This window comes from Pinus tabuliformis, chromosome 4_2 (genome assembly GCF_031772625.1).
Source record: "Pinus tabuliformis cultivar Carrire ecotype Pingquan chromosome 4_2, CPIR1, whole genome shotgun sequence".
NCBI lineage: Eukaryota > Viridiplantae > Streptophyta > Pinopsida > Pinales > Pinaceae > Pinus > Pinus tabuliformis.
This window is the reverse complement of record NC_142304.1, coordinates 276,573,370-276,645,458: the sequence shown is the minus strand read 5'-3', so window position 1 is coordinate 276,645,458 and position 72,089 is coordinate 276,573,370.

Sequence of the window (72,089 nt, the reverse complement as noted above, 5' to 3'; positions counted from 1 at the left end):
AATACTTTTTTGATATCATCATAAGTGAGTTGGTATATGTCTCCATTGGCTAGTAGGTTGAGTACTTCCACTAGTTCTTCCTTGACTACTCGCAGTAGGAAAAGATTCAAGGAATTAAGGTTTGAAGGTGCAATTGTGTGCCCTTCAGTAACTCAACTAGAATCTTTCCTCAAAATATTCCAGACTCATTTTCTCCTTGGATATTTCTAAATATATTGTCTTTGTGATCCCTTGCTCTGCAGTAATATTATTACTTTTTGTCGGAAGGCTTGCTACATTTTTTCCCATGTGGTGATGTTTTATTTTTCTAGGCTCATGAACCATCGAATGTTTGCATCCTTAAGAGTGGAAGAGAACAATTTTGTTCCTTTGCTCATTAATTGTGTAGTCATAAGTCCTGCATATTACAAGAAATTCAAACATTAAAGTGTTAGGATCCTCTATAATCAAACCATAAAAGTGTGGCAGGACAAATGGATTAATGTTTTTCATTTTATCTTTTCCATTTATTTCTCTAATGGGAAATGTAAACACTTCTAGTTGTCTATCTTCAAGCATAGTATTGGTCAGATGTGAAGGTATTTCTCCTTCTTCAAGCTCTTCAAATATCCTTGCTTGCTCGCCAAAAAGGGTTTAAAATGTCCTACGGCAAGAGGCTCATAGTCAGCTGAAAGAGGTTGGATGCTAGTGGAAATAGGGAGCTTTGGTAAGAATTTTCCTGTTTTGTCCCTAACTCTTTGAGGAATAAAAGAAAGAAATGTGTGTATTTTTTGTTTCTATTTTTTTTTAAAATAATATGATAATGTTTTTTTTTTTGGTGGGAGATGAAATGAAAGAAAGAGCATATCAAATAAGCATACTTTTACACCTCCCCGACAATGACGCCAAAAAGTGATGGTCCTTAGTATTACAACAACAATGCTGCAACTCCCAAGTGTCTCACCTTTAATTGTTAACCCAAGGTTCGTACAAAATTAAGAGGGTTTTACATTATATGTGCAGCAGGAACTATCTCTTCCTTTTTATTACTTTTATGTAGGTAGAAGAACTTAATGAAATCTAGATGTACAACGACTAATCTAACTATTCTATGCTAAACGGAAACTGAAATTGGAGGAAATAATTAGCAAAAATAAATATAGCACACAAACCTACGCTATTTTCAATAAAGGAATTAAAACTACACTATATACAACGAAATCAAAGCACACATATTCTATCTTGCAAGGAAAGCAAACACATTGATAAAATAAAAGCTTGCAAACATTAAAACTTAATTTTACAGAAAAGAAGCAGATTCTACAACAAATCAAATAAAGGAATCCACAAGGTATCTCTACCTCTAAGTTTCATTCTCATGGTTCTAGGAGTGTTGTAATACATAAAGGAAGGAAAATCATGAGTTTGGTGAAAATTTGAGCGAGTTTAGAAGGCAGGCTGCAAACTGTTACAAGAGTCCCTATTTTGCTACAGGAGGCAGTCCAACGAGCAGGTGAACACGCTAAATGTGAGGTTGGAAGGAAAAGAAGTTAAGGAGAAGCTTGAAAATGATAGTATACTTTTCCAAGGCATAACAACAATTTTTGGTAGTGTTAATCTAGAAAAGTGCAAGGCTTTAGGGTTTCTTATAGCTGCAAAATAAGGTGCAGTGCAGAAACAACAAATAATGAATGATGGATAGAAAATAAATAACGACAAAGAAATGAAATAAATGTAAAACAAACATGCCATTTAACTAATGTCACCACTACAACTGTTATCACCAAATTCTAAGATAAAATTATTGCTCATAAAACTATATAATTAACCATGCATGAAAGTAACCTTAAAAAAATGCATGAACAAAAATTGTACAAGAGGGATATTGATGACCTAGGGTGGGCCCTAACCCAAAGAATCTTAGAACCTTTCAAATAAATCCAAACTAAGAGTTGAAATCAAATATCACTTCCATTAATTTAAAAGTTGCTTGTACATGACAAAGTTATAAAACTTTCTTGAAATCTAAACTTCTCCTATTCTTCACATACTCTACTATATTTTTCTTCTACTCCTACTGGGCTACTCAACTCTCTTATTTATACAATATGGGTAGGGGGTAGCCTCCTTGAGGGAAGGATTGATTTCCCTCCAAAATCCCTAAAAAATTGGATCTTGTTTCTTAGGCCACCATGCAACAGCAAGAAAGAGCATTTATTGTCCTCAACTAGTCGAGTTGGGATTCTTTTGTAGTAGCAAGTAGGCCCCATGAATATCTCTGGCTCAATATCCTAGAAATGTGTGTAAAATCCCTTCAATATCATGCACAATAGTCATGTTAGGCACATAAAGTATGAAAAATCTCTTTGACTCTCCTAAGAACTCATTAAGCTAGGAAAGTGTCATTAAGTGCAAAAAGGAAGTTTTAATATAGCCTTTTATGTGCCCAGGAGTGGTTAGATGGACCTTATGTTTTACTTGATTGGGAGGCCCATCATAGGTGAAGGATTTTGGATATCTTTAGGCATAACAAGGACCTTTGCACTTTTAGAAAAATATTGGATATATTATTTCCCTATAAACATCTCTTCCAACCTTGGAGAAAAATTGAGAAAATCTCTTATGCCACTGTACTTTTTCTTTGGAGAGACTCGAGAACTAATTTCCCTTCATTTTTGGACTATTCAAAAATTTATGGATGGAATTTGTGGTATTTACCCCTTGGTCACATGGTGGATAGGAACTAGGATCAAGGGCCAAGTCGAACGATATCAACGAGCCTTCAGTTATCAAGTATCGATGTTGGATTCATAATTAGACTGAAAGGTTGGGGTGAGTCAGTGTAATGAATGTTTTTTCTTATTTAAACATTCAAACATCATAAAACATCAATTTTATAAATTGAAAAAGTAACACAAGATATACATAGAAACCCTTACAGGAGAAAAAATCAAAACTTCTTTATATGAAACATCTTGAAGGAACTAACCTACATGAGACACCAATCCCCTCTGCTTCTTTGCATGCACCAACATACCATTGCATAAATTGGTAGGCACCAACCTATAGGATACAACAATCCCATTTTTTACTTTGTAGGTACCAACCTACAAGAGACACCAACCCCCTATGTTGCTTTGTAGGCACCAACCTACAAGAGACACCAATCTCCTCTATTGCTTTGTGGGAACCAACCTACTTCATTGAGTCCGCTTGCTTATTCATAATGTCTGTATTTTATTATCCTTTCACAAAGTCTACTCTTTTCTTCTTCCTTCACCAATTCTGTTAGTTTCTTCCACCTTCACTAAGTCTACATGTTGCTTCTTCCTTCACTAGGTATACTTCTCCCGAAACTTGTTGATTTTGGCTTCTTCCCAAGAATGAACTTGCACAATATTCCATGTATCCAATTTTGAAAATATGGTTCTAAAATTTCTACCATAGGAATCTAGAGATTTCTTCTCTATCTTGTCCATATTTCAGAATACGAGACATCTCAAAAATAAAGTTATAGCAAAAATTCCAAGCTGACCTATTTGAATCATTAGGAGCATTCAATGAAACTAATTCTTGAGATCATAACTTCAAAATTATAGTGAAACTAGGCTCGAAATTTATACCACCAATACCTTCATATATCTTCTATGTCTCCTTAAAATTTCATAATCTAAAATATCACAAAAATAATGTTATAGTGATAATATCAAGTTGACATGTTTGAAGCATGTTTCATGAGCATTCATGAACACTAACTTCCTCAGATCATATCTTCGCAATTATATCAAAAAAAGTCTGAAATTTCTATCACTGGTATCTTGAGATCTCTTCTTTGTCTCCTCCAGATTTTAGAATCCAAAACATCTCCAAAATAAAATTATAAAAATACCAAGATGGCATATTTGAAGCATATTTCAAGAGCATTTAAGAATCCTAAATTGCTTAGAGCATGTCTCTGAAATTATATCGAAACAAGGTAAAAAATTTTAACCACATATATGTGAATATTGTATGTCTATATCCTCCAAGTTTCGTAGTCTAAAAGATTCCAAAATAAAATCTATTGATAAAAATTCCAAGCTGGCCTATTTGAAGTAGATTTCAAGAGCATTCAAGAAGCCTAACTTCCTGAGACAATATTTCCAAGAATATAGAAAACCAAGATCTGAAATTTGAACCACAAGTATATTACGATATTATACCTATATCCTCCAATATTCACAGTTTGAAACATCCCAAAAAAATATATAGTGAAAATTCCAAGCTGACCTATTTGAAGCAAATTTTAGGGGAATTTAGGAAGCCTAACTTCCTTAGAGCATATTTCCAAAATTATAGTTAAACGAGATCTAAAATTTGAATCATGGATATATGATGATATTATGTATGTATCCTCCAATTCTCATGGTATGAAACTTCCTAGAAGAAAATTTATAGTAAAAATTCCAAGCTAACCTGTTTGAAGCTATTTCAGAGCATTCGAGAAGTCTAACTTCCTTAGAGCATATATCTAAATTTGTATTGAAACAAGGTCTAAATTTTTTACATGTACATGAATACATTATATTTATATCCTCCAAGTTTCATGTTCTTAAACATCCCAAAAGGAATTTTACAACAAAAATTCCAAGATGACCTATCTAAAGCGAATTTTAGGAGCATTCAAGAATCCTAACTTCCTTAGGGCATATCCCTGAAATTGTTGCAAACCGAGGTTTGAAGATTTTATAATAGGTACATGAATATATTTGATCTCTATCCTCCAATTTTCATGGTTTGAATCATCCCATAAGAGAATTTATGGAAAAAATTCCAAGATGGCTTGTTCACACCATAAATCACATTTTTGCGTCCACCTTTATTCTCCAAGAATCACTCCAAAATATTCTCCATCTCCTCTTGAAAATATTAGATATATTCTTTGTTATATACACATCAAATGAAATATCTTTTATTTATAGTGTTCCTACGTTCACTTATGGGTCCAACTTGTAAAACTGGTTGGATTGGCCTACTTGTGCTTTGGATGGGTCATTGTGACAAAATCCCTTATATGTACTTATTCCTATGGAGTTATAGGGAGTGCCATATATGGTTGGAAAGGTATCGGGATAATATTTCCAAACATGTATCTTTTTCTCCAGCTTGATCTAGTAAATTTGAGTAAAAATGCCTTCAAAGATATGGTATCCAAATTGGGCATCAAAATCCCAAACACAATATTTCCAACAATTTTCATTTCCCAATATTTATCTTGGACATACGTAGTATCCCCCTATATTTGACATCAATTACAACAATATTTCCAATAATATTACCCTTTCTCATTGATGGAAACCCTTAGTCAATATTCAATTCTGCAATAATACTAAAGGACTCCTATTGTCTGCATTTATTCTTGTTCTACAACTTCTCCCCCTTTGACATCAACGGAAAAAGGATGCTCCCCATGAACTTGTGCTTCTCCTGTCTGTAACAATTTTTTTGTATGCAACTTTCATTAGTGACTGCAACTCTTACATTATCTACAGATTATCCTAGTAACTACAACTACTCCTTTATCTGCAACTTCTCTCAGTAACTATGATTACTCTCTATGTTTGTTATCTCTCGTTATGTTTGCATATTCTCCCCCTTTGAAATCAATGGAAAAGGGTTGTTTTTACTTTTGGTTGCAATGTCTCCCCTAGAGATCTTAACAACAAAACAAATATTTCCTCTAGTTGTTGACTTCTCCTTTCTCTGCAAGTAGGCTCCCCATTTCAAGGTTATGTCTATATGCCTTTGAATGAAAAGTTTCCTCTTTTATATATCTACTCTTCAGATTTCTCCCCCTATACTTGAAATTCCTCTTATTTTTATCTTATTTTTTGGACTACTCCCATTGGACTAATTATTCCTTTTGTTTTCAACTTAACTCCTTTGATTGCAATAAAAATCCTCTTGATAGTAACTTCTCCATTTCTACAACTTTTCCTTTTGTCATCAAAGGGATGTTCTCCTTGAACATATGATTCTTATGATCTACAATTTTATTTGTATGCAACTATTCTTCTTGTTTAGAACTACTATGGGAAAGATGTTGCTCCCCCTGAACTTATGTAGTGAGGTTAATTGAAATACATAATTTACTTCACTTTCTTCATGCATCATATATTTTCCACATCTTGTAGACTTTCCATATCATTAGTACTCTCTTACAACTTACATTTTAGAGCTTCCATCTTCTTGATGAGACTTGCCACCTCTTTCTTCATTTGAATCTATACTCTCTTTTACTGATAGGTTTTCAGGGATATTACTCCCATCGAGTAGATTTTTTTTCTTTTAATCTCATTGAGGACATATACATTGCTTGGAGACATAATTGAATTTTCTACCAATCTCGTGAACCCACTTTTCTTATTTCACATCCTTTAGAATGGAATCCGAGATCATACCCTAGATCAATCATTTGACTTGCACTTAATAGATTTCACTTTAGACCTTCAACAAGCACAACATTCAGAGTTTTTGTCCTTCCATCATTAATATTGACTATGGATTTTCCAATTATCCTTCTTGAATCATTATTTTCAAGAGTGAAATTACCTCCTTTGACTTCCTGTCATATGACTTAAACATCCATTATTTGTATTCCATTGGCTTTGCTTTTTTTCAACATATAGATAGAGCACATTCATCCCGCTTCTATTGCTTACTTCTCCATACCTTTGTTCTTTGATTTCTATTTCTAATAATATCTTCTTATTTGCTTTGATTTGGATACCTCAATGTATTACTTCTACGATCATGAGCTTTGTGCCAAAAATTATTGCACTTGAAGCATTCAACATGATCTAATAAGGGGAGAAATGAATTGTAATTTTTTATATAATTCTCATTTAAACTTCTGGGACTACTACTCACACAATCATTCTTTGAGATCTTATACGATCCCTTGCTTTTAATCCTCTATAGTCATTTCTTACATAGGCTTTGCAGTCCATTGTCTTATGACCAAAATTACTACATGAAAAGAAATATCCATAAAATATATTTTGATATCGGGATGTGAAAGGCCTTCATGGTGGAGCAACTCTTTTGAATCCATTCCTAGGTTTTGGATTGTCTTCACTTATTTTCCTAGTGTTGATTTCTTTCTTTTCAAAATCAGATCTTTGTTGGTCCTCACCTTCTTTCTTGTTGTTATTTTCATAGAAATATATTTTGAACAAATTAACATAGCTTTCAAGTTCTTCTTTGCATTTCTTTTTTGATTTCATTGAGTTGAATTCTCCCTTGCCGATAACGAAGACTTGTTTAATAAAAGGAGTTCTCTAGACACTGATAATATCATATAATATTTCAATGTTTTTGGAAAACTTGAAATTTTGGCTCAGATAATCATTGGATTTTTCATAATCCTTCTCAAGGAAACAATCTCAACTTCTAGTTTCAGGTTGGCTTAGAAAAATTTATTCTCTCTTCTTTCCCTCTTCTAGATGTAACTTCATGAGAGAGATAGTTTATTCATCAAGAGCATGATTCTTCTCTTTCTCATGTTTATACCACAGCTCCTACTTTTTAATTTTTCTTGAGTCTTTATATTTCATCTATGTATAGATAAGTTATCCCTTAAGATCACTAATATTTTCTTCCCTTGAATCAGGATTCTCTTTATCAGAGTATTATTGAGCCTCCATGGTCATGCGTAGGAATTCATTTTTTTCATTATTAAATGCATATCCATTAATTTCTTCTAATGAGAAACATCCTTCTCTTTTAAACTCATAATATTTTCTCTTATCCTTATTTTCTTCTTCATCATTATTGTTTTCCAAAATTACATGTGGACATCTGGAAGCAAGATGACCTCTTCTTAAAATATTAGAATGGAATAGTAGCTTATCTATGGATTGCACTTATTTTGCGTCTTCTTCACCTTCAACTTGAATTCTCCCTCTAAATATGAATCTTCAATTTTATGATCATTAACTTGCACATTCATGGCTAGATCTTCTTCATAATCACTATCTTCCAATTTTGCATATGGACATTTAGAATTAATGACTTATTATACCACACTTAAAACATTTGTATAACTTGCCTTTGATTTTTCCAAATCCTCTTAGCATATTTCTTACAAATTTAGCTTTTTCTTCTTCATTAGATTGATAGTTGGAGCAATCATAGGCTTTGAGATTTATTGTCTTCTTTGAATCTTTGAGAACATTTTCCCTCTAGGCTGATTCATTTGTTCTTATTTCATATGTAGTATCCATCTTCATATTCTTCTTAATTCTCACTTCTTCAACGTCACCTCCTTCATAGATGTTTTGAAACTAATTCCATATTTATTTTGTTGTTTTACAAAGAATCACCTTATCAAACTTTGACTTTTTTAGGCCACTCAAGATGGCACTAATGACTTCTACATTATGCTTATCATCCTTCATTCCATCTCTAGATTTCCAAGCATCAGCGCCATAAGACATCAGATATACCTTCATCCTTTTCTTCTAGAAAGCGTAGTTTGATCCATCAAACATAAGAGCTTTAATTAGATCTTCATGAATAATCATGGCCCGTTTGATATATTTTTTCATAAAGAAAATTTTTAAGTATTTAAACATTCAAACATCATAAAACATCAATTTCATAAATGAACAAGTAACACAAGATATATGTGGAAATCCTTATGGGAGAAAACCATAAAACATATTTACAGGAGACACTAATCCTCTCTGATACTTTGCAAGCACTATCCTATAAGAGACACCAATCCCCTATGTTTTTTTGTAGGAACCAACCTTCAAGAGACATTAATCCCCTCTGTTTCTTTATAGGAACCAACCTTTATGAAACACCAATCCCCTCTACTTCTTTATAGGAACTAGGATACAAAAGACACCAATCCCCTTTATAGGCACTAACCCATGGGAGACACCAAACCTCTGTGCTACTTTTTAGGCTCAAACCTACTTTACTTAGTTTTATTTCTTCTTGATAATGTTTTTTAGATGCTTTTTCTTTTACTAAGTCTTCTTGTTGCTTCTGCCTTCATCAGGTTGTTTAGTTACTTTTTCCTTCACTAGATCTACTTATCCCAACAAAATTTTATTTTGGCTTCTTCATGTGAATGAGATTGCACAAAATTCCATGTATCCAGTTTTACAAATATATTTTTCAAGTTTCCTCCATAGGTATCTAGATATACTTTCTCCATCTCCTCCAAATTTTAAAATATGAAACATCTCAAAAATAAAGTTACAACGAAAATTCCAAGCTCACATGTTTGAAGTATGTTTTATAAGCATTCAAGGACACTAACTTCATCAAATCATATCTTTGAAATTGTAGAAAAATATGGTACAAAATTTCTACTGCATGTACCTTCAGATATCTTCTCCATATCCTCTTGATTTCACAGTCTAAAATATCACAGAAAGAATGTTATAGCGAAAATAACAAGATGACTTGTTTGAAGCATGTTTCAGAGCATTTAGGAACACTAACTTCCCTAGATCGTATCTCTAGAATTATAGTGAAACAAGATAAAAAATTCCTACCATTGTGTTGAAGCCCCAAAAATTGGGTCGACAACAAGGGGGATACCCGTCCGGTCCGGAACTTGGTTGGCAGCTCCTTATCCGTTTGGTATAGCGGGTCCGACTGGGGATAATGGGACCAGTTTCCCAATCTATGGGTGTGTGTGTGTAGAATTGGATGTTGCTGATCTAACAGTAACTATCTAAGTTATTCTAATTCAAACTTTAATCTAAATCTATGTTATTGTAATCTAATAAAAACAACACATCTAATCTATGCTAACCCGGGATGTAATTATTCTATTATGCAATCTAAAAAGATTTCAAATAACAACTGTTAATAAAGATCGTTCAGCGATTATAAGAAAGGAAATCAATTAAGATGAACTATTTCGCATAAAAAGTTAGGCAAAACAGTTGTGAACAGCATATCGCATAACAAGCTATTCATACATTAAACATAAATAAATAGCTACCACCGTACAAAAGTGCCAAATGGTAACTCAAGAATTCATGCAATAACATATAAACAACTAAAACTGTATATCACTTTAACATATAAGCATAAATGGTCAAGAGATAAAAGTACCATTTATGACTGGTCCTACTCATAAGCTTCAAGCAACAATGATTTATTTCTCCTTGCTCTAACATCTACTAAGAGTATAGAAGTGCAACATCAGTAGCAGATATCAAATGCAAACATCAACAAATCTTGATCCATTCATTCACCAAAACCTCCTCTGAGGGTGCAAAAGTGCATGTTCTGAGGACAAGTTTTTGATAAATTTCTAGACCCTTCTCTAAATGCATGAGAAGGGTTTAAATACTACTAACTAAATAACTTAATTACACAGATTCAGGATACGGTTTAAATGACCGCCCTTTTTCTAAGCAAAATTTATTTCTAAAAATTAAATCTAATATCTAACTATTTCTGCATTTGCTCCTTAATATTGCGAGCATTCAATATTTGCCTGGGTAGAGTCGGCTGACTGTCTTCCGCTTTTGGTTGAGCTAAGCAAACAGAAATGGCAAGCGCTGGCACCATTTTTTCCAGCAAAATAGCAGATATACTTGAGAATCATCTCTGGCTATGTGGATTTACTGTGTATGCTCAGTAATAACCCAAATTCCACTTGATTAACCCTCGAATTTCCTCTTCCTTTACTTTCTTGTGCTTCTGGGCTTATGAATGACTGAGCAGTTAGGGACTTTGCGTTTTGAGCAATTTTCTCGCATCGAAAATTGCCTCCGTTCTTTGATCCGGGCCTTTCTGGTGCGTTTTTTGCCTTTAGCGCCTTTCCTTCACCAGGTATAAGCTTTAAAATTTTGCAAACATATTGCTTTCGTGAGCTTCTAACCTTGAGCGTTAAATCGCATGTTGATATCAGCATTGTCCAACTATTCATTGAACCATGGCTCTGATTGCTAGATCTGTAATGGATAGCTCAGCAGTGCTCTGGAATTTGCGGCTCTGTTGCATGCGGTATCCGTTCATGAGGGAATTTCTTCTCTGCTTCCGAGCATTGGAGCTTTACCTTTTTCCTTAATCGCTCCCTGCACATTGCTTCATATTGTTTCTGTTTTTCATTCCTGCAGTTCACACATAAGGAGAGAGTAATGATAATAAAAATTGACAAGAAAGCTCTGAGCTCTACGGATGTACAAAAACATGCCACCTGACGTGAACTAACTCTTCGAAAAACACAAAACTGTCTTTCATTAACACTTGGCGTACATTCATTAATTTTCATTAACGCACGTATTCAATTTTTCTTTAATGTTGAGCTGGGGAAAATCTGCGATGGATGATCTCTGCGATTCGCATCGCAGCATCGCATCATTGCGTTATCGCGTTATCACATTATCACATTTTCATCAAGATGTGTTATCGCAGGGTTGACCGATCACGTTTATCGCAGAATCGCAGATTGCTGTTTCGCGCGATCGCAAGATCGCCGATCGCAGTATCGCGTTATCGCAAGATCGCAGATTGTTACAATTCGTTAAATAGTTATGTGTTGTTTTATGCGATGTTGCGATATGCGATATCGCATATCAGCCATCGGCGATTTCTTAAGGTTTTTGTTTATGAGAATTTCTTAATGCATGCGATGCGATGGATTTCGTGTCGCACTCTCGCAGTTTATCATTCTACTCACAAGGAAATGTCCTATCTTCTTCGCGCGATGCGATATTTTCTTAAGGAGTATAATACATGAGTTTTAATTGAATTTTTTGAATTTTTTACTAAGGGTCCCCACTTACCTAATGTTATTGCTAATACTAAATAAGGAGGGGGGTTGTTGATGGCCACAACAATTGGCGATTCACTTGGAAGAACCAGTTATCTCTGTTTTCCTATTGAATTCTTCAAACTTCCAAAACAGAAAATTTTTCAGAAAATTAAACTTTGTTATGGACAGATAGAGTACTTTATGCTTTAAATTGTCAATGATATTTTGTTTCAACCTCTTTTCATTCTAATTATTTGCTTCCTCAGGCTAGTCCTTGTATTTACATCAGCCATTATTTGGTTTTGTAAAGATAAAATAAAGTCTCCTCTGTAAACCAGTTTTAAATATGCTCATTTGTCATAGGTAGAGCGCTGCTGCCAGCAGGCGTTTATATCCTCGACAGGGTTACCTGTTACCCAGTAATGATCCTGTATCCTACTTAAGGTGACCTACAAATTCAAAGAAAAATCCATATTCACACTTATTGCTGTGCTTTTCTTTTTATTCTTAAAGAACAATGTCTTGGTTTGGTAGCCAAATTATGACACAGTCACTCACTTGATTCATAACTTTGCTGAGAAAGCTAGCTCGTGATGAGACCCCTTGTCTTTTGATTGCAACAATCTTGAGTCATTGCCCTGTTGTGGTAGACAGTATTGGCAAAGTCAGCAAGTTATAATATATGTGATCATGATAATCCGGCTCGTGATGAGACCTCTTATTCTTCAAGATATAGTGTATCCCTGGATTATCCCTCTGAAAGCTGCGATTTTCCTTAGCAGGGAGGAAGTCATTGTTTCCTTAAGATAGCTCTGGACAACAATAATAGAGTTTTTGGAAACAACTGTTCTACAGAGAATCTTCATTTTGTTATTGATACCTTTCATTGTGCTGATATAAAACAATTTCTTCACTAAAGGTTGCTTTCATCAAATTCCTTGAAATTGAAACTCGCATCATATCTAGGCTAAAGTTTTAACTGTATCTGTCAATAATAAAGACCAATTTTCCAAAAGATTTGCTATTTATACAAGCGAAAAGCTCAAAATCTGAAAGAGAATTGGTGTCTTTTTCGTAAATACCTAATGTAACCACTCACAACTGGTTTTATTATGAAAAGAAAACTATTCTACAAAAATAGAAGAATAATCTTCTATGGAAATTTTTTTTGAGAATTTTTCCATTAACAGGCAAAGGATCCCTCCTACCTGCTAAATCCTGTAACACAAATGTTGATGGACCTATGACTTCAACAATCTGAAAAGGACCAAGCCACATCCTTCAAAATTTTGTGTGTTTGCCCTTTTCCTCATGAGCCTTATCCCAGTTTAAAACTAAATCTCCCATCTGAAAATCTTTTCTGGTTATTATATTTGAATCAAAAGAGGATTTTACTAGCGCTTGATGATGAGCATGCGTTTTCTTAGCTTGTTCTCGTTGTTCTTCTAATTTAATTATTTCCATTTGTCTCAGCTATAAGGAGGAAGTGGGTACTTCATCAATGTATTGTACTAAAGACAAAGAGGGAATGGCTAAGTGAGTTGGAAGAACCACTTCTTTCCCATAAACTAAATTAAAGGGAGAAGTGCCGATTGAAGCTTTTTGCGTTATCCTATCTGCCCATAAAGCATATACCAAAGCTTTGTGCCAATTCTTTTGATTCTGGTCAACTGTTCTTTTAATAATCCTAATTAGGTTTTTATTTGTTGACTCAAGCTAATCCATTACCTTGGGGATAGTAATTGGCCGAATATTTAAGTTTGAATCCCCTTTTAAGTGCAAATTCAGTCATTGCATTTCCAGAAAAGTATGATGCATTATCAAACATTAAAGCAGATGGCAATCCAAACCTAGTGATTATAAACTGATCTATGAACTCAATAGTATTTTGAGAATTAGCTGTCTTGAGCGGAACTGCTTCTACCCATTTTGTGAAATAATCTGTTGCCGTGAGGATGTATCTATGCTTCTTAGAAGAGTGAGGAACGATCTCACCTATTATTTCCAAGCCCCACTGATTGAAAGGTTGCTCGATGTTTACCGGCTGTAGTGGCAGGGACGGCTTCTTTTGTCTTCCAGCAGTAGTTTGGCAGACTTGACATCTCCTCACGTAACTGTGTGAGTCTTTGAACAGCGTGGGCCAGTAATATCCTGCGCGTAATATTTTATGTGCAGTAGCATCTCCAGCGTAGTGTCCGCCTGCTGGCCCATCGTGGAGTTCCTGCAAAACTTTTTCAGCTTCAGTTTTCTCAAGACACCTAAGAAGAACAGAATCATAATTTTTTCTGAAAAGAATATCATTTATGAGCTGATATTGTTTAGCTTTCAATCTTAGAGCTCTTTTCTTAGTATGATCAAGGTGTGAAGGAGCATACCCATTCTTAAGATAATAAATGATATCAGCATATAATGATTCTACATCGTTTAGGCTTACCTCACCCATTTGTACCTCTTCAGATGGAATTTCAGAAATTTGCGATGCTCCGGCCAGCATTTTGCAGAAGCCTTGACCTCTTACAATATTTGCTGGTTTGATCTCAAGGTCGTATTCCTGTAAGGCAGTAACCCAATTGGCCCTTTTCTCACCCACATCCTTCTATACTAGAAGTTTCCTTACTGCTGGAAACGATACTATGATCTTAGTATGGGTTTTAAGTAAGAAAAGTCTGAAGTATTTGACCGCTTTGAAAACAGCATAAGCCTGTTTCTCCACGTCTGAATAATTGAGTTCAGCACCTTGTAAATTTGAGCTAAAAAACGCAATTGGAGCTTCCACTTTTTCTTGATTCGCTTGAGTTGGTATCACGGCATATGATTTATCTGAGGAAAATGTGTATAAAATAAAAGATTCTAAAAAATTAGGGGTTGCTAAAGATGGAGCATTAATAATGGCTTGCTTGATCAGGTTGAATGCTTCATGTCCATCTTGACCCCATTTAAAATTTGAATTCTTTTTAATCATGGTTTGCAAAGGAGATACAATTCGCGAAAAATCTGGAACGAATCTCTTTACAAAATTGATTTGACCAAGGAAAGATTGCATGGCTTTTTTGTTATGAGGTAGGGATATTTCAGAAATTTCTTTAATTCTGTCGGGATCAATGTGAATACCGGCCTTTGACACTATGAATCCTAGAAGTTTCCCTTCACTTAATGTGAAAAAAGATTTCTTTGGGTTAAGTGAAATTACATACCTTAATCATCGTTGAAATATTTGTTTCAGGTCTTTGAGATGGTCGCTTCGCTTCTTGGAGTACACTGTTATATCATCCAAATAAATTACTACAGATTTATTGACTAAACCTTTGAATGCGATGTCCATGGCTCTCTGAAATGTAGCACAGTATTAATCAAACCAAATGGCATCTTCCGATATGCATATGTGCCCCATTTAGTTCTGAATGTGGTTTTCAACTGATCATCAGGATGTACCAACACTTGATTGTACCCTAAAAATCCATCCAAGAAAGACATTAATTCTAAGCCTGCCATTGCCTGCAGTATTTGCTCCATAGGTGGAAGAGGAAAATTGTTTTTTTGATAGGCTTTGTTAAGGTTCCGAAAGTCAATGCAAATCCTAATGTCTTTGTTTTTCTTCCTAACGGGTACCATATTGGAGACCCATTTGGAATGTCTGACGGGAAAGATTATCCTGGCTTTCAGTAACTTGTTGAGCTCGGTTTTTATCTGATTTTCTAAATTGGGGTGGATCTTTCTCAGCTTTTGTTGGACAGGTTTTTCGTTATCAATCATAGGAATAGTATGTTGGATGATAGAAGTGTTGTATGTTTTCAGCTCATCATAATTCCAGGCAAAAACATTTTTATATTGTCTCAAAAGACGAATATACGCTAGTTTCTCTTCAGGGGCTAGGCCGAGGCCTAGATTAATGTTTTTTGGTTTAGTATCGGTCCCTAGGTTTACTAATTCGTAGTTCAAGGTTGAACTGTAGAGTTTTGAATTGGTAGACCACTTAAACCGATCTTTCAAATCGTATAAGTCTTCTAACTTAACCACCGACTTCGGTATAGCATTATTAGTGCTATCTTGTTGCAATTGTCGATCGTGCTGGTCTTCGTCAATTATTTGATTGGAGTAGGATCCTTCAGATATGAGGAAATTTACGGTATCAGGATCATCATTGAATACTCTCCAATTTGTGATGTTGTCAGGAATGGACGGTCTAAAGATTAATTCTATTGAGAATCTATCTGGAATAAAATCTTCGGAGGGAATAAGCTTAGAAGCTACGTTAGCCAGAAGGTCTGCACTAACATTTTGGAGTCTGGGGATCGAAGAAATATTGAACGCTATGAAATGCTCAGTCAGATCTTGTACTAAAGATTGATAGTGTTTTAAGTGACCTGATAAGCAATGTATAGTGTTACGTACCTACTTAACCACAATCTCAGAGTCTCCAAAGACTTGAAGATACTTGACCTCTAACCCGATTGCCTTGTACAGGCCTTGAACCAAAGCCTCGTATTCTGCTGTATTGTTTGTGCAATCAAATTCGAGTCTGCATGTGAGCATGATCTTTTCTCCTTCTGGACTAATCAAAACGCATCCTGCTCCTGCTCCTTCGTTAGATCTAGAGCCATCAAAAAATAATTTCCAAAACAAAGATGTATTTACAGGTTTATCTAAAAAATTAATACATTTCGAACTATCAGTTCGAGAAAAATTTTCAACTTGGGACAAAACAGAATTTTCTAAATAAGGTGACGCATGAGCATTGAAATTGCCGAGGAAAGAATCTACCGAGTAATTGCCAATGATACTGCTGTTATACGCTACCGGTTCATTTTCTCCCTCTAACTCCGTTACTATGTACTTCTGGTGTAGCTCTCGTTCAACTTTTATTTGATTCGGTTTACCGTTGTAGGGCAGCCACATGTGCGACCAATCAGTTGTGAAGTATCCATGGAGTTTCTCTAACCAATCCCTGCTAATAATTAAGCCATAGAATTTTGGGATGTCAGCAACTAGAATGTCAATAACCTGACATACCTTTGGATTGGATGACAATCTTATGGTTACTTGATTTAGTTCACCGATCACTTCGACTTGAGATCGATCGAGCTGAACTATGCGCACTGCGGATTTCTGTGGTTGAACATTTAATTTGGCACATATAGATTTGGGTAAAATATTCGATGAAGCACCGGAATCTACTAAACAATTGTGCACATTTTTATTGAAGATTTCATAAGTGAGGAGAAACGGGGGAGTGTGAGATCTTGATCTTCCTCCAACCAAGGTGATGTCATTTGGATCGATCTTACTGATCGCGTTCGTTGGAGGTCTTCCCATGTTGTGGGAAGCTTGAGTAAGTACAGCGGCATGCAAAGGTGCAACTGGCATGACATGTAATTCTTTCATCATTATCCTCTGTTGATGTTTCAATTTGCTCAATTCGTAAAGGGTGATATTAGCCCTAGTATTTTTCATGTCATCAATAATATTGTACTCCATTTCATCCGAAACTATCAGTGTTTTTGATGGAGTCGTTTCATCTATTTGGACTGGGCTAGTTTGAGTCGCTTTGGATGTCGTTTTCTTTGTCGCCACTTTATCTTTTGTTGCAGAGCTTGCGCTCTTCTGTTTAGGGGTAGTTTGGGGAGGATCAAGCTGATTTTTACTTCGTGTGCTAACTGGAAATACTTCTTGATCTTCCTCTTGTGGGAGGATGAAATCCCACATTCCTTGTAATTCCACAACTTCTTCGTCATCAATCTGCCCTTCAATGGCGATTTCCTTTTCCTCTTCCTCGGATTTAGCATTTGAAATGGCATTAGGTGGCTTTGCATCTATTGAAGGACCTCTTTTAAAAGCTCTGTAGGGATTTTTCGAAGAAGTTTCTGCTACTTGCTTTTTTATGTCGACCATCTCATTGGACATGGTCTTTAGAACTTTCTGCAATCCCTCCAAATCAAAAGGATCTTTTGCTTGTTTCTTCTTGGAGTCTTCCTTGAAGGTGACTTTTTTGGACTTACGTTCCTCTATCGCGGATCTCTTTTCTAGGGCTATTATTCGTTTTCTACTGCTATCGCCTCTTTCATGTTTTCAGCTAAGGTTATTTTATTTGCCCTGTCCACAAAGATGGCTATGTTCGATGGCAGAGCGGTAATATACCATTCACATTGTACTTCTTCGCTGGGCTGAGAAGCAGTAGGAATTTTGTTGAAAATTTTGTTGAACCGTAAATTGAAATCCTTAATAGGCTCTCTAGCTTCGGCTTTAAGATTGGATAGGTCATTGATTAACGTTGCCGTTGATCTGTCATCACCAAACTTGGTTAGGAATTGGTCCTGGAAGATTTCCCAACTTGTGATGGATCTGGAGGGTAATGAAAAGTACCATGACCCGGCTGTCCCTTGCAGTGTATAGGGAAAAAGCCGAACAACAACATCTTCATTAGTAACTCCATTGAGATTAATGGAAAGCATGAAGTTATTTATGTGCTCTTCTGCTAGCATGCCTACCTCGGGATTGAATTTGGGCAGCCATTTCTCAGGATGGGTCGGTATTTGACTCAAGGGTGCAGGCATTAAGACTGCCCCAGGGTTGTTCCATGGAGACTGGGCCATCGTTGAACTGCTAACAGAGGAAAGTGCAGAAGATGATCCCTGTGGCTGGGAGGATGAGGATACTATGATCGTAGATGATTGAAGAGGGGTTGTGGGGGTTCCAATGGATGGATGGACGATGATCTAGAGTGGAGGTGTGGATGGTTGACTTCACGGTGAAGTAGTTGAGATGGATGATGCGGACGAAAGAGTCTCACTGTCAGACTCTTGCGGTGATTTCCTTGCTCTTTTCCTGGTGGGAAGAGGTAATTCAGTCGGCTGAACGCCAAACTTTTCACTCTTTAGCCTGGTCAGGGGATGAGCAGGGTTGTACTGCGAAGTCACGCTGCCTTGAGATTTATCAGACCTCTGAGGGGAGATGGAAAATCGCTGAAGTTTGTGAATCAAGGATTTGACTTCAGGATTTTCAATGGTAGATTGGTCTGAAATATTAGGGTGTGTAGCAGCGGTTGATACTCGAGCGACTTCTGACTCTGGATTTAAATGTAATGGGGAAGTCGGGTGAGATGATGAGGGCGATTTACTCTCAGAATGGTATTTAGATTTTGATTTACTTGCCATTCATAGTTCAGGCCCTCCTTCTAGCGCCAAATATGTTGAAGCCCCGAAAATCGGGTCGACAACAAGGGGGATACCCGCCCGGTCCGGACCTTGGTTGGCAGCTCCTTATCCGTTTGGTATAGCATGTCCGATTGGGGATAATGGGACCAGTTTCCCAATCTATGGGTGTGTGTGTGTAGAATTGGATGTTGCTGATCTAACAGTAACTATCTAAGCTATTCTAATTCAAACTTTAATCTAATTCTATGCTATTGTAATCTAATAAAAACAACACATCTAATCTATGCTAACCTGGGATGTAATTCTTCTATTATGCGATCTAAAAAGATTTCAAATAACAACTGGTAATAAAGATCGTTCAACGATTATAAGAAAGGAAATCAATTAAGATGAACTATTTCGCATAAAAAGTTAGGCAAAACAGTTGTGAACAACATATCACATAATAAGCTATTCATACATGAAACATAAATAAATAGCTACCACCGTAAAAAAGTGCCAAATGGTAACTCAAGCATTCATGCAATAACATATAAACAACTAAAATTGTATATCACTTTAACATATAAGCAGAAATGGTCAAGAGATAAAAGTACCATTTATGACTGGTCCTACTCATAAGCTTCAAGCAACAATGATTTATTTCTCCTTGCTCTAACATCTACTAAGAGTACAGAAGTGCAACATCAGTAGCAGATATCAAATGCAAACATCAACAAATCTTGATCCATTCATTCACCAAAACCTCCTCTGAGGGTGCAAAAGTGCATGTTCCGAGGACAAGTTTTTGATAAATTTCTAGACCCTTCTCTAAATGCATGAGAAGGGTTTAAATACTACTAACTAAATAACTTAATTACACAGATTCAGGATACGGTTTAAATGACCGCCCTTTTTCTAAGCAAAATTATTTCTAAAAATTAAATCTAATATCTAACTATTTCTGCATTTGCTCCTTAATATTGCGAGCATTCAATATTTGCCTGGGTAGAGTCGGCTGACTGTCTTCCGCTTTTGGTTGAGCTAAGAAAACAGAAATGGCAAGCGCTGGCACCATTTTTTCCAGCAAAATAACAGATATACTTGAGAATCATCTCTGGCTATGTGGATTTACTGTGTATGCTCAGTAATAACCCAAATTCCACTTGGTTAACCCTCAAATTGCCTCTGCCTTTGCTTTCTTGCGCTTCCGGGCTTATGAATGACTGAGCAGTTAGGGACTTTGCTTTTTGAGCAATTTTCTCGCATCGAAAACTGCCTCCGTTCTTTGATCCGGGCCTTTCTGGTGCATTTTTTGCCTTTAGCGCCTTTCATTCACCGGGTATAAGCTTTAAAATTTTGCAAACATACTGCTTTCGTGAGCTTCTAACCTTGAGCATTAAATCGCCTGTTGATATCAGCATTTTCCAACTATTCATTGAACCATGGCTCTGACTGATAGATCTGTAATGGATAGCTCAGAAGTGCTCTGGAATTTGCGGCTCTGTTGCATGTGGTATCCGTTCATGAGGGCATTTCTTCTCTGCTTCTGAGCATTGGAGCTTTACCTTTTTCCTTAATCTCTCCCTGCACATTGCTTCATATTGTTTCTGTTTTTCATTTCTGCAGTTCACTCATAAGGAGAGAGTAATGATAATAAAAATTAACATGAAAGCTCTGAGCTCTACGGATGTACAAAAACATGCCACCTGACGTGAACTAACTCTTCGAAAAACACAAAATTGTCTTTCATTAACACTTGGCGTACATTCATTAATTTTCATTAACGCACGTATTCAATTTTTCTTGAATGTTGAGCCGGGGAAAATCTGCGATGGATGATCTCTGTGATTCGCATCGCAGCATCGCATCATCGCGTTATCGCGTTATCGCATTATCACATTTTCATCAAGATGTGTTATCGTAGGGTTGACCAATCACGTTTATCGCAGAATCGCAGGTTGCTGTTTTGCGCGATCGTAAGATCGCCGATCGCAGTATTGCGTTATCGCAAGATCGCAGATTGTTACAATTCGTTAAATAGTTATGTGTTGTTTTATGAGATGTTGCGATATGCGATGTCGCATATCGGCCATCGGCGATTTCTTAAGGTTTTCGTTTATGAGCGTTTCTTAATGCATGCGATGCGATGGATTTCGCGTCGCACTCTCGCAGTTTATCATTCTACTCACAAGGAAATGTCCTATCTTCTTCGCGCGATGCGATATTTTCTTGAGTATAATACATGAGTTTTAATTGAATTTTTTACTAAGGGTTCCCAGTTACCTAGTGTTATTGCTAATACTAAATAAGGAGGGGGGTTGTTGGTGGCCACAACACATTGGTACCTTGATATGTCTTCTTTGTTTCCTCCATATTTCACAGTCCAGAACATCTTAGACATAAATTTATAAAAATACGAAGATGACTTCTTTGAACCAGATTTCAAGAGCATTTAGGAAGTCTACTTCCTGATAGCATATCTATGAAATTATAGTGAACCAACGTATGAAATTTTAACCATAGTTACATGAATATTGTCTATTTATATCCTATGAGTTTCATGTTCTAAAACATCCTAGAATAAAAGCAATAATCAAAATGCCAAGCTGACTTGTTTGACGCAAATTGTAGGAGAATTCATGGAGCCTAACTTCATCATAACATATTTTTGAAATTATAGTAAAACAAGGTACGAAATTCGAAGCAGAGGTACATTATTTGTATTCTCAAAGCTTCACAGTATAAAACATCCCATAAGAAAATCTATTGTGAAAATGTCAATATGCCCTGTTTGAAGAAGATTTTAGGAGCACTCAAGAAGCCTAACTTCTTCAATGCATATTTTCAACATTATAGCGAATCCAGGTATGAAGTTTTAGCCGCAAGTATATGATGATAGTCTATTTTTATTCTCCAAGTTTCATGATCTGAAACATCCTAGAAGAAAATTTATAGTGAAAATTCCAAGATATAATGTTTGAAGCATATTTCATAAGCATTTAGGAATCTGCACTTCCTCAAATATGAATTTATAGTGAATCAAGGTCTGAAATTTTTATCATGTGTACATGGATATATTCTATCTCTATCCTCCAATTTTCATGTTCTAAATCATCCCAAAAAAAATTACAATGAAAATGTTAAGATGACTTGTTTGAAGCAGATTTCAAGAGCATTCAAGAAGCCTAACTTCCTTAGAGCATATCTAAAAAATTATAGAAAACCAAGGCTTAAAGTTTTAATCATGGGTACATAAATATTTTTTAAATCTATTCTTTAGGTTTCATGGTATGAAACATCCCAAAATAAAAATTTAAGCAAAAATTCTAAGATGTTTCATTCACACCATAAATCACATTTTTGTTTCCACTTTTAATCTCCAAGAATCACCCACAATATATTCCTTGGATCCTCTTGTGAATTTCAAAAATATTCTTGATTGAATACACATCAAATGAACTCATTGATCCTTTATTTATAGTGTTTCTACGTTCAATTTTGAGGCCAACTTCTTAAATTGGTTGGGTCATCCTACTTGTACTTTGGATGGGTCATCCTGACAAAATCCTTCATATCTCCTCCCTCCTATGGAGTTAGAGGGAGTTCCATATACCATTGGAAATGTCTTGAAATAATATTCAAACCATATATCCTGCCCTCCAATTTTATCAAGGAATTTGAGTAAAAAAATCCTTTAAATAAGGGTATCCGAATTATGCATCAAAAGCACAAAAAAAATATTTCCAATAATATTTATTTTCCAAGCTCTATCTTGGATATATGTAGTCTCCCATTATCTTTGACATCAATGAAAACAATATTTCCAACAATTATCCTTACTTCTATTGGATTTCTAGAGAGCAGGATGGCAACCATCACCAGTGCATCCTCAATACTAATCCTAATACCATTTGTCATTTGATAGAGACAGAGGATCTAGGGACTATAACTTTATAATAAAGGGTTAGAGTTTGTCGAAAGGTAGTATTTCGAGATATCAGCATCAAGGAATGCATCCATTTGCAACTCATATGAATCCTCAATACAATCAAGTCTCGATGATATTCGTAATTTAGCGGACATATCCCAGTCAACCCACTATAACACATCAACCCTTTGGTTATCATGGTGGTAGGTATCAATTTTCGAGCAACTAGTGATAGGATTATTAATAATTTTATTTTTAATCAAATTTTTATTTAATTAAATTTTAAATGATATTTTATTTTATTTTGTCTTATAAAATTTTATTACAATATATTATATAATTATTTTCTTCTTTCCTATAAAATTATATTCACTATGTCCATCTTTTAAATGTGCATAATATACTTTAAAAACTTATTAATAATTCTCCCTAAAAACCCATTAACCTATAAATCCTCTAGGTCCTAATTAACCCCCTAAACATACATTAACCCCCTAACACCTTAACCCCATTCCCCTAAGCCCTTAAGCCCCTAAACCCTAAGCCCTTAACCCTTAACCCCTAAACCCTTAAACAATAACCCCTTATCCCTAAGCCCATAAACTAATTAACCCCTAACTCGACCTAACCCCTTAATCAACCCTAACCATAATAATCAAATAATATTTCTCCACATCAAGATGACAACATAGGTCAAATATCTCCCAAAAGAATATAAACATTTACAATACAAAGACATATAATCTAAAATACAATATACATATAAACATTTACAAAAACAATCTACAATACAAAGACATATAATGAATAACTTACTAATGGATGATATTCATGCTTGCCTTCAGTGTGTCCATAGTCTCTACAATGTTTTTTAGTTGTTGTTATTAGAAGTCTCCTTATCTTCAAGCCCTTGCATCTTTTACAAGGGAAATAACATTTTTGATCCTTCGAAGCCCCCGATGTCAATCCCATGTCTCCTTGGCCTCCTTGAGGAATGTTATGTGACATTTTTCCTCACCAAACTTTCAATGATGATTTTCTTCAAAAATTAACCTCAAAATATACCTACAACCTTTTAAAAATGTTGCAAGTATAAAAACTACGTCGAAGTAATATGATATCTAGTGAAAAAAACAATTAATGGTGGAATTCAACGTTATTCAATGATAGCCTAGTAAGATGATAATTAATAAAAAAAGGTTTTTACTAAAAAGTTTAAATTTATAAATCTTTTTATTATATAAATTATATTTTTTGTGTAAATTTAATTTCCTTGTTATAAAATCACATTTTTTAATAAAAAAATTAACTTAGAAAATATTTTGTTACATATAAAACTATAATTTTGTCTCTAAAATCGAAGTGAAGTAATCTTGTGATAGTTAAAAACATTGTCTATTTTAACTATTTTTGGTATGAAAGTAGATTCACATTGATATCCATAATTCATTGATATCTTGAATGTGAATGGAATCTATAAAATATTTGGAAAACAAATATATTGAAAGTGGATAATTATTAAAATTCTTTTACCATTTTTTATAAGGTTGTTTGAATTTGTCTTAAAATAAGATAGTTTCAATATTTGGAAAATAATTAATATTATAATGTTTGAGTTTTTATTATAATTATTTAATTAATTTTAGTTATAATGTATGGTTTGTTTATAATTCAATGGGTTATCTTTAATATTGGTTAAGTGTTATGAATTGCAAGTAAGAGATTTAGGAATTAAGTCTCTAGGGTGTTTACTTAATATTTGATATTATAGACCTAACTAAATGTTTAAAGAAAAGAGTTAAAATCACATTGATTTTTTTACCATTATGAAAAAGAGAGAAAACAAGATGTAATGGCTCTTATACTCCTAGAAGATGGTTAGAATTTTTTTCTAAAGTCAACCAGGGTTAAAACTAACTAGCCAAATAAAAGTTTTATGCAATGTTATAAATAAATAAATAAAAGTCAAAAGTTCTAATTGAACCTACAATATATTAATTTCCTATAGTTGATTCATGTGGAAAATAAGGAAAAGGGTAAACAAGAAGTAGTTATCACCTAGTTCAACCTAGGAAATGCTCAATCATAACCTAGAAAGCAATTTGGGAAAACTATAAATGATTTGGGTAAAGCATGTAAGCTTTCCAACTAAAATTTGAGTACAAAAAGGATGTTACAACCAACATAAAATGAGTTTCCTATATTAAAATTACCCCAAAAATTTAAATTTACATTTCACTTTGATTTTCTTCAATTTAGTGATAATTTATGGTAGGGGATACAAATTTGTGTGGTCCTTTTTTTAAATACAACGACTATGGATTTTATATTTTATAAAATGTTGAAGTACCTAGTTAGCTCCAGTTACATCATCTAAAAACTTTCGAAAATAATAGTCTAAAAGTCTAGAAAGAAAACTTTAACAGTTTCCTATAGTTTAGAATTCCACAAGAGAACCAAATTTAGTACCCTAAAATTGTAAATTCTTCAAAAAACTCCTAGAATCATCATAGTCTTAATCATAATAGTCCTCCTTTCCCTTTGATAACATTGTTGGATTTTCTAGATAACTATGAGTGAGTCACCAACAATTGTTACCTTTTGTGCCTTTTCTTCTGCTAGTAATCTAAGTCCATGCCATAGAGCCTAGAACTTGACTTGGTTGTTGGTGGCTTCCCCTAGAACCCATGAACTTTAGCTCTTTTTGTTCGTTGGGGAAGTGGATAACCCTACCACTCCTGCCACCCTAAATTCCCTCCCACTCCTACCACCCTAAATTTATGAGTGATGTTATGTTCCTAACCACAATGTATTTCACTCATAAAAGAGACTCTTTCTCATTTTTTAAGGAAAAAAGTATGGGACACAAGCCTTGCACTTAGTGTTTCAAAATGTTTTAGGTGACAATGAACTTTTTAAGCCCAAGTGATATAAAGTGAAGAATTCTTTATCTAAAGTCTCTTTTTGTGATAAGTAAAGGGTATCAATTGTTGTAAATTGTGTGAAGACTTGAAGTAGTATCAAAGCTATAATAATTCTAGGAAAATGGTAGATTAATGAAATGTTTGATAAATCATTAATAGTTATTTTTGTCAAATTCATCTTACTTATTATCACTCATGCAAGGTATAACATTCCATATTGAATGTCGTTTGAAGTAGGCGCGATGTTTTTATTATATAACATTCACTTACCACTAAGTACAAAGGAGTGAGTTTTTGACAATTTGGTCAAATCAACCAAGTAGTCAAAAAGAAAGAATATTGAATTTTGTGTAGGGGAGATTGACTCTGTGCCTTAGTAAAAAAAAAGGTTTCCTATGAAAAATATCTTTAGTGGGTTCCCTACCACGCCTAAATAAAAAAGGGGATCCTATCTAATTTTCTTCCATAGGTTATTGATTTCAAAGTTTATAAGTGAAAACATATGATGAAAATGCAAAATAAAGTGAAACTAATAAGTTAGATCAACAAACACATTGTTGCCTTGATTTTGATAAGCTAACATAGGCAATATGAGACATGCCTATTTAGGAGCAATGATGCAAAAAGAAGTAAAATATGCATAAAAGGGTATAGAAAGAATAATTAGAGACAAACACAAGACCAAACAATAAATAATAAGAAAGATGCATCTTCCTCTTGTACATTCCTAGACCCATCTAACTACCAACTAATTTTAGTAGTAAATTTCATTGTGAGAATACCTTTCAAATAAGATTAAAATTTCACATCAGATTCCTGCTATGGGTGGTGTGGAAAGAGAGGAATCAGATAACTTTTAAAGGGGAAAAAAGAACAGCAATGGAGTTATGGGAAATGATAGTCCAGAACATTAGGGGGATGATTCTAGCAGAGAAATGGTACCAAGATGATTGAGAAACCATACCACAGGAACGTCGAATAATGGAAAGGTTAAATCTAATTGCTTGAATGTTGATGCCTAACTCCTGGAAACAGAAACCTACACCCCGAGAATCCTCTGTCCAATTTATGTTTACCCTCGAGGATTTCATAAAACTAAACTTTGATGGTGTAGCCAAAGGAAATATGGGAGCAACAGGCTCAGGAGGAGTGTTCAGAGACCACCAGGGCAACACCATCCAGATGTTTGCAATGGATTACGGAATAGCGAGCAACAATGAAGCGGAACTCTATGCGCTTAAACAAGGGTTAGAAATAGCTCGAAGAGAAAATTTCCAGAAGATAGCAGTGGAAGGAGACTCGACACTGGTTATAGACACAGTGAAAAAACTTCAACAAGGAACCCAATGGGAAAAGATAAGCCAAAGTTGGAGAATGGAAAGACTAGTACAGGAAATAGGAAACCTGATACAAGGGATAGACTACATCATCTCGACACATGTCCGAAGATCGGGGAATGTGGCAAACCCGGCAGCAACCTGGATATACTGGGAGAAGCAATAAATCAAACAAAAGGATTTAATAGTCTCATGGAAATTCTGAGAAAAGAAAGGGAAAAAGGACAAAATCCCTGATCGGGGTGCATAGGGAAATGGGAGCCAGAAGGTATAAGGAAAGGATAGATGGAAGGAAGGTGAGATAAGTGGTGAAGGGAAACGGAAGGCAGAAGACATCTAGGGAAGCTGAAAATTGTAAGGAGATGATGGAGGATAATAAATGGATGGGAAGTGGGCGCCTCGACCGAGGACCTCACACGAAGGAAGGGGAGGTGGATATGGAAAAGCGGCAAGTGGAGGGTACCTCGGTAATGAGAATAGGTAGGTGGGTGAGCAGTTTAGAAAAAAAGGTGGCAAGGCAGCTGGGTGAATGCATGCAACGAGTTGAGGGACAATGAGGAGATGAAGCATCTAGTGAACGCCAAGAGAAGGGGAATGATGACCAACAACTGGAATCTGTCTGCAACACCTGGTATGTAATTACAACTCCCCCTTATGTCGATAGGGTAACAATGTCGTGCAAATGGAGAAGAATTTGGAAAATAAGGAGAGAAGTATTGAATGTAATAGGAAAATGTTGGTTTTGTGCTAAGAAAAGAGTGTCTGGTCTTTCAGTCGAGAAAAGGAATGAAAAATCCCGAGTGTTCAAGTATAATTTCCTATTAATATTGTATGGGTTCGACTTGATAGCATTCTTGGAAGGGTGGGAGGGAAAAAACGAACCCCGTAAGGGGCCTGGCTGGTCCTGGGTTAGAAAAATACTTTCTGGTCTCGTAGATGCTGAAAGTTGTGGTAAATTTTGTGTTTTCATTTGTAATTTCCTATTGATAATGTCATGGTATAAAGGGATGGTACTCCTATATGGGTTTGGGGGGGGAAGGGTCCTGTGAGAGGCCTGGGGGGGAAACCGAACCTGGGGAAAAAACAAGAATGCCTGCTAGTAGGAACCGCTGCAGAATTGAGCAGAGGAAAGGCCTTGAGGCCTCTGCGAGCTCTCGGGGGAGTTGTTTCCCCTTGGACTTGGGAGGGGAGAAAGCTAGGAACCGGAATTGGCAAAAAATCCAAGGGAGGATAGCATGGAGTTGGGTGGGACACTCTCATCATGGGGATAGGAATATAGACTAGTGGGTTAGGAAAGGGCTAACTCCAGACCAAAAGGTAGTGCAAGGTCGGAGAAAGAGAAACTTAGGAAGACACTAGGTAGTGATGGAATTCTAGGGAAGCCGCAGCACCGAAAAGCGAAGAGGGGGTCTGTCCTGGTGGCGGAATGGCTGAAAAAGCTCAGCTCCCCTGAAGACAGTAAGAAAACCTCTAGCCTGCTAGACCATGAGTGAGGAGGGGGACACCTAGGGAGACCCTGGGGAATGGGAATTAGGGGGGGCATAGAGCCGAGGAGCGAGGCTTTAACGGAGTGGCTACAAACTGGGGGCGATGGGGCGAATGAGAAGAAAATTGGGAGTGATAAGGCCAAAACACAGACCAAAAAGCAATGGAAGAACACTATGGATAAAATTATTATTGATTTTAATGATTTATTACTGGTTCACATTACAGGTAGTATTAATTCCAGTGTTCACCAGTCCCCGAAGCTCTGGCAACCGAAACAGGTAAGGCTGCAGGAGTGCAGGGATTGTAGGAAATGAAGCAGAAAAAGATGGTAAAAGAAGGCAGGCAACAGGGACGAAAAGTGAGCAGAAGAGAAGGAAAAAAGACATAATAGAAAATGAAACCCTGGAGGCATCAGTGAGCAAACCACAGAGAAAAAGGGGAAGAAGAACCGGACAGGAGAGCATGCATAATTTAATCAATGCCTACTATGTAGGAACCCCGACAGAAGTAAAGGCAGTAATAGCAGAATGGAAGGGGAGTTAAATGCCAATGCATAAAATTAAGAAATCCCAATAGTAGATTGGGAGCCAATAATTCAGGATCCAGGCCATACTCGAGGTCGCCAAACACTGTTTAGGCAGACCCTCCAACAATACTGGGTAATGAAAAACCTTCTCGCCAAGGCAATGGTAACTTACAAGGACAAAGAAGAGCCAAAAGTGGACAAGCAAGAAGAAACAAGCTAAAAATATTTCTAGAAGGAAATCCATTCAGTTCAAATGCAGCAATATCATCAAAACCTCTGCTTAAAGAGAATGGAAAAGCAAATCCAGACACTGTTGAAAAGTGAAGCACTCGGATCAAGTGTGAAAGAATCGACTCCAGTAGAATCATCGGATGATTGAAGCAAAGATCCAGATAGTTAAATTTTGTTATTATGTCGAATAGCATTTACTTTTCAAGCATGAGTTATATAGTATATATAGCAGAAAATGCAGCCTGGATGATAAGAATTAAATTATTTAAATTTTGGACAGGTTTTGATGCGGATCGGTGGCCAACAGACCTGGTTTCTTGTGGGCAGGTTGAGGCCACCAGAAGTATTTTGATAGACATATTTTACTACCTGTTTATGGAAAATTAATAGAAAAAGAAAGTACTACCAAGCTTATACCAAAAAAAAAAAATCACATCCTTTTTAAAAATATTTTTTTTAATAAAAATGATTAAAAATTATAATATAAGATCCACTCTCCATTTTCCATAATCGAAGATTTGAGAGGATTTGGGGATAAAATACATTTTGTGTCCTTTCCCCTCACATTCTCTTGTCTTATGGAAGCCATTATGAACAATATTGTATTTCTTGCTTGAACTTAATTGGTAATCATGGATTCATTGGTATTATTGTTTGAGTCTTGTACTTTGAGTACATTTGTAAATGTGATGGAATGAAAAGGGTTTGATGATTTTTAGGTGATTGTTCCTAAAATTTTTCAACATAATCTTAAACATCTTTCTAAATTGCACAAGCTTCATGATCACATTGATTTGTTGTATTTGTTTCTTGCTCTCACCCAAGCTCATGGTTTCTCGATATAGAATACCAACTCCTAAGTACACCTGACCCTTGGATGGCCAATAACCTATTAACCCCTAAGGCCTTAGCCCTTGAGCCCTTATAAACCCCTAAACCATTAAGTACCCCTATCCTTGACCCTAATTACCCCATCTTAAACCCTAACCCCTAACACTCGAACCACTGACATGTTATCCCCTAACCCCTCAATTATCAACCCCTTGTAAATTAAATCGTGGTTCCCAAGTTGGGCCAGGGAAAGTTTCCATCCTCTTAAAACTTCTGGTATCCAAGTGAAATCAAGAAAGAATATGACATTATAATGATGAATGCAAAATAATATCAATATGTTTTTTATTATGGTTGTGACTATATATCTTAGAAAGTGTCTCTCTTCCTACATGTCAAGAAAAGTAACATCTTTCCTAGATTTTTTCAACATATTCTTAAATATCTTGATAAATTACACAAGAATCATCATTGATTTATTGTCTTTGTTTCTCACTCTCACCTAAGTTGTCTTTGTATTTGCCTTTGTTGTCTTTGTTTTCTTATATTATATTTGTAAACGTTCTTAATATCGTTTAAACATTTGTTCTATCTAATAATATTACTTTATTGATTGTAATTATATAGTATGCGCCCCCTAGGGCATTTATTGATGAGGAAGAGATGGTTATAGTACAAGTGACTATCCAAGAACATGGAGTGAATATTGAGGATTAAGCTAATGATCCCATGGAAGAAGATAATAACGTTGATAAGACAGTTGAAGAAGATGGGACAAATCGATTGATCCAGGGGAAATTTAATAATGTTGGAATGCATGACGATGGCAACTGGTATGATGGTGATTACGACATACTTGTCATTGAGAGGGAATGTAAACCTCTTTATGAAGAATCAAAAGCATATATTCTCTCTGTTGTATTGTTGTTGGTGAACTTAAAGGTGGTGAATGGTTTGCTAAACACATGTGAGACAACTCCTAATATATGTAATATATTTTGTGACATTTAGTACAACATGATAGAGTAATTATTTTTTCCTTTGTTTTAATGTTAGTACATTGATTATCATTTAATTTCTAACATTTGGATGCAATATGTATGATTAATATTGTTTACATTAACCAGTACTATTGACTTTTATGTTGTATATTGTTAGGTGTATTTCTGATACCAACTTCAAATTGTTTTACCTCGTATGTACCGAGATTTACATGCCATTATGAAAGATATTGGAATGGAATATCAAATTATTCATGCATTTCCTAATGATGATATTCTCTATTATAAAGAACATGTGTCGAAAGGCAAATGCCCAAAATGTGATGAGAGTAGATATCAAACCGATAAAGTAACAAAAAAGGTTCCTCACAAGTTTCTTCATTATATTCCCATAATTCCATGTCTATGAAAATTGTTCAAGTGCAAAAGCATAGCAGAATTTATGGATTACCATGCAATGAAAAGAAGTGAAGATGGTGTTCTTTGAATGCTTGCAGATGGATCTGCATTTAGGAATATAGAGGAAAGTTGGCCAAAGTTTAAAGAAGAACCTCATAATATTAGGCTTTCATTAGCAATTGACGATGTCAATCCATTTGGAGAGCTCAAATCTACTTACTTGGTGTGGCCCATTTTTGTTATCAACAATAACATTCCTCTGTGGATGTCAATAAAGAGGGAGCACATAATGTTGACAATGATTGTTCTAGGTATTAATTTGTTTAGAATAATTTTTTTTAACACAATAACATCTCATTTGTCTTGTTTGTTTCATAATTATGTCTTATATTTTTTTGTTTACTCATATATGTTCAATTATGTCTTATAATTATGTCTTATATTTTTTTATTTACTCATATATGTAGTAATTATGTATTGTATGTTCAATCAATTAGGTAAGTACCAGGTCAAAGATATGAATGTATATATCAAGCCTCTTATCGATGAGTTAGTGGACTTATGGAATGGTGTCACTATGTATGATATCTCTAGATCAGTAGATGCACAAAGGGAATTTGAATTCCATGCAATGCTTGTATGGACAATTCATGATGGCCCATGGCTAACACATTTATGTGGTATGTTATAATGTTATCTTGAAGCACTTTAATATTAATTAATTTTATGAAGTTCATTTCATGTATATTTTTTAAATAGTCCCTTCATTTACATACTTGAAATAATTGATACAAAAATTATTCCATCTCTTGCAGGTCTTCAAACCAAGGGTAAATTTTCTTGTCTATTTTGTTGTCTTAAGATCAAATCTCGTCGTTCAAGAAGCGTAGGAAATGAGGTGTGTGATTAGTATAGGCACTTCCTTTTTAAGAACCATAGATATTGAAGTACCGAAAAACATATTTTCAACCAGAAAGAAGATATTGGATTAAGACCACGAAGAATGACACCTCGTGCATGGAAGTTACAATATAATAGAGTCTCTCAAGGTATGCATTGAATCGTCTATGTATCAATATACACCATATGTTTGGATTATATTATATTTTTATTGCATTTTCTTCATTGTAATAATTGATAGGTGTTTTTGTTATAATATCTTTAACTATGATTCACCGTGTAGGTCGTCAAGGCATTAATAACAAAGCACTTCCGTGAGGAATGAAAAGTTATCTCAAGCAATTCAACAGACTCCCCTACTATGAGCACTTAGAAAATTTTCATTTGTTTGATACAATGCACATCGAGAAGAATGTAACAAAGACCTTACAATGAATCTTAGAACAAAAGAGAGATAAAAATAAAATTGTCAAGATTTGTAGTGGCATTGAGGCCAATCATGCAATGCAAAGTGCGATTCATTCAAATAGCAATGGAGATGACCAAAATATAAGTGCCCTTCCATGGTTATTGATAGAGAAACAAAGAAAGGATGTTAAAGAAGTTATTGAAAAAATTAAATTTCCAACTGGATTTTATTCAAACATAAAGAATATCCTAACAAAGAAAGTTGAATTAGGTGGGGTAAAATCTCATGATTGGCATACATTCATTAAGGTAATTATTTTGGTGTATATATTTGTAAATTGGTGAAACATCTTGTTAGTGTTTTTTTCTTATACTAATTTGGGAATAAGTAATGATCAGTCATTATTTTTGTTATATTCTGTTCTACCTTTATCTCTCCCAGACAAATTTGACAACAATGTCAAACAAGTTATATATGATCTTGGAAAATACATGAGGTAAGTGGATATTTATGTGCAAAGTGTAATTTGTTCAATAATTTGTTGTACAACTTATATTTGATTGCATGTGTTTTACTTGTCATGTACTATATACTTTTTGTTGAAACTTGTGATTTGCTTGCTTCATTTGTAGATGGTTGTCATCTAAAGAAATTGATAAAGAATATATAAAGTATTGGAGGAAACAAATTCCTCGTCAAATATGTGAAATGCAAACGTATATACCTCTGACATTTTTCAATGCACAAGAACACTACCTCATACACCAAGTCAAGAAGATTGAAAAGTGTGGACCTATACACACAAGATCAATAACATAGTTACCGATCAAACGAGAACTATTACCTCAAAACGGGTACTCTAGCCCAAAAACCCCCAAAAAAACATGAAAAAACAAGCTAAAAACGAAAAGTGTTGATGCTGGAATAACATTTTTTTGGTACATTTTCAACATTTTTTAAAAATGGCAGTAAAAAACAAATTTTTGTATGCAAAAAACACCTTGAAAATAAAATGTCGATGTTGGAATAATGTTTTTTTTTTGGGTTAATTTTCAACATTTTTTAATAATGATGTTAAAAATAAAATATCATGACTCTGAAAATCTTTAAATTTCCAACAATTTTCAAGCATGAACTTGAGAAAAAATACTTATAATTGTTTTCAACCATAGCATTAAAGATAAAATATTCATGACTTAGAAAAACATTAAAATATTGACAAATTTTCAACCATGGAATTAAAACCAAAGATTATGACTACAAAAAAAAAAAAAAAGTTTTCAAAATATTTCAAACATGACATTATGGAGAAAAAAAAATATGACTAAAAAACCTTCAAAAAACAAAAGAGAAAATAACAATAAATAAAAAAAAAAAAAGTAAAAAAAATAAAAAGAAAAATTAACTTAAAAAAATAAAATAAAATAATATATATATATAATTAAAATGTTAAAAAAAAACACACACACAAAAAATAATACAAGAAAACAAAATTTCAAATATTGCAAAAAAATAAAAACACAAAATTTAAAAAATAATAATAATAAGTAATAAAACATAAAATAAAAAATAAAAAACATAACAAAAAAATGAAATATAATAAATATATTAAAAAAGAGAAAGAAAAAACCTATAAAATGTCAAAAAAAAAAAAAAAAAAATCAAAATTTACTCTTAAAAAAAAAAAAAAAAGGAAAATATTTCAAAAATTTAACGTAATTTAAGGAATATATATATATATATATCAAAAACAAATAAAAAAGAATAATAATAATAATAATAATAATTAAAAAATGAAAATGAATATAAAAACAATAACAAAATTAAAATATATAATAAAAAAATTAAAATAAAACATTATATATATATATATATATATATTCTTCGTACAAATCATTAAAAAAAACTGTAAAAGCCTTGGGGTGGCGCTTGATTAAAAAAAAAAGGCCCTAGGGTGGCGATCATCGATCCCTGGAATCGACCCCTGCCACCCACCTGATTTAAAAAAAAAAAAAAAAAAAAAAAAAAAACAACAACAACAACAACTTAAAAAAGAAATAAATGAAATTAACCAAAAAAAAAAATCGAAAAACGGCCCTGGGATGGGGCAGGGGCCTATTCTGGAAATCAACCCCTGCCACCTTGGACTTGATTTATAAAATAAAATAAAATAAAAAATAAAAATGAAAAATGAAAAAATGTCCTGGGGTGGCAGGGGCCGATTCCGCCACCCCAGGGCCCTTTTTTTTGTTTTTGTTTTTCAATTTTTTCCCTGCGGCCTAGCTAGCCCGAGGGTGGCAGGGGCTGATTCCTGGAATCATCCCTTGCCACCCCCGCCCTCCACAACCACACCCACAGTGTGCAGCGGCCTCCTTGCCCACCCATGTGGCCCAACAAGGCCTGGGGTGGTAGAGGTCAATTCTCGGAATTGGCCCCTGCCACCTTAGGGCCTTTTTTTGTTTTGTTTTGTTTTTTTTCTTTTAATGATTTATATTCTAATGTTTTTGTTTATTTTTTTGTTTTGTTTTTTTTTAAATGTTTAATTTTTTTTCTTTCTTTTTAATTTTAATTTTTTTTTTAACTTCAAAAAAAATTGTTTTTTATTTTTTTTGTTAATTTTTTTTTCTTAAATTGTGTTGTATTTTTTAAATATTTTCCATTTTCTTTTCTTTTTCTTTTTCTTTTTTTTTTCTTTTTTCTTTCTTTTTTCTTTTTTTTTTTCGACTAAATTTTTTTTTTTTTTTTTTACATTTTATATTTGTTTTTTGTTTTTTTAAATATATTTTTTATATTTGATTTTTTTTTGTCATGTTTTTTATTTTTTATTTTATTAGTTATATTATTTTTTGTGTTTTTTCTTTGAATGTTTTAATTTTTTGATTTTTTTTTTTTTTTATTACAAGTTAATTTTGTTTTTGTTTTTGTTTTTTTGTTTTTTATTGTTTTTGTTTTTTATATTTGATTTTTTTGCCATGCTTTTTATTTTATTTTATTTTTTATGTTTTATTATCAACATGAATTTCACCAACATTAAAAAAAATTATCTACACTTAACACATTAGAAAATTCAAAGTGTAAAAAAATAAGCTCTCTAAACAAAAAGAGTTGATATTGCATTAGCACTTTTCAAAATCAAAATGTAAATCACTAACAAAAAAAAATGTTCATACTAGATATATAAAAAAATTTAAGTGTCAAAAATAAGCTCTCTTGATGTTGCATCAACACTTTTCAAAATCAGCATGAAAATCACTAACATTTAAAAAAAAATGTTCATACTTGATACATAAGAAAATTTAAAGTGCCAAAAATATGCTTAAAAAAAAACATTTATTCTGAATCACCACTTTTCAAAATCGAGGGATTTTTTGCTACCTCAAAAAAACGGGTACTAGGTCATTTTCACGTTTGATCGGTAACTATGTTCAATGTGGATGGTTGAGAGGCACTTGAAATCACTGAAGGCTTTGGTAAGACAAAGAGCACATCCTAAGGGTTCTATGGTAGAGGAATATGTGGTATATCAAACCATGGTTTCCTAATAGATGCTCCCCTTCAATTTGTTCATGGGAGCATCTATTAGGAAAAGGTAGAATAAGGAAAGTGAGATGTAAGTAGATAGTGTAGATTTAGAGTACAATTGACTTTTTTTGTTTTTATGTATGTCCTACCTATTTAAATTTTAGTCTTCCTGCATAATCCATTATTATGAAGGCATAACATGGTAACTAATCATATATATGTGAATTGTTTTATTTTAATATAGTCGGTCGAGAGTGGGATGCAATACATTTATACATTGAAAACAATCTTGATTGGATGAAGGTATAGATTGAATGATGAAAACAAGTTAATAATGGTAGGCTATCATGGTATGGTGTGTCTACATTGGTCAAAAAAGCTAAATGTAGTGGGGATACCAATCTTACATAGAGGGAAATTGATTTAGCATATGGTTTAACAAATTATCAGGCAAGCATATTCATCCATACTGCTTAGTTTTTTTTACAATTATATTGATGCATATGGTGTGTTTTTTTCTTAATTTCCAAAATTTCCAAGTAAAAATATGTTTATCAATTGGCAATGCATTTTTTATGTGTTTGGCATATTTCAGTTGAAACACCAAAATGAAATGTGGTGCAATGGCTGCAAATTTCGCATCAACAGGTTGGATGAAAAGATGAAAACTTATGATAGTCAGACAACTATAGTATTTTAGGTTATCAATGTTGCCTCTAGAGGTGACAGACATCCAAAAGTCTTTGACAATCGATACTATGGGTATCTAGATGATATACTTGCGTGTGACTTTAAATCCTTTAAATGGTTCAAGCTATGAATCCATGAACGTGACCCTGATAGAACTATTATTGAGCATGCTAACTGATTTACCATGGTTAATACAAAGAATGTTGAGCCAAGATCGAAGCCCTATGTTTTTCCAAGCCAATTGATCCGAATTGGATCCATAAAGAATTGTCAAAAGAACCATGGTTGTACCAGGTCGAGACAAACTTCAAAGAATTCAAAACAGCGATAAAAAACACCTCTAAAACAGTGGCAGTGGCAGCCAGCATGGAACGACAAGGACCTCGGTCAAAGCGCGTTGACCGAGGCCCATGGAGACTGCGGGGGAGGTGAAATTAGCCCCTGGGAGGCCTAGATCGGGAAACAGAGGAGGTTTTTGAAGCAAAATCGCACATCGTTGGGTGAAAACCCTCAAAATGGAAAAGCCTCGAGCGCTTGGTCGCATGGAGAGCCGGAGAATTGTGGGAAAAAAGGAGAAAAGGCTAAAGGACAAGGCGGGACCCACGCTCCGAAAAACCGACAGTATTGATCGGGGTGACCTCAAACGATAAGCAGTTTTGGGTGAAAGTGGAGTGATCCCACTCAACAGTCAATGCGTGGCAAGCGAAGGAGAGAGAAAACAGCTACTCATCGCGCGCTAACGGTCGAGCAAGTCAACTACGCGAAATGAGTGAATGGCGTTGGATCTAGGGGATCCAAATCTGATAGTTGACATCACGCCCAACGACAAGACCGGATTTAACGAGGGAATAAGCCGTGATTTAGAAGGATTTGAGGTTCGCTTTGACTTCCATGGTGGAGGAAGACTCATTCCACGACGTAACCAAAGAATTGAACCGATGAAGCAGGCTGGTGTCGTTTACACAAGGACATGTGGCCACTCCCTGTGAGCCTAATGATGACGCCGAACAGGGAACTCCAAGCGCAGCTGCAGAAGGCGATTCGGTGGAGGTGGAAGAGGAACTAAACAGACATGGGAATGAATGGCCTTAAAGCCATGCACAGGTAAAGCGGAGAGACACCAGAACCCTGAGAGGAGGACGGAACACAAAGTGGAAGACAGAATACAGAGAAGTGAAGAAAACAGTGAAGCAAAAGCAGAAAGAAGATAGAGGGCCGAGCTGACCAGAGGCAGCGTCGAGCACCAGAGAGCTTGAGAGATTCAAGCCATCCCCGAGAGGATCTGTCAGACCAGAGAGTTCAAAGAGCTAGTATGCAAAAGGGTCTGTGCACTCCAATGGCTTAGGGAATCCAAGAACCACCCTGCCAAGCAAATCTGTTTCAAGAAACTCACATTGAGCTCTTGCATTGTAATTCTATACTTAAGACACAATAAAATAAGGCCACCACTGAGAGCTGGACCGGAGATGTATCCCTGGAGGATAGGGTGAACTCCTTATTAATTTCTTGTATTCTTGTATTTCTTTGTTGTCTTTCCATTTCAAATGTCTGTGTATTTCCAATCTGATCGATATGTTGCTTAAATAACATAGACACACACACCATCACGAGTCTGTAATACCTTTATTCAATAAATCTTTAATTGAGGTCACTCTTAGGGTGATTATCAGATCAAGTGGTATCAGAGCTTTAGGCTGTAAGGTTAGACAAGCTTGTGTTGGTTTAGCTGTTGAATGCTGACTAGATCAAAGCTCAAATTAGGAGAAGGAGAGTTGGAATCCTAAAATTGGGAGAGTCTATCCTCGGAAGACAATGTCAGAGGAAGGTTCTATGGGGCCAGACCCTCAATTCATAGAAAGCTTCCTAGCTATAAAGTCTATCGTAGAAGAAACGTATAGGGTTTTTAGAAAGCATAAGGATAATGATTCATCAGGTTCTAAACAAGATAAAGAAGAAGATGAGTCTCACTTCCATGACCACTCCAAGGGAAAAGGGAAAGAGGAAAGATTTCTCACACCTCCTAATAGCCCTGTGCATAATAAGAAAGCATCTTTGATCAAGCTAGATGTTAAATTTGACTTGCCTATATATGATGGAGAGCTAAATGCTGAAAAGTTGGAAAATTGGATTAGACAAATTGATGTGTATTGCAGAGTACAGAACATCGACTCAGACAAGAGTAAGATTCGACTAGCAAGCCTACGCCTAAGAGGCACTGCCTTGGTTTGGTGGGAAGGCAGAACCCAAGCTAATATGAAAAGACATGGTAAGACTATCTCTTTTTGGAGTGAATTTGTTTTTGCAATCAAAAAGCAGTTCTATCCATTGGCCTACATGCAGCAAGCCATGATGAGTTGGAAAACTCTTCAGTAGTTGAAAGGGAAAAGTGTGCAAGGGTATACTCAAGAGTTTAGAAAGAGAGCATTGATGTTGGGTATCTCCTTAGACTCACCAGAGACTCTTTTGAAGTACGTTGGTGGTCTACACAGCTACATGAGGCATACCATCCTCATGTGTAATCCCATTAGTATAGATGAGGTATTCGTACAAGCTACTCATCTAGAAGCCAGAGGAAAGAATGGAAATCCAGAAGTTGGGGGATCATCCCAACCCACTGCAAGCAAGAGCAAGGAGAAAAGAAAGCAGAAGTGGAAAGCAAGGAAGGCTAACACTGTACAGAAAAGTAAAGCTTGATGCACTCACTGTAAAAAGGATGGGCATGATGATGAGCATTGTTGGATTCTGCATCTAGAGCTGAGACCTAAGAAGTCCGAGGGCAAGAAGAAGAAGACTTCTACAGCTATTCAAAAAGATTTGGGGTCAGACTCAGGAGATGAAACAATTATTGCAACCACAGGTATAAAAGGTAAGAATTCTGAAGCATCTACTAGTAATTCTAGTCAATTTGTTATTGATGAAGAAAATGAGAAAAAAAGTCATGAGCTTTTCCATATTCGAGTTGTTTCCAAATATCAAAAGATTGATACTTTGTTTGATAGTGGCTCACAAGTAAATCTAATTTCTGAAGCAATTGTAAAGAAATTGGGATTAGCAACTACACCTCATAAGAAACCATACCCATTAGGATGGTTGAATGATAAAGCACAACTACAAGTGACTAGACAGTGCAAACTCAAGTTTTCTTTTGGGTCAGAATTTGTAGATGAGGTTGAGTTAGATATAATTCCTTTGGATATATGTGGAATTGTTTTAGGAAGTCCTTACTTGTATGATAGAAAGGTTATCTTCTATAGAGCTGAGAACAAGTATCTACTTGTTAAAGATGGAATCAAATACTTTGTGAGAGCTCATAAGCTCAAGAATAATTATACTCTCATAAACTCAGGGCAGATGAAAAGAATGATAAATTCATGCAAACAGTTCTTACTGATGGTTGTAAAGGAAAAGAAACCTGATAAAACCAATGTATTTGAGGGTTGTAGTGTTGAACAACAAGCTGATATAGAAAAGGTTGTTTCAGAGTATGATGTCTTATTTCAAGAACCTAAAGGTCTGCCACCCAAAAAGGGAATAGTACATGATATTATTTTGCAGCAGGATGTTCCATTGCCTAACATTGGAATGTACAGGTTGTTTTCTTTAGAGAATGTTGAAATCAAGAAGCATGTGCAGGAGTTGCTCGAGAAGGGATTCATTAGGCCTAGCACATCACCATGTGGGTTACTAATCATTTTAGTGAGAAAGAAAGATGGCTCGTGGAGAATGTGCATTGATTATCGAGCACTGAATAAGATAACAATAAAAAATCGTTATCCCCTACCTCACATAAATGATCTTTTAGATCAATTGAAGGAAGTTGTTTATTTCACCAAGCTAGATTTGCACAGGTGGATACCATCAGGTCAGGGTTGCAGAGCAAGATGCATGGAAGATTGCTTTCAAAACAAAGCAGGGATTGTATGAATGGCTGGTTATGCCTTTTGGCTTGACCAATGCTCTTGCTACTTTCATGAGATTAATGAATGATGTACTCAGACCTTTTCTTGATGATTTTGTTATTGTGTATCTGGATGACATTCTGATTTTTAGTAAAACGTGGGAAGAACACTTAAATCATGTTAAGCAGACACTAGATGTTTTGAAAAGAGAAAAACTTTATGTTAAACTCTCAAAATGTGATTTTGGCAAAACATCTCTAAACTACTTGGGTCATATAGTAGGGGGATGTGAATTGAAAATAGATCCCTCTAAAGTGGCAGTCATTGTAAACTGGCCTAAACCCAAGTCTGCTACAGAAGTGAGAAGCTTCTTAGGAGCAGCACAATATTGAAGAAAGTTCATTTCTAACTTTTCCTCAATTGCAGCTCCCTTACATGCTTTAACAGGATTGAACAAGGTGTTTTAGTGGGGAGGAAAACATCAGAAAGCCTTCGACACCTAGAAAGAAAAGATTAGTACAACACCTGTACTAGCACTGCCTGATCTACAAAGACCATTTGAGATCCAAACTGATGCTAGTGACTATGCCATGGGAGAAGTGTTGACACAACATGGTAAACCCATATGCTATCATTCTGAGACTTTTAATACCACAGTAGTTAACTATCCTACATATGATAAAGAACTGTATGCATTAGTTCAGAGTGTGAAAAAGTGGAAACATTACTTAATGGGCAAAGAGACATTAATACATACTAATCATCAACCACTTCAATATCTACACTCCCAAACTAAGTTGCAGTAATCAAGACATTACAGATGGATGGGTTTTCTACAACAGTTTCATTTATTCATCAGATATAAAAAGGGCATACATAACAAAGTTGCAAACATGTTATCTAGACCCATTATAAATGCATCTACCATACTTAAGCATAATTTTGTACTACATGAAAGCTACATTGAATAATATGCTCAGGATATGGACTTTAAAGATGTATATGCAACTTTGAGTCAAGGCAAAAGGGTAGAAGAATTGGACTATCATCTGAAGGACCGACTCTTATACCATTGTGGAAAATTCTGCATTCCACAAACTGAGAGAGTAAAGATAATTAGGGAAGCACACACTTCTATGATATCAGGTCACTCTGGGGTAAGTAAAACAGTTGCACAGCTGCAAAGGTTTTGTTATTGGTCGAAAATGAATGAGACAGTTTCTAGATATGTAAGAGGGTGTGCTATGTGTGCTAAAAACAAGCCCAGCAACAGAAAACTAGGCTTGTACACTCCATTGCCAGTTCCTTCTCACCCTTGGGAAAGTGTTTCCATGGATTTTGTTGGAGGATTGCCTAAATCTAGAAAAGGTTGTGATTATCTATATGTTGTTGTGGATAGGTTCAGCAAAATGTGTATCTTGATACCTTGTAATAAATAGATTACAACTGAACAGATTGCAAAATTATTCTTTGAACATGTATGGGTTCATTTCAGATTACCCACTTCTATTGTATCTGATCGAGACACCTGATTTATGGGGAAGTTTTGGTCAAGTCTATGGGAATTGATGGACACCAAACTGAAGAAAAGCACAGCTTTTCATCCACAAATTGATGGCCAGATAGAAGTAGTTAACAGGACAGTGATCCAGTTACTGAGAGGATATTGCAGAAAACATCCTAAGCTTTGGTATGAACATTTGTGTTATGTGCCGCATGCTCACAACAGAGCAAATCATTCTTCTACACAGAGATCTCCTTTTGAGACCTGTTTTGGTTTCACACCAAGGTCTCCTTTGGATTTTGTCTTTGGTAAAGATACCATGGTTGATGGACACAGTGATGTGGACAGGGCAACTAGGTTCATTGAACAGATCTAGGAGATCCACCAAACAGTATTGGAACAACTGGAAAAGAGCCAAGCCAAGTACAAAGCTAGGCATGACAAGCATCGGATGGAGCATAGTTTTCAAGTTGGTGACCAGGTCTGGCTATATATCAGCAAGGACAGGATGCAAGGTGAAGGTAAAAAGCTAAAGCCTATCAGGTATGGACCCTTTAGGATACTTGAGAATATTGATGAAAATGATTTTTGCCTTGATCTACCAGCTTACATGCACATCTACTTAGCCGTAAATGCAGATTTCTTGAGATTGTTTGAACCTTCAATGATTGAGGACCCTGAAGAGAAAAGTCAATTGCCTTCTATTGGTGACTTGCTACCTGAATATCTAAATGAATTGCAGGAAGACACAGTGCTAGACAAGAAGGTGAGGACGACGCGCAAGGGAAATGTAGAGTACCTCAGGATTGGGCTCAAGGGTTCAAAGCCAAGCAGTGCAAAGTGGATTAAGATTAGGCAAGTGAGAAAAAAATACCCTCACTTAGTCGATGCTTGAAAACCAACTTTTGGTGGTCCAAAAGCTTTCTCAGTGGGAAGGTCGTGATCCTAATTAGATCCATAAAGAACTGTCAAAAGAACCATGGTTGTACCAGGTCGGGACAGACTTCAAAGAATTCAAAACAGTGATAAAAAACACCTCTAAACCAGTGGTAGTGGCAACCAGCGTGGAACGACGAGGACCTCAGTCAAAGCGCGCTAACTGAGGCCCATGGAGACTGCGTGGGAGGCGAAATTAGCCCCTGGGAGGCCCAGATCGGGAAACGGAGGAGGTTTTTGATGTGAGATTAGCGCATCGCTGGGCCAAAACCCTCAAAATGGGAAAGCCCCGAGTGCTTGGTTGCATGGAGAGCCGGAGAACCATGGGACAAAAGGCGAAAAGGCTAAAGGACAAGACAGGACCAGTGCTTCGAAAAACTGGTGGTATTGATCGGGGTGCCCTCAAACGATAAGCAGTTTTGGGTGAAAGCGGAGCGATCCCACTCAGCGGTCGATGCATGGCAAGTGGAGGAGAGAGAAAATAGCCACTCATCAAGCCCTAATGGTCGAGCAAGTCAATCGCGTGAAATGAGCGGATGGCGTTGGATCTAGGGGATCCAGATTTGATAATTGACATCACGCCCGATGACAAGACTGGATTTAACGAGGGAATAAGCACAATTTAGAAGGATTTGAGGTTCTCTTTGACCGCCACAGTGGAGGAAGACTCATTCCATGATGTAACCGAAGAATTGAACCGATGAAGCAAGTTGGTGCCATTTACAGGAGGACATGTGGCCACTCACTGTGAGCCTGATGATGATGCCAGACAGGGAACTCCAAGCGCAGCTGCAGAAGGCGATTTGATGGAGGTGGAAGAGGAACTGAATGGACATGGGAACAAATGGCCTTAAAGCCATGCACAGGTAAAGCAGAGAGACACCAGAATCCTGAGAGGAGGACGGAACACAGAGAGGAAGACAGAAGACAGAGAAGTGAAGAAAACAGTGAAGCAAAGACAGAAAGAAGACAGAGGGCTGAGCTGACCAGAGGCAGCGTTGAGCACCAGAGAGCTTGAGAGATTCAAGCCATCCCTGAGAGGATCTGTCAGACCAGAGAGGTCAAAGAGTTGGTAGGCAAAAGAGTCTGTGCACTCCAGTGGCTTGGGGAATCCAAGAACCACCCTGCTAAGCAAATCTGTTTCAGGAAACTCACATTGAGCTCATGCATTGTAATTCTCTACTTAAGACACAATAAAATAAGGCCTCCACTTAGAGCTAGACCGAAGATGTAGCCCTGTAGGATAGGGTGAACTCCTTATTAATTTCTTGTGTTCTTGTATTTGCTTATTGTATTTCTCTACTGTCTTTCCATTTCGAATGTCTGTGTATATGCAATCTGATCGATCCGTTGCTTAAATAACATAGACACACACACCAGCACATGAGTCTGTAATACCTTTATTCAATAAATCTTTAACTGAGGTCACTCCTAGGGTGATTATCAGATCACCAATGTGCACAAGTATTTTACATAGAGGTTCTAGGTAAAGTGTTCTAGTCATATGTTGTTAGATGTGATCCAAGAGGAAGGTGGGTAAAGTATAATGTCGCGGAAGAAGATCAACTTGAAGAAGAATATGATGTAGAGGAGTAAGGGGTTCATGTATTAAACGAAGACGTCGAAGAAGTTCAAGGATAGTTTAATCAATACAATGTTAATTTGGATGAATTAGATGATATGGATGATGTGTCGGACGAAGAACTTGAAGAAGTCGAACCAAATGTAGAAGAGTTCTCGATGATGATATAGATGATGATGATGATGATGTTGATATGGCAAATCCTTTGAGCATGAATTCTAAAATGGATGATACAGATGATGAGTTGGATGAGGAGGAATATTAATGATATCAAAATGTTAAAATTTACAAGGTATGTATTTATATGTTTTCAGTTGGTTTGTTCTCTTTCGTTAACCTTAAATTTTTATTTTCCTAGTTTGTATGTTTGATTGTTATCATGTTTCTTTAAAATGTATTATTGTAATAGATTGGGTATTGGGGAATTGAGAGTGATGTGAGGGGGGGAGGGCCCATATGAGCTTCCACCTTCACGTGGTTGGCCTTTTTCCACCAAATTAATGACTAAACTATATATTATACAAATACCATCAACATATCCAACTATAAAACAACTCCATATCTTCCTTCACAAAATAAGAGGGAAGAGACAATACTTGAACATAACTATGTTGGGAGTCTATTTTCTCTAGATGTTGTAGGGAACTCACATGAGGAGGGGTCGATATTCTAAAAGGAGAACTTGGTGGACCATGAAAATGTGTTCATTTAATTGCATGATTATCAAATTGTGCACTTAATGGTAGTGTCTCCCTTGTCTTCTTAGGTTCACACCACATTTAAGAGATGATAAACTAAGGATTATCAACAAGAATACTAAATCCCTGACTTCTACTTTAATTTATCAACCCAGGGACATATAAACTTAAGAGGCACTAAGCACAATATATGCACCTACAAAAATACTTCCCATGTTAAAATGGTGCAGGTCACACCAGTTGGTAACAACAATTAGTAGGGGGTAAAAAGAAAAATAATTGAAAGAAGAAAAATGTTGTTGGGAAAGGGACCATTCAAAACATGACTATTGCTACTATAGATACTGGTGGTAAGAATTCCAACTTCATTTCCCTTCTTCCAAAGTTGAAAAATCAATCCTCCTTTGATATATTTAGGCCTACATCCCTTTGTAACACCATCTACAAAATCATAACCAAAATTATAGCCTCCCAACTTAAACCTTTCCTATCAGAGGATATTTTTCAAGAGAAATTTAGGTTCCTTGATGGTTACCAGATTCATGAGCCATTGGCTTCGCTCAAGAGAGACTCCAACATACACACTTAGAATATGAAAACCTTAATTTTCAAAGTTGATATCTCTAAATAATTTGATAGAGTAAACGAGCTCTATATCTGGATATCTTCTTGCATATTGGCTTTTCTCACTCATTTGACACTTGGGTTCTAATTGCATTAGCACTTCCTCAATGGTTATCATCATAAATGGGTCAACCTCCATCTTCTTTAATCTTGAAAGGGGATTAAGATGGGGTTGTCCCCTATCTCCACTTATTTTCCTTTTGGTCATTGAATATCTCAATTGTCTCATATCACATGCCAAAGAACACTTGCTGACATGTATTGCACTCTCATAAAATTGTTCACTTTCTCAACTTCTCTTTATCAATGATATTCTAATTTTCTTGGAGGGGGATCTAAATCATATATTAGCCCTCAAATATATTTTGGATCTCTTCTCCCTAGCCACGGGTATGGCCATTAATTTGAGAAAATCCACTCTTTAGGAAAATGGCCTTTTGGAAGATGAGAAAGAGAGAATTTTAAGGACCCTAACCATCCAACTTCAAAATATGGAAGGGGCTATAAAATACTTTGGCTTCTTCCTAAAACCAAACAATTACATCAAAGAAAATTGGAATTGGATGCTAGTAAAAATTTAAAAAGAATCCAAATCTTGGGGCAACAAATGGTTGGCACGTGCAAGTAGATTAACATTATACAAATATGTAATCGAAGTGATCCAGGTATGTTAGGCCTCAGTCTCTTCGATCCTATATGGAATTATTCATAAAATCAAGTAGCTCTCCCTTTGATTTCTATGGGTAGGGAACTATGAAAAAAAAAAAAACCTTTGTTTTAGCAATGGGCGGACGTCCATCGCTTCCCACATATCACTTGGAGGGCGAAGCTTAAAAAACCTTCAATGGTTCTCAAAACTCCTAGCCATTATAAGTATCTAGAAACATATTCAAGGCTTAGATATTTGGTCATATGTAATGTGCCTCAAATACATTTCTCCATTGTCAATTCAAGATTAGATCCACTCACTAATAAAATCAACAAAGAATGGATCAATTATTTGGAAAGAAATAGTTCATGCCTTCCCTCTCATTGGTAAGGATCTTAGATGGAAGGTTGGAAATGGGACAAATATTCTCATTGGAAAATACCCCTAGATAGGGAGTCAAAATACCCATATGTTGTTAACACCTCTAATTTAGAAACTCAATGAAGAAGGTTTCTTTAATCTAAATCAAGTATCAACCAAAATCACTATTAAAGGGAATCACGTGTGGCTCCTTGTAGCCAAGTTGTCTTTGGAGGGGCCCCTAGCTGAGGAATGGACTACATTCACTTCCTATTATAGACATCAATGGTGAATATCACTATGGATGAATACCTTCTAATTTGGGCCCAAAATCCTCATGGAGATTACTCCCCAAAATTCAGATACCTTTTTCAAGCACAAAATTGTGCTCCCCCAGAGCCTTCTTGGTGGGCGGGGGGGTCATAATTACAGAAGGTAAAAAACCCTCTGAAAAAAATTATTCTTATGGATCCTTCTTCCATATAAGGTGCCAACCTAGGATGTACTATAAAAGAGATATTTTAATTGCACAAACAGATGCCCTCTATGCAAAACAAATTTGGAAACCATTACTCATTTATTTATGATTTACCCCTTTGTACAAGAAAAATGGCATGAAACATAAGATCATGAAAGAACATCACACAATTTGAAAGGAGATTATATAGAGGAGTACCTAAAAGCATGGCTAGTTGCAAAACATAAGTCTCACACAAAGGCCTTCCCCTGACTATAGCATAGCAGATTTTGATAGAAAGGAACCAATCCATATTCAATAATAAAGCTCATTCCTTCTTAAAAGTGGCCCAAAAAAATTTAGATTTGCAAAATATTATGCACACTCCCCCTCGATCAACCAATATTGTTTGTGTTTTGGACATTTTGATTCAAGAGGATTTCCCATGGGCATTTTTCAATGGTGCAGAAATCCTCTCACCCCCCATGGGATGGGTAGTAGGATTCATCTACTTGGATGAAAACTTCTTCATAATATTATCATGCATCATTGGGCCAACAACAATCAATTTCGTAGAACTCTTTCCTATCAATCTCCCTCTTCAAATTTCCTTCCCTTAGAATACAAATCAAATCCATATCTATGTGGATTCATAAGTGGTCATAAATTGGATGAAAGGAAAACCGTGACTATGAAGAACTACACTCTTCTACCCATATTCCAACAAATCTTGCGTCTACTGACAACCTTCTCTTTCAACACCTTTGATTACATTTACAAGTCAAGAAACACTGAAACAAAGGTTGGACAAGAAATGGACCAATGCATCTGGAAAACTGCAGATCACAAAGAAGGCTAGCTCACCAAATATTTCCTTGACCCTTGGGAATAACTAAATCATTTAAACCCTTTTTTGTAGATTGAAATATTAGGCATACATGAAATTAGGTGAAGTTTTTGGTTGTTTTGTTTTTGTATATATGCAACAACGCCTAAATGTGCCTAATTAGTTATATCACACGAGCATTTTTTTATGGAGCTGTCATATGAGTTTCTCATGGGACAACACTAAAATTATGATGAAACTCAAAATAATATTGTACATATGGACTCTTTTTTCATGGTCTTTAATAATTACACAAGGAAGTTTTGTAATTTTGGACTCCTTTTGGTGTTATAAATAACCACATGAATATTTAAAGTGTTGGAAAAGCAAGGAGACTACAAGATTAATGTAATTTCTCCTTTCTTGATAATTACTTGTGATTTTTTGGAATTATTTTATTATGTTTCTCTTTTTTCATCAACCAATTACCAAATGTAAAAACATGAAGATCACAAGAACGCATAGAACACAACATATAGGCTCCAAGCTAGGGAAAAATCCCTTTAAGGGGAAAACCCAGAAAATTCTCTTCTTATAGAATCAAATCAAATGATACATCCAAGACATATAACAAACCCTCTAGATGCCAATTCAAACCTTTCGTCTTTACAACAAATCCATCCGTAAGAGACCATCAACAAATATTCAAGAAGGAAGAACTTTCACAAATTAGATTTCAAGAGAAAATATTCTTCAATCTCAGACTTCGACCCTTCTCTTATTTTCTATGTCTCTCTATGATATTTCAGAACCAAACATGTGGAGTGTGTGTCTCCAAATGAGCTCCAACTTCCTTTTATTTATATTTGTCCAGAGGGTTGCGAATAGACATGTCCATTGGGGAAGGGCCGACTTGGCATCTAGATGTTTTTTTATAAGAACATAGTTATCGATCAAGCGGGAATTATTACCTCAAATCGGGTACTCGATTCCAAAAATCCAAAAAAAAAAATGAAAAAATAACCCAAAAATAAAAGTGTTGATTTTGCATCACCATTTTTTCAGAGTAAATTTTCAATATTTTTTTTTTTTAAATAACAATAAAAACACAATAAAAACCATTTTGTTTGGTGCAAAAAACACCTTAAAATCGAAAAGTGTTGATGTCAGAATAACGTCTTTTTTTCAGGGTACATTTTCAACATTTTATAATAATGAGGTTAAAAATAAAATATCATGATTCTGAAAAAAAATTAAATTTCCAACGATTTTCAAGCATGACATTAAAGATAAAATATCACATCTTTGAAAAGCCTTAAAATTCCAACGGTTTTTAAGCATGACATTAAATTTAAAATATCACTTCTTTGAAAAACCTTAAAATTCCAACCATTTTCAAGCATGGTGCTAAGAAAAAATACTTATAATTGTTTTCAACCATAGCATTAAAGATAAAATATCACGACTTAGAAAAACATTAAAATCTTGACAATTTTTCAACCATGGAATTAATTCCAAAGACTACAAAACAATCTTAAGTTTTCAAAATGTTTCAAACATGACATTACGGAAAAAAATTATGACTAATTTTTTTTTTAAATGAACACTTGAATGAAAAAGTTATTATACCGAGAGTAATTTTTTTTATATGCTGAATGTATAGCGATTTTAAAATCTTAGCCTAAGAGAACTTGATACATTGAAAAAAAAAAAAAAAAAAAAAAAAAACATAACAAAAAAATAATAACAATTAATAAAACATGACAAAAAATCAATAAATAAAAAAACAAAAAAAAAAAACAAAACAAACTATAAAATGTAAAAAAAATTAACCATGCCATGTAAAAATTAAAACTAGATAAAAAATTAAAAAATAAGAAAAATAAAATACAACACTAAAAAGAAAAAGAAAAAACAAAACGAAAACAAAAACAAAAACAAAAACAAAAATTAACTAGTAAAAATGAAAAAAAAAAAACAAAAACAAAATATTAAAAAATATATACTTTAAGAAAAAATTAAAAAGAAAAAACATTTTTTAAAGTTAAAATAAAACTAAAAAAATAAAAACATCATTTAAAAAAAAAAGTTAAATAATTACCAAAAAATAAATAAATAAATAAAAATTAAAGAGGAGGGAGAGCTAGGGGGTTGGGTATGGAGAGGGAGGCGGTGGGGTGGGCGGAGTGAGGGAGGAGAGGGAATTTTTTTTTTAATTTTTAATTATTTTTAAATTTAAATATTTTTAAATTTGTTTTTATTTTATTTTATTTTAATTGTTTTGAATTTTTTTAAAAAAATTAATGTTTTTGTTTTTAAATTTTATTTTATGTTATTTTTCTAATTTTAATTTAAAAATAAATAAATAAATAAATAAAAATAAAATAAAATAAAATCTTAAATTTTATTTTATTTTATTTTTTATTTTGTTTATTTAAATTATTTAATTTAAATATTATTTAATTTTTTTAATTGATTTTTTTTCTTATTTTTATTTTTTTGTAATTATTTTTAATTTATTTTCTAATGATGTTTTTATTTTTTTTTGTTTTTCAACTTACAAAAAATGGTTTTAGATTTTATTTATTTATTTTTCTTTAAAAAAAATTAATCATTTTTTATTTATTTTTTGTGTTTTTTTTTCCCGTTAATTTTTTATTTTTATTTTTACAAGTTAATTTTGGAGAAAAAGTTTTTCGGTGTAAATCACATGATAATACATTTGTCGACGCGTTTCGAACCAACAAGTGTGGTTTATTGTCAAAGACAAGTTGAAGAATCAGATCATGGCTACATATTAAATAGGGAGAGCAGATCTTCCAATGGCTAGGTTTGACTAAAAAACGGCTATATTAGACTGGACAAGACAAACGGCTATAATTGACCCAGAAACGACTAGATTTGACTATTCAAATTGTTTAATTATAATAATACTCATCATGTTTTATTTTAAGTAAAAAGTTAACCAAATTTGAGTCAAAAATAATAAATCTAGAGAATATGATAATGAGAAAATTGTTAACGTGTATTATTAGTTTTTGAATAATATTAATATTATATTATTATAATAATATTATTCTTATTATTAATGGCTTGTGTAACTATTTAATATAAATTAATTAGTAAAACACTAATAGATCTAGGGAAATTAGTGAGTGTAAGGATATAATATTATCATATTAATTATTATTAGTTATAGTATTATTCCTATATTAATAGATCTAGAGATATTAGTAATTGTAAGGATTTAAAATAAAATAATATTAATTATTATTATTAATATAATAATGTTATACTAATAGTATTATTATTAATGGTTTGGGTAACTAATTAATTTAAATATCTTATTAAAGCTATCTAATGGGAACATAAAATATCTTATACTAGAAAATTTAACCCCTTTAGACAGTTATGAAAAGGACCATCACCTAAATATGAGGAAAAGAAATTGAAGGAGATTAAAAATCAAAGAATTAAGGATAAAGAGACAGTAATGCCATCTGGTCTAATGGACAAGAGGAGTTAGATCTCTTCTTCAATCATCTCAATAGTCAATCCTCTGCCATTAAGTTCACCATGGAACAAGAAGCAGATGGTTGCCTCCCTTTCCTTGATATTCTTATTTCAAAGAATATTGACGGTTCCTTTTCCCACCAAGTGTTTCGAAAGAAAACACATACTGAGCAGTATCTTCATGCCAGTTCCCATCATTTCCTAGCTCAAAAGTTGGGTGTTCTCAACACCCTTGTTACACGTGCCCTAAGGATCTCTGATGAAAAGAGCTTCGATAAAGAGAAATATCATCTCCTTAATGTCTTTGGTGAGAATGGTTATAGTAGACACCTTGGTCAGAAGGCTTTCCTTAAAGCCTAAAAAAATGCAGTAGTTAAAAAGAACCGAAAGATAGAGTCCCAGGGGTCCATCTACCTTATGTCCAAGGGACCACTAATAGGATTTCTAGGATTCTTAAGAAGCATAATGTTCCCTTGACCTTTAGACCCCTTAACACCATTCGTAAATCCCTCCCATCTGTGAAGGATCCTGTCGACCCTAAGGACATGAAGGGTGTCTATATTATTCCTTGTTCTTGTGGGACCCCCTACATTGGTGAGACTGGATGCTCTATTAATCAAAGGATTAATGAGCACGCAACTGACCTAAAACATGGGAGAACGAAGTCTTCCACACTAGCGGAGCATGTGGAGAAGACCAAACATCATGTTTGTATTGAGGAGGCCCAGGTTATTGCTAAGGTTGCGCAGTTCCATCACCGTAAATTTAGGGAAGCCCTTGAGATTGAAAAAAGGCCAAGCAATCTCAATAGAGATGACAGTTGGAAGATCAGTAGTTGTTGGATCCCTACCCTCTCTTCCTAGTAGTTTCTTCCCCTCCCTCTATTAATGACTTGTTCTAGAATTCTATAAATTTCCCCATATTATCCTTTAACCTGCTCTCTTTATCCTTAATTCTTTGATTTTTAATCTCCCTCAATTTCTTTTCCTTATATTTAGGTGACGGTCCTTTTCATAACTGTCTAAAGGGGTTAAATTATCTAGTATAAGATATTTTATGTTCCCATTAGACAACTTTACTAAGATATTTAAATTAATTAGTTACCCAAACCATCAATAATAATACTATTATTATAACATTATTATATTAATAATAATTAATATTATTTTATTTTAAATCTTTACAATTACTAATATACCTAGATCTACTAGTGTTTTACTAATTAATTTATATTAAATAGTTACCCAAGCCATTAATAATAAGAATAATAGTATTATAATAATATAATATTAATATTATTCAAAAACTAATAATACACGTTAACGATTTTCTCATTATCATATTCCCTAGATTTATTATTTTTGACTCAAATTTGGTTAAATTTTTACTTAAAATAAAACATGATGAGTATTATTATAATTAAACAATTTGAATAGTCAAATCTAGTCGTTTCTGGGTCAATTATAGCCGTTTGTCCTGTCCAGTCTAACATAGTCGTTTTTCAGTCAAACCTAGCAGTTGGAATATCTACTCTCCCTATTTAATATGTAGCCATGATCTAATTCTTCAACTTTTCCTGACGATGAACCACACTTGTTGGTTCGAAACGTGTCGACAAATGTATTATCATGCGATTTACGCCGAAAAACTTTTTCTCTTAAATTTAGCATGGATCACAGAAGCCTCAATTCAACAAGTTAATTTTGGTTTTTTTTAACATTTTTATAGGTCTTTTGTTTTTTGTTTTTTTTTAATATATTTTTTGTATTTGTTTTTTTTGTTATGTTTTTTATTTTTATTTTTATGTTTTATTACCAACATGAAAATCACCAACATTTAAAACAAATTATCCACACTTAATTCATTAGAAAATTTAAAGTATAAAAAATAAGTCCTCTAAACAAAAAGGGCTGATGCTCATCAGCACTTTTCAAAATCAAGATGAAAATCACTAACAAAAAAAAAATGTTCACACTTGATACATAAAAAAATTTAAAGTGTAAAAATAAGCCCTCTAAAAAAATGTGTTGATGTTGCATCAATACTTATCAAATCAGCATGAAAATCACTAACATTTAAAAAAATTGTTCATACTTGATACATAAATAAATTTAAAGTGTCAAAAATATGCTCCAAAAAAAAGGTGTATTTTGAATCACCATTTTTCAAAATCGAGTGATTTTCTGCTACCTCAGAAAAATGGTTTCTAGGTAATTTTCTCGTTTGATCGATAACTATGTTTAAGGCAACCATGGTTCGTGGTGATTGATTGGACACTATGTCCATGGGAAATAATTCACACAGATCCACCAAAGGCGGCCTAACATATTGGGCCTAACCCCAAGGGCATCGAGGAGATTTGACCTCATGATCTCCCAATAGGAAAGATACTTAGTAACGAGGGCTTGACCAATTGAGCTATCCCTTGGGGCTGCTTGGCATCTAGATGTTGTTTTAACCCAATTTACAATTTGATAATTCCTTCTTATTTTTTTCTTTTCTTTATAATAGGTCCAAGTAGGACTTTGAGTCTTTGTCTTCATCAAATCCTATAAGCATGAAGAACATGCTTAACTAACAAAATAATAATTTCTTTGAGCATGAAACCCATGCTTGAAAATATATATATTTTTTTTTGGTTTTTAGATAAAATTCATTTTGATACAATTATGAAGAGCAAACTTAGTTACATTGTCCAACATAAAGTATCTATAAATGTAGTTTTATTTACTTTCTAAATAAAATTTTAACTTCTTTCTTTTAGAAAAAAAAATAGTTGTAATTTTTATTTAATTAAAATTAATTCATTCATATTTAATCAACCTCTTTTAATTTAATATTTTAAAATTAAACTATTTAGTTTTAAAAGATTATAAATAAATAATTATAATTATAATTAAATTAATATCATATGCTTTTTAAAGTATACAAGGGTGTGTGTGGTTATAATCCTCAAGGGTGTGTATGTTCATTTGCATTTTAGGTTTTACTTTGGTGCCCCCAAGGATTCGTTTTGTTGAGCCATGATGAAGTTTTGAACCTTAGCCCTTGCTTTTGTTCAGAGATCTTAGTTCCACATGGATGTGCACAATAGCATTATGAGGTAAATGGCTATCCCTCTCTTTTACTTCATCAAAACTTAATTTATGTTTTTTTCTCCTTTGTTATAGTTATCTAATTGGTTTCTATGTTTTCTCTGTAGGTGATACGAGGTGTAGATGATATGTACATCCTTGGAAATTTATTTATGTGCTTCTTATTCACTCTAATGAATAAATGCCCCTGAGCTTGGTGGGGTTCAAAAACATTTGGCCCTTCAGGTATTCAACATCAAACATTTTACCTTATGCTCCCAAATCTGAAGTTTTTTAGTTGATGTGCTCTCTATAAGATTAGGGTTTGACTCTCGTTGTGTTTTGTTCTTCAGGTTCTGGTGAGGAAAGGAGATCCTCCCTTCTCGTGGCTAGTATGTAATTATTTTGCATACCATTGATATTCTGAGCATGGAATCTAATGTGAGTATGTAATTCATTTTGCAGATAATTCCAGTGGATTTCTGACAACTTTCCCTTTCCAGGTATCATTGTTGAACGTTCTCTGATGGCACAGTATCAACGATTAGTTTATAATTTTGTCTCTGGTTCATTTTCTAAGAAATTCACGGTACCCTTTCTATGAAATTAGAGGGCTTTATTTATATTTGTTTTTGCTACTATAGTTTTTAGGAGGCTACACAATCCCACTTGCAAATCCATCCAAGGATAAGCTGACACCACCTACACTATGTAGGCACCAACCTTAAAGAGACATAAATCCCCTTTGTTTCTTTGTAGGAACCAACCTATAGGAAACATCAATCCCCTTTACTTCTTTATAGGAACTAGGATACAAATGACATCAATCCCCCTTGCTACTTTGTAGGCATCAACCAACGGGACACATGAAACCCCTGTGCTACTTTGTATGCACCAACCTACTTCACGTAGTTTGATTACTTCTTCATAATGTTTGTTAGTTTCTTTTTCTTTCACCAAGTATTCTTGTTGCTTCTACCTTCATTAGGTTGTTTAGTTACTTTTTCCTTCACTGAGTCTACTTATCCTAGCAAAATTTTATTTTGGCTTCTTCCTGAGAATGAGCTTGCACAATATGCCACGTATCCACTTTTGCAAATCAAGTTTTCAAGTTTCCTCTATAATTATCTAGATATATTTTCTTCATCTCCTCCATATTTTGCAATCTAAAACATCTTGTAAATAAAGTTACAATGAAAATTCCAAGCTCACATGTTTGAAGTATGTTTTAGGAGAATTCAAGGACACAAACTTTTTCAAATCATTTCTTTGAAATTGTTGCAAAACAAGATACAACATTTATACCACGTGTACCTTCAGATCTCTTCTCTATCTCCTCTAGATTTCACAGTCTAAAATATCACAGAAATAAATTTATAGCCAAAATACCACGCTGACTTGTTTGATGCATGTTTTGGGAGCATTCAGGAACACTACCTTCCTATATCATATCTCTGAAATTATAGTGAAACAAGGTCAAAATTTCCTACCATTGGTACCTTGATATGTCTTCTTTGTTTCCTCCATATTTCACAGTCCAAAACATATTAGACCTAAATTTATTAAAATACGAAGATGACTTGTTTGAAGCAGATTTCAAGAGCATTTAGGAAGTCTACTTCCTCAGATCATATCTATGAAATTATAGTTAACCAAGGTATGAAATTTTAACCATAGGTACATGAATATTGTTTATTTGTATCTTATGAGTTTCGTGGTCTAAAACATCCCAGAATAAAAGCAATAGTCAAAATTCCAATCTAACTTGTTTGAAGCAAATTGCAGGAGAATTCAAGAAGCCTAACTTCCTCATAACATATTTATGAAATTATAGTAAAATAAGGTATGAAATCCGAACCATAGGTGTATTATTTTTATCCTCAAAGTTTCACAGTATAAAACATCCCAGAAGAAAATATGTTGTGAAAATCTTAATATGCCCTGTTTGAAGAAGATTTCAGGAGCATTCAAGAAGCCTAACTTATTCAAGGCATATTTTCAAAATTATATTGAATCAAGGTCTGAAGTTTAAGCCACATGTACATGATGATATTATATTTTCATTCTCCAAGTTTCATGATTTGAAACATCCTAGAAGAAAATTTATAGTGAAAATTCCAAGCTAGAATGTTTGAAGCATATTTTAGAAGCATTTAGGAATCCTTACTTCATCAAATCTGAATTTATAGTGAATCAAGGTCTAAAAATTTTATAATACAAGTCCTATATAGGTTTTACAATCCCTAGATATAAACAAACCTTTAACAAAGTGAAGTATACAAACGATAGAACCCTAATACATTCCGTGTCACTACATTATAGAGACCCTTTATTTAACTTAAGCTAGATAAGTATAAAAACAATTATGCATGCCTCACTGTAGCCTCACCTTATCCTTTCTTGAAAAGAATTGGTTTCTATATATCTTCAAGCTAGAGTTATGTTACAACCCCTTGCTTTAAATAGGATTTGTATGGGACACAACAATTATTTCTTACTTTGATGCCCTTGATGATATATTTATGCTATCATTTTGCAACTTTGGCCCTTCTAGTTAGGGCTTGTCATAGTCATTATAAATTCATCTTCAATATGCGGTCTTGTATCTTCTATAAGTTTCCTTATTTCATTGGAATATAGGGATTTACTAGCCTAGGATTCCTCAAGAAATGAGGTTATAGGTCTCAGCCTATCTTATTAAAACCTCATGGAATTTGATTAATTTTTATAGATCTCAGTATTTTTGAAGTTTGTATGGTAAATTTAGCCCTATGGTTAGGGCTTTGATAACCACTTAAAATACCTCACAAACAGGCCTAAAATACCTTCCAAAAAATTTGGTCCTTTCTTTTCTTCAAGGAGACTTCTTTGTTGGCTTAAAAGATGCTTCTAGAAGAAGTCTCGACTTTCCTTGTAGTGTCCCCGACCTATTAACTTGCTTCTTGGATCTCCTGAAATGATGAATTCACTGCCTGAGGTGAACATTTTCAGCCTCTTCAAAACCCTTGGTACAGTATTGAATAGAACTTTGACCCAATTTCAGAGATTTTTCCTATTAGAAGGATGATCTTTTCTTGATATAGGTTTATCATTTCGGCCTTAATATATATGTATACAATCCCTTCTTTTTTTCTTTTTGGAGTAATGAAAAACCCTTCTAGTGATATTCCAATTTCCTATACTCTTGTCCTTAGCTTTGATACCATGTTGGAAAATCGATTAGGGAAGCATTTTATTTTTACTTTTCCTTTCTTGACAGTTATTTGTGATATTATGTTCTTTTTCTTATGTTCTTATCATCAAATAAATTCCAAAACAATGAAGATCATAGCCATAAAAAAATGAACACAAGATATAGGCTCTAAGCCAGGGAAATACCCCTCCGGGGGGAAACCCAAAAATAACTCATCTTCTTATAGAATTAATTCAAAGGATAATTCCAAGACCAAAACCTAGACCAGGCCCATCACCAAGAACCAACGAAACCAACCAATATTTCGTCTTCAATGCAAGACTAAGTCTCCAATGGAAATGAAACAAGATCTCTTCAATATGAGTGCTCTTCTAGCATTTCATGCTCACCATGGAAACCTGCAACACCTCTTGTAATTTTGGACTTGTGGAAAACCTAGAAACCCTAGGGTATTCTCATGTGTGAATACTAGAAGATAAATTACATACTTTTGAAAGCTTGATGTGTGTCTCAATAGGTAAAAGATCCATATTTATCTAGCCTTTCCAAGAGGCTCCATTAGCCCTCTCTAGGCTAACTTTTCCTTGGCTAGTCGATTGGGTCTTGGAAGCCTTCTAGACATTTCTAATTTCAAAATATTTTTTCTTTCATTTATACAAATGCTTGAAAGGGTATTTTACAATATGACAAGGACTCTTGAATCATGACAAACCATAGGAACATTCAATGTATCCTTGACCTAATGATAAAGTGACTTGAGCATGAAACCCATAATTTATAAAAATCATTTTCTTCTTCTTTTGATAGATATGAAATAATTACATCATGACATGAGTCAAATGACAATTATGAAGACTGAAACTAGTTACATTCTTCAACATATTGAAATATGTGGGTATTTTTTTGTGATGGAAGATTAAATGCTATCATATTATGTTGAGTTCTCAAGTTATCGAGTGAGTTCATTAGATAGGATGAATATGTTCTCTAGTTCTCTAGTTTTTAAATATTACTTGAATATTTTAAACATAGAGAACTTCCTTGTAAGTCACTTGTACTATTATAATGTTCTTGTGGTTTCTTCAAGACATTTCTCAACATCCCTTATGACACTCACTAACGGTTTATCTCATTTGATGGAGTGTTTTAGGACATTCAACCACACATGTATTTGTCAGATCTATCTTCATCGAGTGAGTAAAATTCAGGTAGGGTAGAAGAAATTGACAAAACATCTGTTATGTTTTCTAGCAGGCAAAGATCAACTAGAGGTGAAAATATTAGAAGAAAATTCCATAGACGCATGGAATTTTTTCTCACTAAAAGGGGGTCATGTTCTTATGATAATGAGAGCATAGATGACATCGAGGTTCCCTTGAGGTACAAACATCTAGTGAAACATTGATTTTTATATCAACGAAAGGATATACTACATGGCCCCATCATCATTACATGATTTGGGGCTATTTTCCATGGATGGCGTAAAGGTATGTTATACCGGATTAAGTGAATTGATGGAGTATGTTGAACCCTATTATGTCTACAATGATTGGGTACAGATAGTCCAATATACAAAAAGTATGTGAAGATATGGCATGAACATAAATTATATACAACTAAAATATAATGATCAAAATAAAGGGATAATTATGTATATTGGAGCAACAGGGAATATTATAGGGTTTATAAATAGTACACGGTCCGCGACCACAAATAATCAACCCAATTGCATATTCGAGGGGCATGAAGGAAACCTTGTATTCATATGTGCCATAAAATCAATAGTTGTATGGGAAGAGTTTCTCATTGATTACAATTTGAATCAAATAGTTACAAACATTGCTATTATGGGGGCAACATGTGTTTTATTTTACCCAACTTGTCATCAATGGCTATTATATGTTATGATTGTCATTTACTAAAATATATTGTCACACGTCTTGTAAGTTAAGGAAATATTTTAACACATCATGGTTATGATATTCTATCAGGTTGATCAAGGTCAAAGAGCACTGACCTCACACCAGGTAAACATCAATGTAATTGTACGTAAAATAATATAACCATGATATTCACTCCAACATTCTCATTCCCTTGCTTTAAGAATATTCTAGTATGTATTTAATGAATAAAGTTATTTAAATGCTCTTCATTTGACTTTTTCATCATCACTTTTTGTTGTGAATATAATTAATTAAATCATGTTCTTTAGTAGGAGTAAATGAACTTGTTATAACTTTCAATACTTATTTGTATAATATGAGTGGTCCATGTATTAATATAATGATATGAAATGAAGTTTTATGAATTTAGAACCTTTTATATTGGCCATGATATAATGTGAAGTTTCTATATAAATTTATACATATGTCAGTAGTGATTTTCTTATTAATATAATGATGATTAATTGCTTGATTTTTTTAATGTGTCATAATGAAATTTCAAGATATCATAATATTTACGAGAAAGTATTTAACTATCTAGACTTCCCCTCTTGTGTAAAAAATGAAAAATTTTATTGATCTAAAATGTTTCATCAAATTTCAAATCTTTGAAGGTTTATAGTTGAGGATGGTGGACAAAACTACAAGCTACACTTGTTTGATCAACAAGGTGACAAGGGGAAAGCACCAGCCTCAGAGCAGCCCACAAACGCTCCTGAGGAAGTGATTAATGAAGAAGAATTTTTTTTCCAACTGGTCTGATCCCAACAATAAGGAAGCTTCAAATGAAATTAAACAAGAAACTTAGTTATTTAATTCTGATTCAACCGCAGACATAAGAGATAAGAGGCCAAATCAATACCGTGATGGGCCAACTTCATCAATACGAGGTAAGCAACTCATTTAATTATACCATTTATTTATTTATGATTTTAATTATTTATGATTAATTATCTCATCCTTTATTTAAAAACTCTTTATTTTATAGGAGTTTTTTAGGGAGTATGATCCTCATGGTGCGACTATGGGGGTCATCGTTGGTCGTTGCACCATTTCTCCACTTGTGAGTGATGCACCAGTCACTGAAACTAGTATGCCCCCTAAACAATACACGTCAAGATATACACATGATCTTGTGGATGATGAACATGATCCCATTACACATTTTGAAGCAAGCTTTCCTAGATCTTCCCGTGTTACTAACATGAGAACACTATCAATTACATTTTTGGTAGATGACGACCATGTCCCCATGAAATTAGAGAAGCTTCTAGGTATTTAAGAAGTTTTTTAAATATTAAGTACAATCTAATTGAAATTTACATATAGTCTATGATTATTTTAAACTAATGATAATATTGTTTTGTAGGAAATGATGTATTCTATAGGCACATGTATGACCTAAACTTGGAACTCTTTGGGCCCACCATTCGCACAAACTAGAAATACCAAAGTTCCAAGTCAAAGGATGAACTTATGAACAAGATGGTTGGCATGTTTGGTGAGGGTACCTTCAACAAAAATGGAGATACCTCAAAGGCAGTCTTGCATTTAAAACATATGTGAGACCAGTAGAGGGTCCATTTGCAAAAGAACAGTAAGTATGAGCGCCCTCTAGCGATTCCAAAGAGGGAGTGGAAAGAACTCATGGAAGATGCAACTAAGGAGACACTTCAAAAATAAGGGAAGACACCACTCAATGTATGAGGAACTTTTAATAATGTAATTATGATGCTTTATCATCATTGCGACATCTAATTAAGTTTTTCAATATTTTCAATATAGGCTTCCAAATACATCCAAAGTCATGAGGGCTAGAATAACTAAACATGGGCAGCATCATATTGGCCCGGGTGGTTACTCAAAACTGGTTGCAAAAATTGTAAGTATAAAAAAAAAAAAAAAAAAATTGCATCCAAATTATAAATTTTTAACAATTTTAATTTGGTATCACAAAAAAAAACCATGTTCTTATGTAAAATTGCAGGGGGCACAATTCAAAGAGGCTCCCACAAAGGAAGACCTCAAGCTTGCTTACAAGAATGGCTATCAATTCACGGTTGAACGTAGGACAAGCTTGGGGTCTACACAATGTTTCAACACCCTAATTGACATTTAGGTAAATAAAAGCAATTAAGAGAATTTATAAATTATTACTTGTACAATCTATTGGTTATTATTTTTGCCCATAAATTAATGTTCTTGATTGTAAAAAGTTGGCAAGCAATGTATATACAAATCTCCCAAGTAATAATGGAACACATGAGCCTAATTACGGTGTAGTTCCTCTTGAAACTTTTGTTTAGCTCGGTATTGAAGGTATTTCATGTGTTATAAAAAAAATGTAGTATGGATTAAAATTAAAAATATTTAAATGCAAATGGTGTATTAATTATAACCTTTCTTGTTTCTACTCCAGAGCATGTACAAGATGAGGCCAGACAAGAGGAGTAACATATGGCCACGTCCAAAAGTACTTTGCTTCCCTCCAATACCAAAGCAAGTAAAAAACTCTCTACTACTCTTTTTATTAATAAAACACTTGCAATAATAATTATAAATATGACCCATATGCGGGTGTTATCAACAGCATTTAACTGATATGACGGTCCGCCGGTGGGTTGGGAGGCCATCTGGCTCAGTACATCATCTTGAGAGCCCACCGCAGTTGAAGTTAACACACCTTGCAGGTGACATTTATTGTCTCCAAAAGCTGTGACGAGCTTATTTCCCTCTACACCATGGCCTCTGCAAACAGTATAGTTTCTCCTCCTGTTCTCCACGGTGTTTGTTCTTTGCAAGCAGCCGAACCTTGTCTCAGAACTGTTACAGGTAGGCGCTACCTGATTCTCCCTTGTCAGGATTTTGGTAATGGTTTTCATTACTCGCATTCTCGTCATTTTCATCTTGACTATGGCTCGCCCTCCCCTGCTTTCGCTCATCATCGCCTTTAGCCCAATACTTCTGCTACCAATTCAGTAATGCCTCGCCTCAGGCACCGCATGCGCAGTAGACGCGGAGGCTCGCGTGGAGGCTTCAACTGCTCACGAGTTTCTACCAGCTCCTCCTCTGACTCCCCAGACTCAACCACTGAATTTCCCAGTTACCCAAATACCAAAAGTGGGAGAGGTTGGAGGGACAATGTTGTCCACACCGTGGAGCTCCCACTCATTCCTCTTTCTGGCCCTCACAGCACCCAATTTCGTCTCTGTAGTTCCCTAAACAGGCCTACAATTATTGCTACAGCCACAATTTCTTTCAAGGAGGAATTTGCAGCGCAAGATACTCTTTCTGGTCGTGAGAACAATCTGAACAAGGTAGAGCCAGGAAGTCATGGGATGAGTAACATGCAGCAAGGTGAAAGCAGTCAGGCTCTGCATGGCAATGACAAAAGTGGGGATACTGGTAAGCGACAGATGGATGCTGAGGGCACTGTGGAGGCTCCAAACATTCATGGACGAGGCGCGTCTGAAGAGGAAGATGATTGGTATCGGTTTTCCTGCCGGATTGAGGAAGAGCCAGCTCCGAAGGATCTTCCAGCCTAACACGTGGCCTCTTGCTAAGGCCTTTGGCTCCCAGATGGATTTATCGCACTGTTTTGTGGTCTCTTGGTCTCAAGCACAGGACTCCAGCTTCCAGGTGGATATGTTTCTACGTTACGTGGTTTTGTGGTCTATTTGTGTTCTGTCTCCACGCCAAATGTCTTGTTTTCTCTGGTGTTTCTCTGCCAACTGGAAATGTCATATTGTTCCTTGGCTCTGTTCCTGTCTTTTTGGTTCAGGATTTGCATGGTTCCTGTCTTTCTGGTTCATTTTGAAAAACCAAGGTTTAGTTGTTATGGTTCAATGGTTGGTTTCCCCAATAACAGGGGCAGTCTTTAACGCTTCTTGGACTAGTTTCCCCTCTGTTGGGGCAGTCCAACACCAGTTGTTGCATTTTGAGATGATGGCTGATGCTTAACTTATCTGTGATTAGGTTTCTTTGTAACTTTTTTGTAATATATTAATAGATCAATACTACTTAGAAAAAAAATTTATAAATATGAATTAAATAAGAAATTAAATCCGCAGCTTCTATCCCTCCTGAGCTTTAAATCAAAGCCCTTCCTCTGTTATGGTCATACCACCACTCTCTTGGCTCACATACACGACATACACTTAGTTAATCAAATAAAATACGCATTCACATTCAAATCACAACCCTCTCACTTGTCTTTTCTCTCTATCTATTCTAATTACATAAAATATGTTTATACAAAAAGGGATTGAAACCTAAAGTGGTTTCAGATCCAATAATTTCTCCTAGATCCACAAAATCCTCAACTAGACTCTCTAAATTAGGCTATGAATCTACCAACAATCTAACCATCTAATATTCTCTCTAACTCTCACATAATTGTAGATATCTCTATGAAAGAGAGATCCAATTACATTTTTCCACACTTGTATACAAATGTTCATAATACATAGGTTAATGCACTCAAAATAAATAATTAAAACAATCCTAGGGAACCAACTCCCTTGGTAATGAAAAGACCCCTACTCTAGTCAAAATGAATTTTGACTTGGAGGTACGATGCTCTTGCATTAGTGAATTTGAGTTACTTTGGGGTGTAAATGTAGATAAAGGTTTTGTATCCCTCCCAATAAATCAAGTTATTATTCTTGGATACTTTTCTCTCCCCTTTTGTCTCTTCTTATAAGTTGTTATGTGGGTGAATATTTCTATCAGGTATATTGTTTCACTTTATATCTAGGGTTTATATTGTTGATGAGATTGATTTCTCATCAGTTTATATCAAATAAATGGTCCAAGATTTCTCCTCTTTCTAATTCCTTTGTCTATAGTGCCCCACCTAGAAATATTTGCAACAATGATAAGAAACATAGATTTGGTTTCTTAGCCAACACCCCACCCAAGTGACAAGTCACACGTTCAAATTCATTATGGGGTTATTGAGGGCATCCTCCCACACACAATAGTTTCAAGTTCTTGCAATGTGTCTAGGGTTACCTTAAGGCTTCCCTCCTACCCCACATGAAACACAACCTATCCGTGGCGCAAATCTTAGACTTCCAATCAAAGATGCTTTAGTGTGTAGTCAATTAGATACACTAGGGAAAGCACTAGCAAGTTCTCTTTGAAGATATGATGGAGTAATGTAGGGAACTACACTATATTCTTGGATCTAGAGTATGAGGGTCTATTTAAAAACTCGCCTTAATATACTGGAACCTCAACATCTCTTGATTATATAACTACATTTGGTCCATAGCTCTCAAGCATGGTGGATTTTTCATATAACCAATCCATCCACAAGCCCCATCAATACATGGGATTCATTGTGTACAACCATCAAAAATAATTTCTACCCACCATGATATAGACAACATCCATGTGTTAACGACTAAAGATGCACTAGAATCGAGGAAAAATAATTTAGCAATACATATCCCTATTAAACAAACTTAGGATTCATCTTCAGATCAAAGAATCAGAAAAGGTACTCTTCTTAAAATTCAAATATGGATTGTTACTAGTTTTTGCTCACTAGATAAAGATAAAGGAGGCCCTGGATTGACAGATCATAATACCCAAGCACTTAATTTTGTTTGAGGATGTATTCAACGATAAGGAGGCTAATCCAAACAGTTTGAGACTAATTTATCATTTTAAGAAGGTTTTTATTAATGTAGATTACTTTTATTGTGGCATATTCCTGTGACAATAGTTTCTTATCACTTGATTGGCTACAATAGGAGTTTACCTAAAATGAGTGTTTGAATGATGGGATAAAACATAGTTTCAATCAAGCTTCAGTGGCTCCAAAAACATTGATTGTGTATTAATACATAGAAGGATGCCACTGATGGACTGCAGAGTAATCAAATTTCCCTACCTTGCATAGGAGATTGACAAGTCAAGTATTTTGCTTCACAAAATAATTGGCAATTCAATTATGAAAGACATTATTATTATGACATATTTTGTTTCATCTCATTGGAAAGTGTGGATTTGTCCTGGTTTGTCTCACCTTATTTCCAAGTGTGGATTTTTTGTGGACCTAATTTATTAAGAGAAATCAATTTTATCCTTATTTTTTATGTATGTTGGCAAGGAAAGCATGCCTGTCAATGAGAACTTCCACACAATCATCCCATGATGAAGAACGAGTAGGGAAATCTTCAATAAAAGGAGATTGAGAGCATACAAGAATAAACTTACCTACCCTATATAAGGGTGTGAACTCTCACACAATTCCATATCTCTTTTACAGGTATCAAGGAATAACTAGCAGTTCAACTTCCCTGTCTCTTCTTACCTTCTTGATCATTAGGAATTGCATTACCATAATGCATATCCTCAACTAACATTGACCATAAATCACGGATGCATGATCAATGTCTACAATATAAAAGGCCCACGTTCATCTATCCCATAACAATTGAACATGGACCCTCACAGTTGGAAAATCAAATAGGGCAACATGTTAATTTCACTTTTCCTTTACTTAACATTTATTTGCGACATTTGTTCTTCTTATTACTTATTCTTATGTTTTAATCATCAAACAAATGTCAAAAAAATTAATCTCACAACCATGAACACAAGATATAGGCTCCAGGCCAGGCCAAAAACCCTCAAAGGGGAAAACCTAGAAAGAACTTGACTTCTTATAGAATAAATTCAAAGGAGACTTCCAAGACCAAAAACCTAGGCCAGGCCTCCCACCAATAACAAAGTCAACCATCCAATCTATAAGATAGAGTCTCCAAGGGTAGCAAAACAAAATCTTCTCAAGATGAGGGCTCTTCTAGCCTTTCGTTCTCACTAAGGGAATCCGCAACACCTTCTACAATTTCGGACCTAAGAAAACCCTAGAAGCCCTTGGGTACTTGAACATGTGATCAATAGCAGGAAACTTTCAGACTTCCAAACTTTACTAGGTCTTCTTCCTTGCTTTGGTGTCCTTCTCCTTTCTTTCTAAGGCCTTCTCACCCGTTCCTTCAACTTCAGATCGAATCCAAGATGTGTATGCTTGATAGTATCTCAAATAGGTTGAAGTGCCTCCTTTTTATAGCCTTCCAAGAGGCTCGAAAAACCCTCTCTAGGTTGACTTCTTCTTGGTTGTCCGACTTGGTATTGGGAGCCTTCTAGACACTTGTAAATTCAAAATAATTTCCTTTTCTTGATATAAGTGTTGTAAATGGTATCTTACAACATGACAAGGACTCTTGACTCATGACAAATCCTAGGATCATTCAATGGATGCTTGACCTAATACATGAAACCCATGTTATACAAAAATTATTTTATTTTTACCTTTACATCATTTTATTTCTTCTTTTTATAGATACAAAACAATTACATCATGACATGAGTCAAATGACAATTATGAAGACCAAAACTAGTTACGTTCTTCAACACTTAACCCACCTTCCAAGTAAATGGCCACCATAAGGTTCCTTAACCTTACCTAACAAACCAAGGATCAAGCATCCTCTCTATCCATCATTGGAAACAATTATAAACTAAATAACCACACAACATGAGAAAGATCCTTTAATTTTAAACAATTCTAAACATGAAATGCCAATAAACCATTTTATCCCCAAACCGCCCCAGTCAATCTTTAAAACTAATTGTTTCATTGGGAGTATAAGAACTATTACATTAATAAGGATATTTGTTTGAGTTACATATATACTTACATAGACATTTTAATACTTTCAATGACCAGTGTTTTATGGGAAAGTGCAGGCACTCCTAAGTGAAGAAGCATCAATGCCAGTGAAGAAATTGCTCTGAGTATGTAGAGGGTGATCCCGCTTCTCTTTGTTCCAGGGATAATCAGATGTGATTCCAATATCCCTAGTCAATTCCATTACACTTCATTGACACACAAGACAATAGTGTTCTTATGTTTATTCTAGTAGGTTATTCTATCTAATATAAACTTCATCCCATAATCAATTACTTTAATTTGGGTTTTCGTTTCTATTTTTAGTCAAATACTCTCGGATTTCCCATCAATTTTGCACTTTTACGTATCTTTTTGTTTACCATCATAAGATGGGTATCTCATCTTCATGATAAACTGAATGATTTTAACTTATAAGAAATATCTAAGTAACAACCTTATTAGAGATCTCAAAATTTTTCTATTTGTTTGCAAACAGGGGAATGCCATAATTCCCAAGGAGAATTAAGCATGTGCCTTGAAGGTACCATAAAAAATTAGACTTCTCAGCTTCAAACTTATAGTAGTAGAGCTAACAAAGGAAAGTGTACGTTTATCATGTATTTCCATCATCTTACAATGAGTTCTCTATCTATGACATGTGTTTTACATCTCAAAGTGATTTCACAATGATTATATTTGAATGTGGTCTAATTCAAATACCAATGGAGGCTAACACCCATTTGTATAACTTGCATATAATTTAATGGAATATTTATTATTTCTCTCTCATTTTATGGGAGATGTCCATCAGGTCATATCATGTCTATTTATACATTTTCCATATGGATAATTTATTGGGAACTTATTTATTGATATTGATTAATGAAAAATATATTTGCAACCTTTACATGTGGGATTCATTATAGATGAAGGTGGAAATACAATCATATTACACAAGTATGGAAAAAGAGTAATTTGCATCATGTAAGTAAATACCATATCCTTTACCCAATAATTGGATTAAAAGTATGGTGTTCTTTTTATCCTTTACCTTAAAGGCACATTGGTTATTTCAATTTTGTATTTTTAGGAGTAGAATTAAGCAATAAAGGTAAGAGGAGTGGGAAGAAAAATTATATACTTTAGAATGAAAAATAATTCAAAAAAATTTCCTTGCATTTGTCTTATTTATGTGTCTCGCATCAATGTAAAAGAAAACTTTCCTCACCCATGTATTTGTTATATATTGAGAGTAGAATTTCCACCTGTTAGCTATTGTTCGTTGACAACTTTAAAAATTGATTGGGCCATCTTATGAATTGACTTAACTGCATGTATTAGACTTAAAATGATTTGACATTGTGTGATGTATCCATTTTATCTCATATGAGAATTAGACAGAGTTTGGAACCACCAAAAGTATTTAGACCTTATTTCAAATTTTAGTTGGCCTTTTGATTGACATTTTCGTGTGCCTTTGTTTCTATGACTGTCAATACATATGGGAAATGTTGATGATCGAGACAACCATGAAAGATTTTATGATGATTACCTTGAGTTTATGACCACATTAATTCAAAGAAATATTATTGTATGTGCCTTCCTCTTTCATTTCAAAAATGCAGTTGACTTGGTATATTACTTATTTGCTTTATCATAAGGTGCTTATGGGATAACACAATGAGCTATCAAATTGTTTTCTTGTACAAGAAAAAAATTAAAGTTTATTTTGTATATTGAGAAGTTCATCAAGAATAAAATTGATATATTGTTTCAAAAACAGGATAGTTGGTCTGATGAAGTACCTACATGGGAGAAATGCAATGGGAATGATCTAGCCTGCCCCAAATTATGAGTCTTAAAATTCTAGAAGCATACCATCATATTTGGCCTCCAATATATGAAGTGATTTGTTTTTATGAAATTTGTTAACATTTAACCAACATAAGGACCCTGATGAATTTGGTGAACCATTTTTTATTGTCGTCAATTTTTTCTGTAAAGGGGAGTTAACAGTTCTTAAAAAACAAGATAGTAATTATATTAAAATTGTGTAAGCTCATATGTAGTTCATATACAATATTCCTCATATTTTATGTCTGTCAAGACACAAAACTAGACACTAAATCATGATTTAGAGTCGTTATTTCTTATCACTTATGCCTAGTTTTTTGTAACAAAGGAAATTCCAATTTTCCTTTTGAGTGAACTGTCGAGAGTTGTATTCTAAGAAAATATTCAATCAGTTGTGTTCCATTGAATATGGTTATGAATTCTTTGAAGGTAACAGTTATATCTCTTGGAACACTTATTAACTACATTAGATATCTAGAATGGAATTTGTTGGTGCAGACTATTGTATTTTTGAGACATCGATTGGTATAGTGATTAGTCATCATGTTTTCAACTACACCCCTCCAACTACTAAGATCCATAAAATTTTGATTATGACATGGAAAAGCTCAGGGATCAAACATAATTGCATAAAGATATGGAACTTGTGACAAGAACCTGTCACCTTTGACGATTTTGGAATTTGATAAACGTATAGTTGTCCAAGGCACTAGTGATTTGAATCCAACTAATATCAACTACAGTAATGCATGTAGATTTCAAAATTAAAAAGTGCACAAAAAATGTTATGTTTTGTTGTTATTAATCATAGAGAAATAGAGAATATTATATGTAGCTACAATCTCCTTCCAAGTAACAACCCTTTTTATAAGATGACACGCCACATAGTCAGGCCCCTCGACACATTGGAATTTTGAAGATATACCCAACCTTCGAGCTCGTTCGACTGGCCAACCCCTGAGCCTGTTTGATTAATCCATCCCCGACCTCTAGTGAGAAATTAGAAACCCTTATATTTCATATGTTATTGTATATATATTCAAAGTGTAAAAAAAACCCAAAAAAATATTGGTGTGCCCTTTTCACCTCTTGGTGAAAATGCTAGTTATGGGCTCCTTCATTGGCTACAGGAATGGGGATCAAATTATTATTATTTTAATGCTCAAAGAACCGTCAGATATTCGACTTTTATTAGTTATTGTATAATATTCAACGAAAATGATAATAAACATTTGTCGGATATCCGACTCTCGACTGACGAAACAAATTGTTGGATTCATGACATTATCATCGCACGAGCTATTAAAACATCCAATATCTAACACCAATGTTTATCAAATATCCGACGCAAACTGACGACCTTAATTTTAGTTTTAAGACCACAAGCCATCGGAATATCCTTGATGATTAGGCACAATATATCATCAAATATATGACACAAAATGACATCGGATATCTGACCACAAGTCATCGAAAATTTCTCGATGACTGGCCATCACGGGCAGTGGATTTTCTATGTCGATCTCGTCGAACATCTGACGAAATATCACCAACGAAAATTTTGACTTAGATGCATTGGATAACTGATAACAATGAGTTGAATATGTGACGAAAGTACGTCGGATTTTGGCCCCATTTTTACTAGTGTAAATACAAAGGTGGATAACAATCAATGGCTTGATGTGCTCTTTGAAATGGTAGTTTAGGGAAGACCACAAACCAAATGAGTAGTATAAAATGAAGTCTTCTATTAGTGGTACTATAAGGCTGGCCACCAACTCTGTAACTTGGCTCGAAACAATTCTCATAACAATTTTGAATCTGGCTAGAAGTTGACGTATTCTACGAATTTAAAGTGCTCCCTAATAATGGTTTAAATATGCCCACAAACTAATTAAATGGGTAGTAAAAGTTGAATTATTCTACTGGTGGTGGTTTAAGGATGGACACCAAACAAATCATGCTCATGGAACATGAGTATTTCTTTAGCTACAAATATGACTCTAACTCTAGTGCACTTTGGCTCTAGGCTCTAGTTGTGGACTCTTATTCAATTTGTGACTTGGGCTCGCTTACCCTATGACTTAAAAACTTGTAGTTGACTATCGATATCCCCCCCTATTAGATATAATGTGAGAAGATAAAAATATATCCACTACAAGATGTATCAATACTCGAGAATAAATTCTATGGTATGATTGATATATATTCTTGGTTGTTTAAAA